General features: G+C 46.8%; 1 protein-coding gene across 1 annotated transcript; it reads left to right on the top strand.

The window, feature by feature from the left end:
• Positions 1 to 23520: 23520 nt before the first annotated feature.
• On the top strand, positions 23521 to 46764 carry LOC144101403 (uncharacterized). Its single transcript, XM_077634556.1, has 5 exons — positions 23521 to 23584; positions 23639 to 23779; positions 40474 to 40618; positions 43895 to 44048; positions 46405 to 46764. Exons 3-5 carry the CDS (start codon positions 40615 to 40617, stop codon positions 46568 to 46570), a joined length of 324 nt encoding a protein of 107 aa, XP_077490682.1. The 5' UTR covers positions 23521 to 23584; positions 23639 to 23779; positions 40474 to 40614; the 3' UTR covers positions 46571 to 46764.
• The last annotated feature ends 25325 nt before the right edge of the window (positions 46765 to 72089 follow it).

Raw genomic sequence — 72089 nt, 5'->3', positions numbered from 1 at the left:
CCTCAGCGTTTCATTGGCAACGTGGAGAGGTGGGAGGCAAACACAACGTACTTATTGGAACTATTCATGTATACCGCAAAGAGTCCTCTTTTAAAATGGCATCTTTCGTGCCTTCGCTTTGGTGAAATCAGATACAGTCTATTCGAAGGACAGATCGCGGAGGAGGTCACTTTCTGTGGACATGATAGCAAGCTCGTTAACCTTGTCGTCAAAGGGGCTCGAACAAAGGCGATTTTTCATCAGCGAAAACTTGTAAAACGATCGTTCGGTCTCTCCGTTTGCCACGGGTGTCCATAAAGGGGAAGCTGAAGCACTTTTCGAAAAAAAATAAGTTCTCTACGTCATTTTGTAGCTTTTATTCCGCTGAAACAGAATATCTCATTCAAAAAGAGCGGAAATAAATGCAAAAAATTGTTCTAAGAATAAAACGCGCCCCATCGCCTCAGGGCGCCGAGCGAACGCCGCTCTTGCCCGCGATTGGTCGGGACAGTCTTGACGTCATCCACGGGGATCTCCGACCGGCACCGACGGCGTTGCTGCGTAGCGCGTTGCTTCAGCGGGCTTTTAATGACTACGTTTTAGAAATTATGGATAATTCAAGCAGTGTTGAACAGTTTTGACTTTCACCATGCATGTTCGAGCCAGCAGCAGCTTCAGAAAACGGCGGAACCAACTATCGACGCCGCGGAGTGCGCCGGCAGCGAGTCAAGTCGCGACATTTTCACGTGTTGGAAATCTCGACTGGATGGATGGGTGGATGACAGCTTTTATTTCCACCGGAAATGGAGACCCCTTGCTACTCACCGCCCCCGGCACGCAGGCGTGGAGGGCGGGGGCCGGAGCCTCCGTGACTAATGCCTAACAAAGAGATTTTGTCTCTTCGCGGCATCAGCCGCCAGGCGGATTGGCTTGTTTCAGCCGAGCGGGTTCTTCGCTGCGCAGCAGGGCTTCCCAGCTTTCTCTGCTATCAATATCTTCGTCGACTCCGGTGTAGTCAGCGCATTCCCATATTCTTTGTTTCCGGGTAACTGTGGAAACGCCGGACTGTCGGAATCTGGACGAGAGCGCGCAAACCTATTCCGAAATCGTTGAGAACTACAGACTAAACAGAGAGCTGGTGCCACCGCCTGATAAGAAGCTAATAATAGAGAAGCTACCGCATGGCGGCGCCTGCAAGCCGGAAATTTCGTTGCTCTCAGTGCTGCTCATCAAAACTAGTGTGCTGCGAGATATAGTTGCTGCTGTTGTGTATCGAAATAACGAGCAGAATTACTTGTGGCAGATATATGCGTACCGCTTATCGACAACTTTGCCGTTCTTACTCAAGGACATATTTGTATGAATTCTGACGCCATTGTCGATCGTCAGCCATGACCAAGCGCTCATGAATGAAAATGTTTGCTTTGCTCAGGTATACTAGGCTTATATAATCGGTTTTTTGTTCAGTTAGGTGCAGCTGCATGTGCTGCGCGCTGATGAAAGATTAAGAGAATTGCTTGTGCTGCCATGAAGCGCAAGCAATCAGGAAAAAGCAAAAAGGCACACAGTGCGTAACGCGCTCAAAAAAGTTCAAGACTGTGTGCCTCAGCAAAGCATTGCTGGAAGTGGCCTTAGCTCAGCGTCGATGTGAACCAGCTGGAAAAGGCAAAGAGCTTACAAACAGCTAAGAAAGTAATATAACGAAAAGAGAGATATTGCAGCACATATTTTTGTGCAGGCAGTTTCGGCATGCTGCGTACCACCAGATTGTCTGGGTTAACGTGAAAGAGGCTGGGGGAGAACAACCGACGGATTCTACCAAGCTGTGTGCTGAGCGCTGTTCTAAAGGAGAACCATACCAAAACTGGTTTATATACAGGCTTCAAGCATTACACGGAACGCTGGAACGAGAGAAAGCAAACGGCACTGGCAGAAGGTTGCGTTGATCTGTCGTTCGCCAAAGCGCGGGCCGCAGCGGAGCAAGCGCAGCCGGACGGCCGGCCGACTCTCCGTGAATGGCGTCACTTCCGCCAGTTCTGCGTCAATGCCGTCCCCCCACCCGGCGCTTTCGGAAGCGACGAGGGCGTGCGGCGGCGGGTTTTTAAGAAGCGATTGCAGCTCTGTTTCTGGATAGAATCGGAAAAAAAAATTACACACATGATTTTCAAGGGCCTTTCTTCCCAACCACAGCGTTTCATGCGATTTTGAAAACTGTTTCAGCTTCCCTTTAAGTACATTCGCAAAGCAACAGAAAGGTTGGAAACACATCATTAAGCTTTTCTTTTATGCAGCAACTTCATTATTCACAGGGGACCATTGTCCTGTCACACAGAGTTGTGCAGAAAGTTCGCAAACTGAACGATTTGAGCGGAAAAATGCTGGCTCCAAATCATTTTTCTAGGGTTTACACATACTTCACAGCCTCTTGTGCCAGAGAGGCCTGGCTCCCAACTTCTCTCTGCAATTTTAAGAACCCAACCTTTCGCAGAGTTCAGTGTAAGCAGCCTTTCGCACTCGCAAAGCGGAGCCTAGACTGTCAAGTACAACATTGTAGGTCTCCGCGATGAATTTTTTCTACCTTCTGCGCACTATGCCTTATTCCGTCCGGGTGCTTACTCCAAAACGATGCGTTTGCCTCATCCTGATAACATAGATTGGTACTTAGCGTGCGTTCTCTCTCTTCGAAGGTATCAAAGAGAGGTCGCAGAGAATTATCAAAGCGTTCTAGAGAGCTCAGCAGGTCAACAGCAGTTGAAGTGTATAGGCCTAGTTTCTGAAGTGCTACGCTCGTTTTGTCAAAGCGCTCCAAGATTTCACTCCAGAATTTCGCCGTAAATGACGTCTCTAGTTTGGTCATTTTCTTGGAGAGTGATTGCGCTTCGTTCCTAGTGTCATCGTTTCTTCATGCTTCTTTGATATAGCTTCAAGGCAACACAAGACTGAATTGAAATGTTTCACAGTGGCCTTACATGATTCAGCGTGTCTTGACCACCTGGTCTCAGAGAGACTTTTCATAACAAGCTGCTGGCCAGTTCCGCGCATGCTGTCCAAATAAGACCTCCATCGCTTAGGTGAGGCAACAAAGAACACATACAGTCTCTGAATTACAGTGAAAAATTTGACTGACTCAAGGCAACTCTTAAAGCTACACGCGCCAACTAAGTTCAGTGCATAACCAGCACACGGAACGTAGACTGCCAATTCGTTCGGGTGTTTGATTTGAGCTTGCAGTTCTTTGTATTTTACTGACATATTAATCGCATTATCGCATTACTCGCTTGGCCCCTAGAATCATCCTTTCAGATGCCATTGGTCGTCAAGTGGGACATCACGGTATCGAAATGATACAAGCCGGTATGCGATTCGATTGGAACCAATCCGAGAAAGAGCTCGTACACTTTCCCATTTAATTATCGTAAAATAACTGACCGCTGAACAAGGTGACAAAAGTCTGCAGTGGAATCAACAATTAAAGATAAGTGTTTTGCGCGTTTCACTTCGTCAACGAGACGTCCCTGACAGCCTTTGCCATATCCTCGATAAATTCATCACAAATGGTTATTGACAGATACGATGGGTGACCTTTTTGGTTGTTGCCATAGCTTTTGATGTGCTCCTCTAGAAAGGTATCAAACTTGGCAATGGCCTCAAGCACTCCCATATAATTGTGCCATTTCTCGGTGAACAAAAAAATCTCCTCACTGCCAATAAATGCTAGGTTGCGCTCAGCTACAATCTTAACTATGACTACGCGCTTTAACACCTCTGTACAGTAAGTGGTCTCAGTGGACAAGATGCTTACCTAGCTCCTTCTCAATTGTGCTGCTCGATTTAGAGCGGGCGAGCTACGCTGCCATGCAGTTCCGGTGCTCGACGCTATTTTCATATGCGCAAACCTTTCCTTCTGCTCTTTTCCAATCAGAAAAGGCTGTGCGTAGTGAAAGCACTGTGGTTGCTTGAAATCGAAAATAGTGTACACATGAAGCAGTAAACTTAACATTTGGACTCCGAGTGTCGCTCATACGTCTTCCCATTTCCAGCCTTTCGCACGAAAAGATGAGGTGACATACAGGGTTTCTGAATTTTGTATCGCCTTTCAGAAGACGGAAAATTTTCTGCCCCATTTTGAAAATACAATGGCCCTTTCTCAAGGCATACACTCCGAAAGCTGCCAGTAATAACGTCCGGCCACTTAATAGGGTTACTTCGGAGAATCTCGCACAGTACCTCTTCCTGGGGAGGTGTCTGTACTTCTCTCTTTCCGCAACGAGAAGCCGTCTCAGTCGTCCTCTCGAGGCACACTTTGCGGGTGGAAACATGATTATATGAAGCCAAATTAAGAGGAAACAAGTCAGGTCGGCTCTTGGAGTGTTGTTTACTGGCGCTCGTCAGAAAAAGGATGCTCATCGGGGAGGTTTAACACCTATTGATCAGCAGTAGTAGAAATCGGGCATGGCGGACCGGACACCTGGAGCTCTGTGGCAGGGGCTCGGTGGAGTAGCATAGACGTTGCTGACTCAGGAACCGGACAGGACTCGGTTAGCGTCGGTTGCTCAAAAATATGGACGACCGAGGTTGGCATCGTTTTCGCAGGATCCAGACAACCAAGATGAGTCAAACCTTGCTTCTTGCTGGGAATTGTGGTGATGGAGTTGGCAAGTCCTCCATAGAAGTACAGTCGGTACTATTGGGAGTTTGACACGGACTCCGGGTAGAGCGATCATACTGCTCCGCGGAAGCTGCATTCAGTAGGTACTTTGACATCTTTGGTAGCTTCTTTTCGCACTTTTCTCTCTCTAACTTCGCCTTTCCTTTAAGCGCACCACTTTGATGCTTCCGACCGAGCATTTTCGCATGAATGGATGCTAATTGTCCACTGCAACGGGCACTTCGTCAGTCCGACGCGACCGCTGGTGTCCAACAGTGGGCGTCCCGATGACTGGCGCACGCTGCCTGGGTGATCCGTGGCTGGCTGAGAGTGCGCGTCCCCCCGAGAGCTGCGGGCGCGGTTCTGCTACCTTAACCGGCGCTCGGTGTTGAATCGCAGCCCGTGATCAACTTCTCTCATAGACGCGCGCCGCGTCTTTCTGTTACTAGCGCCAAAGCAGGCGCTCACATACACATAGAGTTCCTTGAACAAATTCCCCTTTTCTCCGTACACACACACTCCTTCTCACTCCTTCTCCCGGAGCAATTGTCTCTTCTGGGAGATTCTCGATTTTTCTTTCGCCCCGTCGACGCTGAGCGCGAGAAACGAAGGGTAGAGGGCGACTACTAGCGCGGGCCAAGTTACGCGCCCTCCGTCGCGTCTGAGTCATCTTTTTCTACTTCTTTCTGAATGTTTGGCGGCCAGTCTGACCTACATTTTCCGTCTAGCGTGCCCGAGGGTGCGCAGCCACTAAGCAGGTATGAGCCCTGGAGACAGGCCTTTGTGTCCAGCTCTCCAACTTCCCCTTCCAACTTCTACAACCCTATCCCGAACAGTGAACATTCCATGTCCCACGGCACGCGGACAAAAGCACGTGTGACGTCTTATTTCCTTTCCTGCCTAGACTCTACCATCAGACTCATCATCACCTGCTATCGGACTCATCCTGCCCGCCCAAGCTACCATCACGGTAAAGAAAAGTCGGATGGGAGGCACTGTTGGGTACTGCAGCACATCCTTTCTATGAGAAGGACAGCGGCAGAACTATTTGAGAGGTGGTGGGTGGCGTGAGCCAAGAGAGATTTAGGTCCTCATCCCATATTACATGTTTTAGGCATTCCCCTTGCCCCTCCTCTCCAGACAGCACTGGACCGACGGACTGACAGGAAACCACGAAAACTCTTCCAAGCAAACGCACCTCGCTTCGTAAGAAAGAGGGCCCGCCGGGATGGCGGGGGATTCCTGTTTTTGCTGCTCGACAAGCGCACCCCCAAATGATCAGGCTAACGCATTCTGTTACATTATGCGGGGGCCCCGTCTCCTTGTTCTGGATTTCTCGCATCATACATGTCGCTCGAAGTTCTGTTGCCATGGTTCCATATACTAAGCAGGTTACAATAAATAGGCCCCTTCTACTGTCCGAAGTGAGGCCCTGGGCTGCAGCACCCTTAGCCCCCTCCCCTTAATCCAGCGCTGTCTCTATGGCTGCACCTTTTTCTCTCTCTTTTTTTTCACTCCCACCTTCTTCCCTTCACACATGTAGAGGTTAAGGTGTCTAACCAGACATGAGAAAGTTACGGCGCCTTTCACTTCCATATAACCAATCTTTTTTGTTCATTGCTTCAAGGTGGACGCTGAAGCACAAAAGACGTGTCTTCATTTTTGGCGGGCCACGATGAGCGTGGCCCGCACAATCACAACACCGCGTGCCCATTCCCATGTCAAACGGCGTGGACTGATTGCAGAATCATCACTGACTCAAGTTTCGACCAGCAGTTGTGGAGTCTTGTCGTACAACCAAGGGGCCAAAATTGCCTGTGAATCGCCTGACTTGGAGAAAAGTAGCGTCCTATATGTGTGCTGCCTGAAAGGGAAGGGTTGCTCGGGTATCTGCCTGCTTCCGCAGCTACTGCTGTCACTATGTGCGTCTTTGCGGTGCACTTTCTAAAGCGTGACGGCTATCCGCAAAACGCGCGTAGGAAGTCAATACGCAACAGCCGGGGCAAACTGAATGCGATATCTCTCGGCTGCTCCCGCTACAACTTCCTTCTCCACTTCACATCCTTACGCTTCTACATTTCTTCCACCGCTATCCTGTTCCTCTTGCTTTTCATTCTCGCCCTCCCTTTGTTATGACCCTACTCTCAACCTTCGCCGTGCTGTTCGCTTTGCTAAAGCTCTGCCAGTTGCCACCACAACGCGCAAGCCAGCAGCGGGTGGCTAAGATCTGCTGTCGAAAATGTTTAGCGCCGGGAGCCGCCAGCGGTGGAGTAGCACAGCGCCTCTTCGAGCTCAGCGATGCACAATGACTTGTGTCAATGCAACAGAGCTGCACTGATTTTCTTTATAACTTCCCTTGTTGCGAGCAACTACATTATTCCGCTGTAACCCCACACGCGGTTCGGTATAACGTAATCTCCTCTTGTGATTTTGAGCTCAAACGCAGATTTAATTTATGCATGTGCTGCGAGGAAATTATTCGGTGAGCGCTGGTCGTCGTGCCTCCTGCACATGAGGACATCAATAGCGGCCGGTTTGGTTCACGGTTGTTAAGTTTGCTCACGAAATGTGGTCGTTAACCGAATAGAAAAAAAGTGAAGGACGGAGCGCTGCCAGGTTGTCCACGCAACGCCATCGCCTTACCGGCTGGGCGAATCGCTCAGAGTCTCTAGGAGACATCTGGAAACAACACAGGCGCTGCTCCACACTAGCACCTGCAGGTGGCTGCGGTTCCATCACACCTGTTCAGAAACCATTGACACTACTCCGACTCAGAAAGGACAGACGGACTGACGGATGGATGAATGGATTCAGTAGAGTGTTGAGCTGTACGAGTCGGTACATGATTGCGGAAAGAAACCAGCGCAAAATATGGAGACACAGAACTACGCTTGACTATCGGTCGATCTATCGATCGGATGGATGGATGGATGGATGGATAGTGGATGGATGGATGGATGGATGGATGGATGGATGGATGGATGGATGGATGGATGGATGGATGGATGGATGGATGGATGGATGGATGGATGGATGGATGGATGCATGGATGGATGGATAGATGGATGGATGGATGGATGGATGGACGGAAGGATGGATGGATGGATGGATGGACGGAAGGATGGATGGGTGGACGGACGGACGGACGGACGGACGGACGGACGGATGGATGGATGGATGGATGGATGGATGGATGGATGGATGGATGGATGGATGGATGGATGGGTGGGTGGGTGGATGGATGGATGGATGGATGGATGGATGGATGGGTGGATGGATGTATAGATGGATTGATGCATGGATGAATGTATGTATGTTTGTATGTACGTATGTATGTATGTAAGGACGGACGGTCGGGCGGGCGGATGGATGGCGGCTGACCGTTTTAAATCGAGCGGTGGTTCAAGCCACATAGCCACCATCACTTGAGAAATTTTTCTATTGTCTTAATTTTAGCCACTAATCAGATAACCTTCCATTGGTTACTTCTACTCGCTTAAAATCTACTTTTCCTTCAGTGTCCTTAAACCAGAATGCTTTGAATAAATCAGCCCCGCTGCTTTCCACTGCAGGGTGAAGCCCTTTGCAGAAAAGCATCAAGTGTTCAGCCGTTTCCTCCTCCTCTCCGCACGCAACGCACAACATGTCCATCTCATGGTACGTCTCTATTAAACAGCGTGCGCTAACAGGACGTACACAGGCAACTTGGAGACAGAGGAAAGTTTCCTGCGTACGTCCTGTTAGCGCACGCTGTTTAATAGAGATGTACCAACTAGCCCGTCAGAAAGTTCTCATGGTACCTGACTCTATATGCTTTAGTCCACAAAACTCCCGTCCAGGCCTCAAACTACAAAGAGCTTCCCCTACAATCATCATAGATATTTTCTTTGGCAACTTCTTGTATAAAGATCCTGTATGTTCCCAGTGCCGATTTAATCATTGGTTTTTAATAATTGGTTTTTTTTTTGGGGGGGGGGGAAGGAAATGGCGCCGTATATGTCTCATATATCGTTGGACACCTGAACCGCGCCGTAAGGGAGGGGATAAAGGAGGGAGTGAAAGAAGAATGGAAGAAGAGGTGCCGTAGTGGAGGGCTCCGGAATAATTTCGACCACCTGGGGATCTTTAACGTGCACTGACATCGCACAGCACACGGGCGCCTTAGCGTTTTTCCTCCATAAAAACGCAGCCGCCGCGGTCGGGTTCGAACCCAGGAACTCCGGATCAGTAGTCGAGCGCCCTAACCACTGAGCCACCGCGGCGGGTGTCGATTTCGTCAGCATTCCTGTTTCCCACGGAGCTCTCTCTGTTTCTTTAAAGAGAATTGAACAAATCTACCGCAGTAAAAGTCTAAAATGATGCATTAGTACGCATACTTGCATCATATATCAACCAAAGTAAGACAGTTCAGGTCAAGTAAAAGCATAGAAAGTCAAGGTACACCATACAAAACCAGGACTGATAGTGCTAGCGCACGATAATTCGTGGTTATCGCCAAGCTAAACTGCCCGTAATTTTTTCCTTGAGCGTCTACGCACTACCCAAAGGCAGAGTTTCAATTCCTTACAATACCTACAAGAAATTTAGCTCATAAAATCAGACTCCCGATTAGGTGGTCACACATCTCACCGACAGAAATCAACCAAGAGATGTGTCTGTTATTTGGGGAGGAGTTCAACTTTTCGTTTTCTGGCACCTCGTACAAGGCGCAGTGAGAGATGAGTCAGACCAAGGTGGGTAATCTACTGCTTTATTTTCATAGTAAATCTACAAAGGTTGGCTTTGCCCACCCCATTGTGGCGCAGCTTTCGTATACCGCAATTCCAGCGAAAATAGAAAGACACAACTCTACTGAACCCCTCAGAGTATGAATGGAAACATTCGACATTAGGGCCGCCAACAAGTTTTGATTTGACGGTGGAATTTCGCTGAAGCATTTTTTACGCTGCAGCCAGCTCTTTGAAACCTCATTGAGCTGAAATCGGACTTCGTTCCAGAAAGCAACGCTTAGAATTTGGGAATTCAACACACTTAAAATTATAATTTCTATATGTTTTACTATACACTCTGATGTTCTGACAGACTCAGGGCTGATATTAGATATTCGGACTGCTGTACCACGGTTCCCGTTGGGCCGGCGGCCACCCGTGCCGTCCCACCAGTGCCTCTTTGTTAGCACACCATACAGGGTGTTTCGACTAAAACTTTTCACAATTTTTAACAATAGACTTTTTGAGTTAGAAGAGCTATTTTTTTGGCGTAGCATTATCAGTGCTGTAGGAAATCGCGGCGACGGAGAAGACTTGCGCCTCCCCGTGTTTCGTGTTCGCCTCGTGCAGCTCGACTGCAGAATCTACGTCTTCCCCGGGAATAATCTCTCTAATAAGTAGCACTTTAGAGCGGGAATACATAACGGGTTGCACAGACAAAAAATATTTGCTGGGAGCACGACTCGGGCCACCACCCTCTCCTTCACACAGTGCATCTTGCCCTCCCTCACCCCCACCTCATCGTGTCTTCCCTCCCTCGCTCAAGCTCACCATGTCTTTCTTCCCTCACCCTCGTCCTCACGAATTTTCTTCCGCTTATTTTCCCTCACCCTCACCTCACCGAGTGAAATCCTCTTGAGGTCAGGACGCCCTCATGAAGGCTCACCCTCGTGAGGATTCCCATCTCTGCTCATTATTATTCATCTAAGCTTCTTTACAGATCAAAAAGATGCGGTTCCGAGAAACCCGTGCAATCACTAGACGCGCCTTTATTCTTGTTCACACGTTGAGCCGCCGGGGCGGAGTGGAAGCGTCCCCTTCTCGAATTCCAAAGGCTCGATTCCCGGCCTACACCCCATTTTTTTTTCTTTATTCACTGAGTGTGCGTTGAAACTTACGCATATTTAGAAATATTTTTACTAACATATCCTGCGCGGGGTGCGCACAACTACTACAACGCCGACTGCTTTTAGACCAAATGAGCTCTATACTCTGTCGCGTAGAAAGGGCATTTGCTCCCACGGTACGTATCATGATACCACCTTTGTGCATTCTGCCTACGAGCGGGCGCTCATCGGCTCAAGGACACAAAGTTAGCGATAGAACCCCGTCAGAAGGCGTTTTCTCGCGTGCAGGACATAGCTGCTCCGGCCGCCACCTGCCCACTGGCGATCCTGCACGTGATAGCGGAGCTCTCCTGCTCATAGTTCACGAGGTCTTGCGACATCAGCGAAATTGCACGAGTGCAGCCTTGGCCTGAGGATCTCAAGAATAAGATGAGTACGTGTATCAACCTGTTCTCTTCGACGAAGCTGTTGCGTACACGTTAGCATGACGCAAAGGTTTTCATGTAGATTAGCGAAGATGTCATTCTGGGGTATACAAAGCGCGCTTTAATGCTTTGAGCAAGGACAGGGTTAGTCAGTCAACACCGTCACCTGGTGAGGTTATCGTGCATCGTTACGCGGATAAAATATGTATAACTGTTTTGACGTCTCGTTTTAATCATTGCTTTCCTCCTTGCGTCCCGTTGCGTATGAAATTGTCATCAGCTATAAGCAACGCTGTTGCTCTACATGTTGCCATAATTGGAAGCTAACTCTTACAAGAGCGACAGTCCTTTGAATATTGTTCTACGACTTGCATGCCAGGCGAAAGTAGGAGCGCCAGCGCAAACGGTCTCAACGTGCCTCAGAAAACCAACTTGTGCACAAGCCGGTTTAATGCAATTGTGCGAAGGGTCACGGCTCTTGGATACCGTTCTGTTGTAGCTTTAAACAGCTACAAACAGGTGTAAAGGCGCACATGGCGCCAATAGCGCTTCCCTGGCTTCGAAAAGGAACGGCCTGCACTCCCTTGCTCATAATAAGAGGGGAAGCGACTGACCACAATAACTCAAGAAATAAGACAGCGCTTGTTTATAATACGAGAAGCGTACAGACCAACACCAATCTACAACGTAAGCAAGATGCGGTGGTGGTGCTGTCTCCGGCTAGAGCGACTGGGGTAGAATTTGGGGGTGAAAAGTAGGCTTAGCGCCCTTAAGAGTACAAGGAAGCAAAAGATATCAAATATGTTTTCTGATTTCACATTGCATCTAAGATGGCGTCCCTTCGTGAAGAATAACAATGTTCATTCTATAACAGATTGTGAACGTATGATCCCTCATTTCAAAGGCGACGTATTTTTAAAACACCTACGCATGGGAGCCACTCCTGCCTGTGTGTACAGAATGGGAGCGCTGCCATAGAAATGCATCTAAGCAAAACGTTTATACATATTTCTCATTCCACAGAGTATCCATGGAAGTAACTCTTTAACAGTTGGTGAGTGCTTTGAAGAAGAGCGTGACAAAGTATAGTACATCCTTTCGAAGCTCTCTTTTTAAACCGCCATGATACATGAGTGTTGTGAAGCTGAACATGCCCCGAAAAGGCTCTCTGTCCACTGGGTGTTTACCAAATGGACAGAGCTAGGCAGCCCGTCCTAGTAAGCTGCCTAGACAACAATAACTGAAAAAGCTGTTCTTAAACGCCATGGCAAACCCACGAATTAAAACCACGCAGTGCAGCAGACGATTCCGCAGACGACACACCGGAAGCCGGTAGCACTGCTGCCATTATATCTTACTTTCCTTACCCTCCCCTCCTTCATGAAGTGCTTTGCTTCAGTCGGGCTCAGCAGATTATCAGCAGGCCTTGGAGGAGCAAGCGCTCTTCTTCACTGTACCTTCGTGCCGGGCTCAGATTGTTTTTGTTCTTCTGGAATAATGGACGGACGGAAGGAGGGAGGGAGGGAGGGAGGGAGGGAAGGAAGGAAGGAAGGAAGGAAGGAAGGAAGGAAGGAAGGAAGGAAGGAAGGAAGGAAGGAAGGAAGGAAGGAAGGAAGGAAGGAAGGAAGGAAGGAAGGAGCGCTCGCTTTGAAATGGGGTGGTGGCAGTTGCCACTATTTTCTGCTTTGTGCAGAATATCCATCTTCAATCTATAACAGATTGTGAAGGTATGAAGCCTCATTTCAAAGGCGATGTATGTTAAAAGACCTACGCATGGGGGCACTCCTGCCTCGGTGTACGGAATGGGAGCGCGGCCCATAGAAACGTATGTGAGCAAAACATTGATATTTAGTTCTCGTTTCACAGAGTACTGGTAAACATATAATATCGTAGCATTTTACAAAGATAGCTTTGAAATCGCGTAGCATACTCGCCATTTTCTGGCGGACTGCACCGGCTCCGGCGTCCGCCTGCGTCACCTGTGTGTGTAATAACGGGGTTATTCGTCTCCTACAGTGCGCGGTTCGTTTTTCGTGCTGTTTGAGGACAGTCTTTAATGTAAACTTTCTTATTGTTTGAATGGAAGTATTTAGGATGGAATGATGGATGCGCGATAGAATTGACGATCTACATGAGAAGTTTGAGCAATTCAAGGAAACACCCAGCGGAGTGCCGGCTTTTGACGATACGTCTAGCTTCACAACACACATTTATCTTGGCATTTTACCAAGATAGCATCTAAATGACACAACATATTTTTTCACGCTCTTCAAACTGCTCGCCAACTGTAAACGAAAGGCCGGCACCATGGGCACTCTGTGAAACGAGAAATATATTTGTGTTTTGCGTACATGTATTTCTATGATCTGCGTTCCCGCTCCGTATCTCCAGGGAGGGGGGGGGGGGGGGGTAACTGCCATGCGTAGGTGTTTTAGAAGTACATCGCCTTTGAAATGAGGCTTCATACATTCAGAATCTGTTTCAGGATGAGCATGGTTATTCTTCACGAAGGGACCACATCGCGAATGTCGCATCGCGAAATAAACTCGCGTGAAAATGTCGACGCTTTCTGAACGGAGTCTAAGTTATTATGAAGCACTGAAAACATTCGTACTCATTTTAAATGATTGCCTCAGCTCCGTTGTATGCTATTCAACGGTATCGTAGCCTGGATCACTGAACAAAGGCTGCATGTTGTGGAAGGCTCTTAAAAACATGAAGCTAACTTATGCCCTGAGGCATACCGTAGAGAAAAAGACAAGGTTGGAGTCCAGAATATCCGTACTTGCTTCACATAGCTTGAGGTACTCATAAGGCGGCGCAGTTTGAGTAGCATGCGCTATTCTTCGGCTACTGCATGTATACTTATCAATTTTTATAAGTGTTGCTAACGCCAGTTCCTGGATTCGTATTAAACGCACTATGCAGCTGCGATAATCATCACCATTTATAGCAACAACGGGACAAGTTTCAGCCCAGCAGTTATTGATAAAGGTGACTACGAGGGCGAGCTATTTTCTTGGAAGACCACCAGAAGCTGCTATTAAGGTTAGGAAATACTGCGTACATACTTGTGGCTTATTGATAGCTAAGAGAAACGTCCATTTTGAGGAGGAAGAGGACAACAGACGCGCTTCCCGACATGTCTTCGCGAAGAATCTCAAAAAGTTATTACCGATTTTTATTATCTGAGCGTGTGCGTATGCGCCTTTCTGCGCAGAGAGGCAGCGCACCCACAGTTTCGTGGCCCCCAACATGGTGAATAACTCGTTTAAGGACAGTGTCGAGTTGCTTGTTCACACTATGGCAGCCAACAACAGGCAGGTTGCCACCGACGAACCACAGCTGCCACCATCGAACTTCACCGACCCCTGGTGAGCGATTGACTGCCACTGACAGCTCGCCGGTCGCGATCGTCCATTGGCGGTCGATACGAAATCTGAGCTTACACTCGGTCGCAATATTAGTGGACAAAGTTGTCCCTGCGCGAAAAGGTCTCACGAAGGGCTAGGTGGAAATGAAGCTAACCGCAAAATGTTTAATTTCTTGCCGCAGGTAAAGTTAAAAATTCTCGTGGCGATGAATACGACGACTATTTCGATAAATTTTCTTTCACAGACACAGCTCAATATTCGGTCAGGTGACGCTAGTTTTAGGCTATTAAACTGCAAGAACAACTGGTACCACGTGCAAAAGATTGTGGTTCTCTACCGGAAATGTTAAACAGTGCATCTTTGGACGGAAACCCAAAACTGCTGCGTTAAGCGAAGATGTTGCAGTGACTTTAATCTAGATTTTCACAAGAAGCAAAGTCGAAGACGCCATTATTTTTAATAAAGCCATGGGCGGCTTCATAAGGAGCAGAGCAAAATTGACCGCGCGGCCGACAGCGTGGCGACGATAGGGCTCGAACTCTTCAGCCTCTATGGACCCTTCGTTCTCACGCGTGGGAGCCAAGGTCCTTCTTTGGCGCTGGAGTGTGGAAACGATGTCATCAGTTTTTTGGTTTCACTCTCGCTCCCTCGAGTCCCATTCATTCGTACAAAACTCCACTTGCCTTTGCCGAAGAGCACAGAAAGCGGCGTGCTTAAGACAATGGGATATCTCTCTAGCTTCAGTGCAAAGAACCTATTAAATGCCACGATTTATTAACGGATGGATTGTCAGAGATTCCCTTTTAGGCGGCTGCCCCCAGGATCCCACATTTCGGGAGTGAAGGCGGGAGTATATTGGCCTGTCCCAAATATGAGCCAGGCTCCTATATTTCGAGGGAAGACACCTGAGCTGGTCAGTTTGCTGAAGGCAATATTAGTAAGCGCATCCACGTAAACCCGTCAATGAGGCCACAATATGTGGTGTTCGTTAAGGGCCTGATCACATGAATTTGTTGAAAGCGGTGCTGGAAGGCTCGTAATGATGAACTCGCCTAGCATCATGCATGTTCTCGCAAGGGATGGAGACTGTTTATAGCGAAACATTTTCGCGCTGGTAGCGTATTGCTGTCTGTCATTGCAAAGCATCTGGTAATGGCTGTTAAATTTGCATCCAAAAGCAGAAAATAAAACTTATTGCACCGTTCTCTCAGATTACGAGTTTTAGCGGTGTGTCATGGATAACCTGCCAGAGGTAACACACGTTTAGGGGAATCCCCAAGGAGGGATTTGTAATAAGGAAGTAATTACTCATTAGCATCCACCCCAGCGCAGTCATACGGCTGCAAAGGAAAGCTATACAGCTTCCACCGATGCTCCGTAGTTGGAGAAAAATACTTCTAGGTTCGGAGTCCGAAACCGGTTCCACCACTTCACCGGCGCTGTCGCTCTTCCCAGTGAGCTAACCCGGACAGCTAGCATGTTGTAGGGAGAGAGCGAGTTGATCAGTAACTCAAGGTGGGAACAGTAGGGGCAAATGTTTAGGTGAAGCCTCCAAAGTGGAATACATTTATAATAAACGATTAATTAATCACTAATCAATCCATAAATAGCCTACTAAGTTCTGAAGCATTCTAATCTGCCTTGGGGATTCCCCTAAGCATTTGATCACCACAGTTCCCACTTCAAGTTATTGATCTACTGGCTCTCTCTCTACCATACACTAGCCGTCTCGGTTAGCTCTGTTGGTAGAACCACTGTTCCGATTAGGTGGTGTCCGGGTTAGAGCCCCGGTCCAGTACATTTTTCTTTAGTTACGAAGTTTCTGTGGAACTCGTATGGCTACGCTTCAGTGGATGCCAGTGAGTAATTACTCCTTTATTAAATTCTACCGCCGTACCAATGCAAAGGTAATGGCTGACACTTAAATTCTTTTAACTTTTTTTATCGTTTCTAATGATTTGTTACCTTTAACGAGTGCTATTTTCGAATTCACAGTGCTTTCAAATACTAATTTTAATAACTTACATCCCGTGACACGCTTGACTATTATGCTCTCTCCTAAGGTACCTTTCTCGCTTCTAACTCACCGATCCTCTGATGCGCTCTTTTTTTTTGCCGAGAACTACCGCAGACAAACGCAGGCTGCCTTTTTTGTCGGAAAAGTCTCAGCAATGAGGATCATGTTGACAATAATAGCTCGACTAATACTACTTCCTCTACGCTCCTGTGAAGTGCCGTCTTCACAGCGCATCCCAAAACTCTGGACCACTGTCTAGTGGCCACTCGTATAGTTCAGTGAAATCGATATATGGTGGAATAGCAGATCTATGCGCAAGTAATAGTTCACGTATTATTGCAGCACATCATCATCCGGTCCGATCAATGTTCAGCCACATTTCAGCGGCACTAGGAATTCCACCTTGCCTGTGGACCTTGCTCATCGCGGTGCCTCTGCGCCGCTAGCCACCGCGTCTGACGGCGGCATCTATGAAATGGCCCGGAAAAAGAGGCGGTGTCACCGGTAGGCTTCGCCTCCATAGGGGGAGCAGAGGCTGTACTGTGACGTGCTTCCGGGAGAGGTCATGTTCCAGGCACTGCATGAGAACAACATACTCGGACGGAAATTGACGTCAACGCCTCCTTGTTCCCCCGAGGAGGCAACAGGGGGAGGGGGGGTTGAAAACCGCACGCCTGAATGGAAGCCGTCAAACGACACCAGACATCACTGTTTCCAATTAAAAACACGTAACTCTGCCAATGCCACAACCTCTGCTTTTATGAACTTTTTGATTTGTGCTTTTTTCATTCTCAGTCTTTTCTGTGTGTGAATTGAAACAACTGTTGTAAATAAAGGTGTCAATTCTAAAAAGTTATTTTTTGTGAAGTTTCTAGCGTTTGGCTAGTATGACTTGTATTACGTTAGGTACTATTAGCTTCACATTGAAAATTTAGAGATTGAAGTTCACCTAACATGGAGGAGATGGTTGTCTTCGTAATTTTAAATGCGTCTCTTTTGATTAGAACTTCCGTAGTTTGGCCACTTTTTGCGTTCCTCCAAAAGGCGCAGCATAAGTTACAAAGGAACACGAGCCGGCCAGAAGCTGAATAAAGAAATGTAGGCTACTTTGAAAAGCCAGAAGCTGAGAAAATAAAAGTAAGCTTTTACAATGCACTTACACTTTGCTAACATAGAAACTTGCTGATCAGGGTGGGCAGAGTGAAAATACGTACGGCCCATTGTCGCATGTGTTCTTGCCCTATTAATGTGCTGAGAGGAAAGACTTAAAACTTTGAATATGAGCAGATAAATCGAATGCCGCCTGAATCATTAACCTCTCTTGCACACTGGAATTGTCATCACAAAGCTTGCCCCGCTGTCTGCACAGGCTGTTATGCTAACCTGTAGACTGCCAGGTACACTGATCTACTAACTAGCTCACACACTTTCTGGGTGCCAAAGAGCTTCTCTTTCTAGTGTAAAAATCACTGTTGTGGCTCGGCAACTCACATCCTGGCTTGGATTGCTCATTGCGCTAAATAAAATAACCTGCTTAAAATTATAACAACACAATCACTTGCTTATATTATAACCTCACATATGCCTGCCTGCAGCCCGCAATGCTAGGTTAGCACTTTTTACACAGTGTACACCGCAGAAGAAAAGAAAAATGCAACACTCCTGATTCAGGCATGCGCAGCGGGCAAGAACAGAACTATGCGCCGGTGCAAAGCGGGAAATCTGCTAATGCAAGCAGCAACAGCCATTTCCTTCAAGTAAAGGAATGGATTCAAATTAACTGTGGTCTTCGCCTTGACAGAACAATGGTTTCATTGATACTACAGGAATCTCAGAAACAGGGCAACGTCGGTATTGCAGAACCAACCACCATGCAACAATGCTTAGCACATTTCAAAGAACTGGAATAAGCCTTGTTATTGTAGCTTTTAATCTGTGCAGGAATGATACTGTCGTGACCACACAAATTTGAAAGGATAAGTGGGCTAGGAAACCTAGCCGATCACTGAGGAAGGTGCAAATATGTGTCTATATGTCAACAAATAAATTTTTCTTAGTGTAAAATGTAAGGAGGATTAAGGAAATCTGGGAAGCCTTCTACATTGTCGATACACCGCTGATCGTACTCGCTAGCCGTTACTAAGCAGACAAGTAATCATGTCCGTAGCAAGCAGTCACAGGCTAATGAAGGTAGCAGGGTGCATGTGCATTCATTACATCTCTTTCTCAAGGCTTCGAAATTGTGTTGTTAAACTTGTGCGGCTGTCTCAGGGAGTGCTGCTGAATAACCGCTTAACACCAGTAAAGCAGAGTTCACGAGCTGCCCTGCAACAATAGCGTTGTGCCCACATCCAGTTTCGTTCCGCTGATCTTCTGATCGAAATTGACCGTGAGCAAAATCAACAACAAACAGTGTCACGGTTCATGAGGCGCTTCAAGATCCCCGAATTTTTCTGATTACAATAGAAACCAAGACCCCACTTTAACATCACATTCCCTAGAATTTGTCAAAGCGAAAAGAGAAAAAAAGCAACGGGAAAGATTTTCTTTATATATATATATATATATATATATATATATATATATATATATATATATATATATATATATATATATATATATATATATATATATATATATATATATATATATATATGCAGTGTTGTGCGTTTTTATCGTGAACACTTTAAAAAATTTCCCCGCCTCAACTGCTGGCCCATTTGCCGTGAAATTGCACACACAGAGCTTGCGTATTATGGTAACTTTTGTATCGTAGCAAGTTTGACAGTGGTACTTACTTAGCTGAGCCGTGCATGATGTGAAAACATAATAGTCTACGTAGAGATCGGCAACCAAAACCCGCAGACGACGCTTTTTCGCTGAAGGGCGGCAGTGCGCCATCTGTTTTCGGCAGTGGAAAGCGCCGCGACAAGCCCCCTCCAAGACGAGCGTTGCAAACAATATTAGGTAGAGCCTCTTTAAATCTGTTATTCTGATTTTTTTTCCGCTCAATTAGCCGGAAATGTTGCAAGCGCTTCAGCTGAAGCCGACGAAACGGCCGAAATGGCATATTCAAAGGGCCGCGCTTCTCAAAACGCTCGCCTCGGCGGCCCTTGCCGTTACGCTCTCGACTGCCAAAAACAGATGGCGCCACAGCCGCAGCTCAGCGAAAAAAACGTCGTCTGAGGAGTTTGGTTCGTTGACCCGCCGCGGTGGCTCAGTGGTTAGGGTGCTCGACTACTGAACCGGAGTTCCCGGGTTCGAACCCGACCGCGGCGGCTGCGTTTTTATGGAGGAAAAACGCTAAGGCACCCGTGTGCTGTGCGATGTCAGTGCACGTTAAAGATCCCCAGGTGGTCGAAATTATTCCGGAGTCCTCCACTACGGCACCACTTTCTTCCTTTCTTCTTTCACTCCCTCCTTTATCCCTTCCCTTACGGCGCGGTTCAGGTGTCCAACAATATATGAGACAGATACTGCGCCATTTCCTTTCCCACAAAAAACCAATTATTATTATTATTGTTATTATTATTATTATTATTGGTTCGCCGATCTCTACATAGACGATTGCGTTTCCGCATCATGCATGGCTCAACTAAGTAAGTACCGTTGTCAAACTTGCTACGATACATAAGTTACCATAATACGCAAGCTCTGTGTGCAGTTTCACGGCAAATGAGCCAGCGGTTGAGCCGGGGAAACTTTTTAAAGTCTTCACGATAAAAACGCACAACACTGTATATATATATATATATATAGATATATATATATAGATATATATATATATATATATATATATATATATATATATATATATATATATATATATATATATATATATATATATATATATATAATCAAGACTCGTTATGCCCAACTTGTTCTGTGGACAGTTTTTACCCCATAAGCTGCTGCCACAGTGATTTTTTTTTATAACATAGAGTGGTATGCCCATACAAAAGTAGACTCATGAGTTAACACATATTAGAGATTCTACACTGTGAACTAGCCGTGATTTAAATGTGGCAATGATTCTTGATCGTAATCGCGTTATACCATGTTGTCACAACCTAAACCAAAAATGCTAGAGGAAGTGTTCAGTCACCCATGCATCGTGCAAATATTTATTGCTGACAAATATCTGCACAGCGGGCAGGAAATAAAAAGAAATGATGCCCAGAAGATACATCTGCACTGCACACCCATGTTTGCACACAAGTCACAGAGTGCCGACGGCCACTCGTAACCCGAGCACACTTAATCACAAAATGTATTGAATGGAGCACCAAGACGCCAAAGGATGGCTGCGTTGCTTTTGTCGCCGCCGAAAACAGTCCGACGGCTGTGCAGCCAAGGTCGTGTCACGTTGCACACACGGCAGTACTCGAGCACATTGCCCGCACGAATCTCGGTCAAAGTGGTAATGAATATGTAGCAGAAATAACGTCGTGTGGTCGCGATCACTGCAACCATCGCAACGAATGCGTCTAGCTGCGCAACGTCACGATCATTTCAGCATTCGCAAAGCACGGCGTCTGTCGTGAGCTTTCGCAGGGGAACATTTCGCTCCCTTGACGTAAAAGCACTAGCTCCGAGGATCGCAGTCACGTTCACTACGCGGACACTTGTACTTTGCTATGCAGCTCATGCACGCACAAGAAATTCACCATGAGCAGCTGTTACTCGCCGCTGTCCGTGATGATCCTCGCAGGAATTAGGAACGCTTGCAGCAACCACAAACAGCTACATATAAACACTTCGCGACACCGCCAACGCGTAGGTCTTGCGTCGGTTTGAAGAGGCGCTCTGTCAACTCCATCAGCGTAGATGATTACAGACTTCAGCTAGGGGAACTGCCGCTCGCCACTGTTCCACGCGGTGAAGTTCGCAGTCTCTCTAAATGTTCATAATATCAAGATGTGGCCAATATAATACGCTTCGCGACATCGCTGCCACTGCCCAGACCTCGCTCGCCAGTTCAGTCGACGGACGGCCATCTTGAACCGGCACGGCAGAAGCGAGGCGGAGGGGCTGGAGACGTCACTGACGTCACGGAAAAAGCCGCCAATAGCTGCAATCCGGTTGCCGGCCGGACCCGCTCGCTTGTCCAAAAGTTGAAGTTGACCAACTTTCCATCCGTTCGCCGGACGAGGCGGATTCGCCAGGCCCTCTCGCCAAGCCGGCTTGGCTGAAGCCCTAACGCGGCCACCGGGATAAGGGCGGCTGCGAGAAGGGTCGGGCAGCCGAAGCGGCCTTTGAGATTCTTAGGCGAAGCCATGGTTGCTAATCGTCGGAATCGGAGAAGTCCATCTGGGCTCTATCCTCTTCCGTTTTTTCGCCTCTTTCTTTGGAGCAGCGGTAACTCTCGACGAGGGCCTGATGTTCGACGAGGAGCGCTGACGCTTCGGTTCGTCGGCCTCTTGCCCCTTCTGGGATTCGCACACGCTGGTCGCTCGGGGGCCCGGGCGTTGTGTCTTTGGGACACTAGGCCACCCTTAGCAGGAAGCCGGTGAGGGTGGGGAGAGGGCAAAGAGGGGCTTCAGGAGACAGGTGGGCCCTCGCGGTCGCGCTAGGAGGCCAGGAGCACGCGAGCCCTGGCGACCTCACAGGCCCAGGCCACCGTCCGTCGCCAAAGAACATGCTCGACCTTGCTGAGTGATTTATAAGGAGTGAAATAGTCGGGAAACTGGGTAGTGTAGTGTAATTTTGTGGTATGTCTTCATGTGTACTCTGGCACTGCGCAGAACGAGGAGAGGCCGTCCACCGCCCGGTCGACGGGTCCACGGGCTTAATGCGAGTGGCCGAATTCCCAGCATGTCCGCAGTGCGCAGGGACCCAGATGAGTATAATGAGCCGCTTATGTGCTACAGCACTGTTCAGGACACGATGTGCTGCTCTGTGATCCCGCTGTTTTGAAAATTGGGTGGCGCGACAAACTTCTTTTCAGCAACAAGTGGGCCTTTGCTCCCGAACAGACACCAATACAGCCACAAAGAGCATTCGAATAATTCTTACTGACTGCGAAACTTGAATGGAGTCGTCCTCAGTGTCGCTTTATTAAACGCGCACATTATACGTGGCCACTAGGGGCATAAGAAAATCAGTATTTTAGAATACGACTGGCAAGCGAATAGTCGGCTTCGAACATCGAGTAGAATATTGAAAAATGAAGCCCAGATGCAGTTATAAGGAAGCATCTTTAGCTTCACATGATGGAACATTTATTTTGAAATAAAGCAGTAAATACTAGACGAAAAAAATTGCTTTTGGCGAGTAAGCTTTCAAGATGAAGCACAATTCTTGCTTTTGAGAATTATGTGATTGTCATTATATAATGGGAATAGGCTCTAACAGAGGGCAATAAATATTTCTTGTTCGACAACGATAATTTTATTTATAAATATTGCATGAAATCCTAACTTCTTTCAAAAAAGAGCTTAAGATTTGAAACTCGGGCATGTGGAGATATCGTGCAGGTTAGAAAATATAACACTGAAGAAGTTCTAAGCCTACAGGACGCTGCACGAAGCAGCAGTGTTGCTGTGTGGACTCCGGTGATACTCGCCTCTCTCGACCGCGATAAAAAGATGGCTGTGAATGTTCTCGTGGGTAATCATTTGACAGGAATATTCCTGCCATTTTGAGTGATTGGAGTACATAGGATACAGAGTTTTAGAAACGAATACGAATATTCGGTTTATATTATACGATTAATGTCCAAAACCCTCTAATAATCCTGCACAGCTAATGACCTGGTATTATGTATACTACGTGCGTAGCCGCCTAGGGGGGGGGGAGGGGGGGTATCCAGTTACGCCGGAAGACAGAGAAGATAGAGAGGAAGATGTTGTGCAAAGCGAAAATAGCCCCCAGAGAAATCATGGGCTTTTTTCAACTCCTAGCGAAAAACGCGCATCTGATGGCCAACCTCTACTGCCTAATTAGGTTGGCTTAGATGCTAGATGTTCTGCGTTTTCCGGGTGAGCTGAAAGAATCAGGTGAAGAGGAAAGAATAGTAGACGAAGATAAATTCGAGAAATCCATTTGCTTCTATCGGGGCTCCCGTAATTCAAGCACTAAAGGAGAGAGATTAAGGTATCTTACTGCATGATTTACAGAAAGTTGTACCATGTGCAGCAGGGATTACCTTCTAAGATTTCATCGGCACTTTTCTGCGTCCGCGGCGAGTTTTTTCCACTAAGCTGTGAGCGGCAGTGAAGAAAAAGACCCTGTTGAAGCGCGCGCCCCGCATGCAACGCTAGCGCAGGTCGCTGGAACATTCGGTGGAATCTCCGCTTCGGCAAGGTAAATTCAACTTTAAACCGCACGGCCCCTTGCAGGTGACCGTATCTGCTGCAGATCTTTCCTATTGGAGGGCCTGCTCCGTTTGGTGGCACCTAGTCCTGAAGGCGCTGGGCAACCGGTCGACTGTGGCGGCACTCTGTAGCAAACCGCCTTTGGAGCAACAGACTCTTTGACGTCTTCACCCGGTGTTCGGAGGTGAGAACCAGTTTTCAATCGCACCGGCATAGTACTGGTATTTATGCCTGCCCGCGAGAATACTTCAAAGAATGTCTGCTCAAGGCTAGTCTTTCAGAGCATCAGACATGAAGTGAAAGGTCACATTGTCGAGATTACTTGGTTTAGTGGTTACGTCATCGATCTTATCCATGCTGGGGCACAAAAATTTCGAATGCTCTGTCGTCCAAGAATTTCATTAAACTGTGTTTTGGAACCATTGTTGCGCCTGCAGACTCTTGCATAATACGTCGTGATGACTCACTAAAACGAAATAAACCGAACTGTTTCTATTTGATATGTATGAGTGGCAATAAGGTGACAATGAACTTTATCTGGGGGCTCCACCTGAATTGCATAAAACCTGAAGACATTATACATTTGCTCACTTCTGCTCCCATGTGGCCCGCGTGCTTATATGGCCCCTTTTAAGGCTACCATGAGCAGTCAGCTTGAGACGGAAATGTCATTGCACTTGATGACAGTAGTTTGTGACGAGTGTTATCGGGCGTCGTTTTAATGGAAATAGAGCGATTCAAATATCGTTCAGGATCGCAACTAGTGCTTTAGTGCTTTTTTTTTTTCGGCCCCGTTAAGACGTGGTAAACACTGAAGAAAACCTAATACCTTGTGAAAATGTGTTGTGGGTGTTTTCAGAGGTACTTGCTGACAGTGCACACTTCTAGCTGCAAAACTCGGCGGATGTTAAAGAACCCCAGGTGGTCGAAATTTCTGGAGTACTTCACTACAGCGTCGCTCATAGCCTGAGTCGCTTTGGAAAGTTAAACCGCCCTAAACCAAATCTAACTTCTAACAGGAAAACAGCATCTCACTGAATTGCTCCTTCGTGCTTGGTCAGCAAGATGGCACGGGAAACCGCCTCATTTTTGCAGTTTACTGTGGAATTGAAGCATTTATGACTAGCAGAACGTCAAGCTGAGTATAAGTTTCCGTTGAGTATATTGTCGTTAACAACCGAAGTTAAGAAATACCACAAACGTTATTGGTCGGCATCAAGGGTATTCCTTGTCAAGAAGGGTATTCCTTGTGATCAGCTGGTGTAAACTGAGAAAAAAGCGCTAAAAACAAGCACATTGCTCAACTACACAGTCGCTGCTTGAAATAATGAGGGTCCTGTGTGCATACTTTTCCTTTTGATGTTGCAGTAAATGTTGTTTCTTGCCACCCATGAGAAATACAGGATAGCGCTTAAGTCTGCTTAAGAGCTCAAATGCGAAAACCTTTGGATGTCCTATCCTTCTCCCTCCAATTTTCATTATTTTCTTGTTATTCTATAACTTTTCTTTCTGTTTTTGTTTATTTTTGTTTTGTTTTCTACTTTCTAGTTTTATTTGTTTAATTTTTTTTTATTTTATACTTTTTATTTCACTGCGTATATATTTCTTATCAACTGTTTCTTAATCAACTTTTACACTCTATTTTATTTACCATACAACTTATGATTAATAGATCGTGAGTACAACTTTCGTCCAGAAACTTCCTTTTACAACTCCATCCTCACCACTCATCAGCAAAGAAAGGCTTCCGCCTTAAATTGCTTTTCGCTCTTGTGGCGCACGTGCGTAAACAAAAACGAATGACGTGGAAGAAATGGGCGGCTTAAGTGTACTCAAGGTTCTTCTTTAAAGTGATAAACAAACTTGAACAACGAATACGGTACTCCGTAATACAAAAATTTGAGCGCAGTTTTATTTTGCAATTATAGACACAGAAAAGTTAGACAACGCTCAAGTTACTCTTGGGATTACAATGCGCACCCATTGCTGCTTTGTCGCACAAGACCTCTAAATTATCGCACTAAACAAAAGCTCCTGACTTACATAGAGCCGCGCGGTGCGACCTTTGCCCGGTGGCGGCATTCTCTCTCGCGTTTTCTGCCCTTTGAGAACGCGTTACGCCGTGTGTGTCTCATTGTTTCAACGCGCTAGGCTACTGCGCCGAAGTACCCGGTTTCGAACCCGGCCTCCGCTAGAGATCCTCCTGTGGTGGAAATTATTTCGGTGTCCTGCACTCAGGGCCGGATTAAGAAAAATAGCGGCCCTGGGCTAATACGCATGCAGGCTCCCTTTCAATATACTAAATTTCCCGCCTCCCCTCCACTGTCGCCTGCTACGCTACTGGAATTCTGCCATGTTTCATTTTAATTCCACCAGTGAACGACATGGAACGAAGTGCGATACGCGGGATTATTATAATTGTTATTATTATTTAAAAACTTGCTTGAAACGTGTGCTGTTGTAAACACTAACACATATGTTCTCTTTGTGATTAATCTGTATTGTTTTTTCAGCAAAAGCTAGGCTTTAAGGCAAAGTTTAGTGCAGTCAAGACGAACAAGAACGTAGAAAAGACAACTCAGCTCAGAAGTCGATCCTTCTGAATCTAGGCTTTGTTTGCATCACTAAGTTTAATCCCGTGAGGAGACGCATGGTTGTATCCAAAACATTGCTTATTAAAATTCAAGCATCAGACTGCAGTAATCGTTATACACGTTACTCTTTAAATATGCAATAGATATATACAATACTTAAGGCATTACAAACACCAAAAAAATGCACTAGAATAGAGGTGAAAATAACCGATTGTAATTAGAAAACATTATTTGAAATTATGTTCGTTAAAGGTAAGACAAGCAAGGACGACACCAAATAAACGTGGCACTATCAAATACTAAAAAAACACAGTTCCTTAAAATCATGAAAAATGTCACAAGAAGAAAAAACAAGAGACGAACGACAAAGATTTGTATATGTTGAATCACACTGCTCAGCGTTTCATTGGCAACGTGGAGAGTGGGAGGCAACACAACGTACTTATTGGAAATATTCATGTATACCGCAAAGAGTCCTCTTTTAAAATGGCATCTTTCGTGCCTTCGCTTTGTTGAAATCAGATAGTCTGTTCGAAGGACAGATCGTGGAGGAGGTCACTTTCTGTGGACATGATAGCAAGCTCGTTAACCTTGTTGTCAAGGGGGCTCGAACACAGGCGATTTTTCATCAGCGAAAACTTGTAAAACGATCGTTCGGTCTCTCCGTTTGCCACGGGTGTCCTTAAAGGGAAGCTGAATCACTTTTTAAAAAAAATGAGTTCTCTACGTCATTTTGTAGCTTTTATTCCGCTGAAACAGAATATCTCATTCAAAAAGAGCGGAAATAAACGCAAAAAAATTGTTCTAATAATAAAACGCGCCCCATCGCCTCAGGGCGCCGAGCGAACGCCGCTCTTGCCCGCGATTGGTCGGGACAGTCTTGACGTCATCCACGGGGATCTCCGATCGGCACCGACGGCGTTGCTGCGTAGCGCGTTGCTTCAGCGGGCTTTTAATGACTACGTTTTAGAAATTATGAATAATTCAAGCAGTGTTGAACAGTTTTGACTTTCACCATGCATGGTCGAGCCAGCAGCAGCTTCAGAAAACGGCGGAACCAACTATCGACGCCGCGGAGTGCGCCGGCAGCGAGTCAAGTCGCGACATTTTCACGTGTTGGAAATCTCGACTGGATGGATGGGTGGATGACAGCTTTTATTTCCACCGGAAATGGAGACCCCTTGCTACTCACCGCCCCCGGCACGCAGGCGTGGAGGGCGGGGGCCGGAGCCTCCGTGACTAAAGCCTAACAAAGAGATTTTGTCTCTTCGCGGCATCAGCCGCCAGGCGGATTGGCTTGTTTCAGCCGAGCGGGTTCTTCGCTGCGCAGCAGGGCTTCCCAGCTTTCTCTGCTATCAATATCTTCGTCGACTCCGGTGTAGTCAGCGCATTCCCATATTCTTTGTTTCCGGGTAACTGTGGAAACGCCGGACTGTCGGAATCTGAACGGGAGCGCGCAAACCTATTCCGAAATCGTTGAGAACTACAGACTAAACAGAAAGCTGGTGCCACCGCCTGATAAGAAGCTAAGCAATAGAGAAGCTACCGCATGGCGGCGCCTGCAAGCCGGAAATTTCGTTGCTCTCAGTGCTGCTCATCAAAACTAGTGTGCTGCGAGATATAGTTGCTGCTGTTGTGTATCGAGATAACGAGCAGAATAACTTGTGGCAGATATATGCGACAACTTTGCCGTTCTGACTCAAGGACAAATTTGTATGAATTCGGACGCCATTGTCGATCATCAGCCATGACCAAGCGCTCATGAATGAAAATGTTTGCTTTGCTTAGGTATACTAGGCTTATATAATCGGTTTTTTGTTCAGTTAGGTGCAGCTGCATGTGCTGCGCGCTGATGAAAGATTAAGAGAATTGCTTGTGCTGCCATAAGGCGCAAGCAATCAGGAAAAAGCAAAAAGGCACACAGTGCGTAACGAGCTCAAAAAAGTTCAAGACTGTGTGCCTCAGCAAAGCATTGCTGGAAGTGGCCTTAACTCAGCGTCGATGTGAACCAGCTGGAAAAGGCAAAGAGCTTACAAACAGCTAAGAAAGTAATATAACGAAAAGAGAGATATTGCAGCACATATTTTGTGCAGGCAGTTTCGGCATGCTGCGTACCACCAGATTGTCTGGTTAACGTGAAAGAGGCTGGGGGAGAACAACCGACGGATTCTACCAAGCTCTGTGCTGAGCGCTGTTCTAAAGGAGTGCCATACCAAAACTGGTTTATATACAGGCTTCAAGCATTACACGGAACGCTGGAACGAGAGAAAGCAAACGGCACTGGCAGAAGGTTGCGTTTATCTGTCGTTCGCCAAAGCGCGGGCCGCAGCGGAGCAAGCGCAGCCGGACGGCCGGCCGACTCTCCGTGAATGGCGTCACTTCCGCCAGTTCTCCGTCTCTGCCGTCCCCCCACCCGGCGCTTTCGGAAGCGACGAGGGCGTGCCGGCGGCGGGTTTTTAAGAAGCGATTGCAGCTCTGTTTCTGGATATAATGGGAAAAAAAAATTACACACATGATTTTCAAGGGCCTTTCTTCCCAACCACAGCGTTTCATGCGATTTGAAAACTGTTTCAGCTTCCCTTTAAGTACATTCGCAAAGCAACAGAAAGTTCGGAAACACATCATTAAGCTTTCTTTTATGCAGCAACTTCATTATTCACAGGGGACCATTGTCCTGTCACACAGAGTGGTGCAGAAAGTTCGCAAACTGAACGATTTGAGCGGAAAATGCTGGCTCCAAATCGTTTTTCTGGGTTTACACATACTTCACAGCCTCTTGTGCCAGAGAGGCCTCGCTCCCAACTTCTGTCAGCAATTTTAAGAACCCAACCTTTCGCAGAGTTTAGTGTAAGCAGCCTTTCGCACTCGCAAAGCGGAGCCTAGACTGTCAAGTACAACATTGTAGGTCCCCGCGATGAATTTTTTCTACCTTCTGCGCACTATGCCTTATTCCGTCCGGGTGCTTACTCAAAACGATGCGTTTGCCCTCATCCTGATAACATAGATTGGTACTTAGCGTGCGTTCTCTCTCTTCGAAGGTATCAAAGAGAGGTCGCAGAGAATTATCAAAGCGTTCTAGAGAGCTCAGCAGGTCTACAGCAGTTGAAGTGTCTAGGCCTAGTTTCTGAAGTGCTACGCTCGTTTTGTCAAAGCGCTCCAAGATTTCACTCCAGAATTTCGCCATGAATGACGTCTCTAGTTTTGTCATTTTCTTGAAGAGAGATTGCGCTTCGTTCCTAGTGTCATCGTTTTCTTCCTCCTTCTTTGACATAGCTTCAAGGCAACACAAGACTGCATTGAAATGTTTCACAATGGCCTTACATGATTCAGCGTGTCTTGACCACCTGGTCTCAGAGAGACTTTTCATAACAAGCTGCTGGCCAGTTCCGCCCATGCTGTCCAAAATAGACCTCCATCGCTTAGGTGAGGCAACAAAGAACACATACAGTCTCTGAATTACAGTGAAAAATTTGACTGCCTCAAGGCAACTCTCAAAGCTACACGCGCCAACTAAGTTCAGTGCATAACCAGCACACGGAACGTAGACTGCCAATTCGTTCAGGAGTTTTATTTGAGCTTGCAGTTCTTTGTATTTTACTGACATATTACTCGCATTATCATAAGCTTGGCCCCTAGAATCATAAATTGAGATGTCATTGGTCGTCAAGAGGGACATCACGGTATCGAAATTATACAAGCCGGTATGCGATTCGATTGGAATCAATCCGAAAAAGAGCTCGTACACTTTCCCATTTAACTATCGTAAAAAAACTGACCGCTGAACAACGTGAGAAAGGTCTGGAGTGGAATCAACAATTAAAGATAAGTGTTTTGCGCGTTTCACTTCGTCAACGAGACGTTCCCTGACAGCCTTTGCCATATTCTCGATAAATTCATCACAAATGGTTATTGACAGATACGATAGGTGACCTTTTTGGTTGTTGCCATAGCTTTTGATGTGCTCCTCTAGAAAGGTATCAAACTTGGCAATGGCCTCAAGACTCCCATATAATTGTGCCATTTCTCGGTGAACAAAAAATCTCCTCACTGCCAATAAATGCTAGGTTGCGCTCAGCTACAATCTTAACTATGACTACGCGCTTTAACACCTCTGTACAGTAAGCGGTCTCAGTGCCAAGATGCTTACCTAGCTCCTTGTCAATTGTGCTGCTCGAGTTAGAGCGGGCGAGCTACGCTGCCATGCAGTTCCGGTGCTCGACGCTATTTTCATGTGCGCAAACCTTTTCTTCTGCTCTTTTCTAATCAGAAAAGCCGTGCGTAGTGAAAACACTGTGGTTGCTTGAAATCGAAATTAGTGTACACATGAAACAGTAAACGGAACCTTTGGACTCCGAGTATATTAACCAGTGTCGCTCATACGTCTTCCCATTTCCAGCCTTTCGCACGAAAGGTGAGGTGACATACAGGGTTTCTGAATTTTATATCGCCTTTCAGAAGACTGAAAATTTTCTGCCCCATTTTGAAAATACAATGGCCCTTTCTCAAGGCATACACTCCGAAAGCTGTCAGCAATAACGTCCGGCCACTTAATAGGGTCACTTCGGAGAATCTCGCACACTACCTCTTCCTGGGGAGGTGTCTGTACTTGTCTCTTTCCGCAACGAGAAGCTGTCTCAGTGTCCTCTCGAGGCACACTTTGCGGGTGGTAAACATGAATATATGAAGCCAAACTAAGAGGAAACATGTCAGTCGGTTCTTGGAGTGTTGTTTACTGGCGCTCGTCAGAAAAAGGATGCTCATCGGGGAGGTTTAACACCTATTGATCAGCAGTAGTAGAAATCGGGCATGGCGGACCGGACACCTGGAGCTCTGTGGCAGGGGCTCGGTGGAGTAGCATAGACGTTGCTGACTCAGGAACCGGACAGGACTCGGTTAGCGTCGGTTGCTCAAAAATATGGACGACCGAGGTTGGCATCGTTTTCGCAGGATCCACACAACCAAGATGAGTGAAACCTTGCGTCTTGTTGGGAATTGTGGTGATGGAGTTGGCAAGTCCTCCATAGAAGTACAGTCGGTACTATTGGGAGTTTGACACGGACTCCGGGTAGAGCGATCATACTGCTCCGCGGAAGCTGCATTCAGTAGGTACTTTGACATCTTTGATAGCTTCTTTTCGCACTCTTCTCTCTCTAACTTCGCCTTTCCTTTAAGCGCACCACTTTGATGCCTCCGACCAAGCATTTTCTCATGAATGGATGCTAATTGTTCACCGCACTGGACACTTCGTCAGTCCGACGCGACCGCTGGTGTCCAACGGTGGGCGTCCCGTTGTCTTGCGCACGCTGCCTGGATGATCTGTGGCTGGCTGAGAGTGCGCGTCCCCCGGGAGCTCCTCAGCGGTCGGGCTTCTGCTACCTTAACCGACGGCTCGGGGTTGGATCGCAGCCCGTGATCAACTTCCTCTCATAGACGCGCGCCGCGTCTTTCTGTTACTAGCGCCAAAGCAGGCGCTCACATACGCATAGAGTTCCTTCAACAAATTCTCTCCTTCTCCGTACACACTCACTCCTTCTCCCGTTTCTGTTTCGCCTTCCTATTGGCTAGGAGCAATCGTCTGTTCTGGGAGATTCTCGATTTTTCTTTCGCCCCGTCGACGCCGAGCGCGAGAACGAAGTGAAGAGGGCGACTACTAGCGCGGGCCAAGTTACGCGCCCTCCGTCGCCTCTGAGTCATCTTTTTCTACTTCTTTCTGGAAAGTTTGGCGGCCAGTATGACCTACATTTTCCGTCTAGCGTGCGCGAGGGTGCGCAGCCACTAAGCTGGTATGAGCCCTGGAGACAGGCCTTTGTGTCCAGCTCTCCAACTTCCCCCTCCCAACTTCTACAACCCTATCCCGAACAGTGAACATTCCATGTCCCACGGCACGCGGAGAAAAGCACGTGTGACGTCTTATTTCCTTTCCTGCCTAGACTCTTCCATCAGACTCATCATCACCTGCTATCGGACTCATCCTGCCCCGCCCATGCTACCATCACGGTAAAGAAAAGTCGAATGGGAGGCACTGTTGGGTACTGCAGCACATCCTTTCTATGAGAAGGACAACGGCAGAACTATTTGAGAGGTGGAGGGTGGCGTGGTGGTGACGTGAGCCAAGAGAGATTTAGGTCCTCATCCCATATTACATGTTTTAGGTATTTCCCCCTTGCCCCTCCTCTCCAGACAGCACTGGACCGACGGACTGACAGGAAACCACGAAAACTCTTCCAAGCAAACGCACCTCGCTTCGTAAGAAAGAGGGCCCCGCCGGAATGGCGGGGGATTGCTGTTTTTGCTGCTCGACAAGCGCACCCCAAATGATCAGGCTAATGTATTCTGTTACATTAGGCGGGGGCCCCGTCTCCTTGTTCTGGATTTCTCGCATCATACATGTCGCTCGAAGTTCTGTTGCCCATGGTTCCATATACTAAGCAGGTTACAATAAATAGGCCCCTTCTACTGTCCGAAGTGAGGCCCTGGGCTGCAGCACCCTTAGCCCCCTCCCCTTAATCCAGCGCTGTCTCTATGGCTGCACCTTTTTCTCTCTCTTTTTTTTCACTCCCACCTTCTTCCCTTCACACATGTAGAGGTTAAGGTGTCTAACCAGACATGAGAAAGTTACGGCGCCTTTCACTTCCATATAACCAATCTTTTTTGTTCATTGCTTCAAGGTGGACGCTGAAGCACAAAAGACGTGTCTTCATTTTTGGCGGGCCACGATGAGCGTGGCCCGCACAATCACAACACCGCGTGCCCATTCCCATGTCAAACGGCGTGGACTGATTGCAGAATCATCACTGACTCAAGTTTCGACCAGCAGTTGTGAAGTCTTGTCGTACAACCAAGGGGCCAAAATTGCCTATGAATCGCCTGACTTGGAGAAAAGTAGCGTCATATATGTGTGCTGCCTGAAAGGGAAGGGTTGCTCGGGTATCTTCCTCCTTCCGCATCTACTGCTGTCACTATGTGCGTCTTTGCGGTGCACTTTCTAAAGCGTGACGGCTATCCGCAAAACGCGCGTAGGAAGTCATTACGCAACAGCCGGTGCAAACTGAATGCGATATCTCTCGGCTGCTCCCGCTACAACTTCCTTCTCCAGTTTCCACTTTACGCTTCTACATTTCTTCCACCGCTATCCTGTTCCTCTTGCTTTTCATTCTCGCCCTCCCTTCGTTATGACCCTACTCTCATCCTTCGCCGTACTGTTCGCTTTGCTATAGCTCTGCCAGTTGCCACGACAAAGCGCAAGCCAGCAGCGGGTGGCTAAGATCTGCTGTCGAAAATGTTTTAGCGCCAGGAGCCGCCAGCGGTAGAGTAGCACAGCGCCTCTTCGATCTCAGCGATGCACAATGGCTTTTGTCAATGCGACAGAGCTGCACTGATTTTCTTTATAACTTCCCTTGTTGCGAGCAACTACATTCCTCCGCTGTAAACCCACACGCGGTTCGGTATAACGTAATCTCCTCTTGTGATTTGAGGTCAAACGCAGATTTAATTTATGCATGTGATGCGACGAATATATTCGGTGAGCGCTGGTCATCGAGCGCTGCCAGGTTGTCCACGCAACGCCATCGCCTTACCGGCTGGGCGAATCGCTCAGAGTCTCTAGGAGCCCTCTTAAAATAACACAGGCGCTGCTCCACACTAGCACTTGCAGGTGGCTGCGGTTCCATCACACCTGTTCAGAAACCATTGACACTACTCCGATTCAGGAAGGACAGACGGACTGACGGATAGATGAATGGATTCAGTAGAGTGTTGAGCTGGGCGAGTCGGTACATGATTGCGGAAAGAAACGAGCGCAAAATACGGAGACAGAACGACGCTAGACTATCCATCGATCTATCGATCGGATGGATGGATGGATGGATGGATGGATGGATGGATGGATGGATGGATGGATGGATGGACGGACGGACGGACGGACGGACGGACGGACGGACGGACGGACGGACGGATGGATGGATGGATGGATGGATGGATGGATGGATGGTGGATGGATGGACGGACGACGGACGGACGGACGGACGGATGGATGGATGGATGGATTGATGGATGCATGGATGGATGGATGGGTGGGTGGGTGGGTCGATGGTTTGATGGATGGATGGATGGATGGATGGATGGATGGCTGCATGTATGTTTGTATGTACGTATGTATGTATGTAAGGACGGACGGGCGGGCAGGTGGATGGATGGTGGCTGACCTTTTTAAATCGATCGGTGGTTCAAGCCCCATAGCCATTACTTGAGAGACTTTCCTATTGTCTTAATTTTAGCCACCAATCAGATAACCTTCCCTTGGTTACTTCTACTCGCTTAAAATCTACTTTTCCTTCAGTGTCCTTAAAACCGAATGCTTTTAATAAATCAGCCCCGCTGCTTTACACTCAAGGTGAAGCCCTTTACAGAAAAGCATCAAGTATTCAGCCGTTTCCTCCTCCTCTCCGCACGCAACGCACAACATGTCCATCTCATGGTACATCTCTATTAAACAGCGTGCGCTAACAGGACGTACACAGGAAACTTGGAGAGAGAGGAAAGTTTCCTGTGTACGTCCTGTAAGCGCACGCTGTTTAATAGAGACGTACCAACTAGCCCGCCAGAAAGTTCTCATGGTACCTGACTCTATATGCTTTAGTCCACAAAACTCCCGTCCAGGCCTCAAACAACAAAGAGCTTCCCCTACAATCATCATAGATATTTTCTTTGGCAATTTCTTGTATAAAGATCCTGTATGTTTCCAGTGCCGATTTCGTCAGCGTTCCTGTTTTCCACGGAGCTCTCTCTGTTTATTTAAAGAGAATTGAACAAATCTACCGCAGTAAAAGTCTAAAATGATGCATTAGCACGCACACTTGCATCATGGGTAAAGAACGGCAGGGTTTACGCACGGAAAACGGAAACGTCCCGAGTTATCCGAATTGATTGTGAGTCCGACCTGGATAAGATGCGCAGCGCAACCGCCTCTCCCTGAGTGCCTACGGCCTGCTCTTTTTGTACTTGTCTGATTATTTTTGATGGCTGCTCCTAACGATGTTACCTGTCCTTCTGGCAACAGTTATATCAGTGTTCTGCATTGCAACGCCCAAAGTGCGCGAAAGAAAAACGACGAACTGGTTATTTTTCTTGCCGAATTCCGTTTCAAGTTTCATGTTATTATGGTTACCGAAACGTGGTATTCTTCTACAGCTGATGTTTTGAATCTCCCGGGATACTAGAGTTTTTTTCTGAATAGGTCCCACCGACGTGGTGGCGGTGTACTACAGCTGGTATCAAAACAGTTCGCATGTGCTGTGCAGCCAGACTTATCTGAAATTAATGCTGATTACGAGGTTATAGCAACTCAAAGTGAAAATAAGTTGTTTGCTGTCATTTACCGACCACCTAATGGGAACATAAACCGCTTTTTTAAGTTTTTAGAAACGCTCTTGAATTTCACAATTACAGATAAGCTGCAAATCATTATAGGTGGTGACTGTAACATTAATCTGTTGGGTAACACTGCTGCCTCGCGTGAATTTCAAATTTTGCTTACTTCTTTATCTTGTGGCAATGTCATAACAGAGCCAACACGAATCACCGATCATTCAGAGAGCCTTTTAGATGTATTTGTGACTAATAATATGAGTGACTGTGTTAAGTCGGGCCGAATAATCACGGGACTAAGTGATCACTTTCCTATATACATGATCTACAAATGTAATACATTTCTTAAGAGAAAGATTAGCCACTCCGATTCGTACACTGTCAGAGATATAAGTTCCAGGACCCTAGAGGTGTTTAGGAATGAAATAAGCAGTATAAAATGGAGTCCGGTTTTTGCGTGCCAAAATGCTCAGCAAGCATATGAAATATTTCTCTCATTATTTAAGTCATGCTATCACACATGTTTTAGGCTGAAAACTGTAAACAAATCTAAAAAGTTACGCAAGCCTTGGATGACAGATGAGTGCTTTAAAATGATTAAGAGAAAGGAACAACTATACGCAAAGTTCGTGAAGACAAGGAGCTTAGATGACCTCTCAGCTTTAAAAAAATACAAAAATTCTGTCACAACCACGTTGCGTAAAACGAAAAATGTGTATTTTGAAAACTTATTTAACAATTCAACTAGTCAGACTGATGTTTTATGGCGCGAACTTAACAAAATATTGAATACTGGCACACGCAACAATCAAGTACTTCAACTAACAGTAAATGCTAAAACACTAGAAGGGAAGGACCTAGCGGACGAGTTTAACAAATACTTTACAAATATTTCCTCAAGAACACTTATACAAGACAGCGCTGAAATTAAAAAATATTTAGGTGCACCCAATCCTAAATCTGCCTTTTTTGAACCGACTACTGATGAAGAAATTTACTCTACCTTTATGTCCTTAAAGAATAGTAAAGCCCGGGACATTGATGATCTTGAAATTAAACCCGTTAAATACGTCTTAGACCTGCTGACTCCAGCTCTTTGTCACATTTACAATACGTGTTTACATACTGGTACCTTTCCAGATATTATGCAGTGTGCAAGAGTGGGAGTGATATATAAATCAGGCGATCAAAATAACTTTTCAAATTATCGACCGATCTCAGTGTTACCCGTTTTTTCCAAAGGTCTAGAAAAAATAATATGCAAGCGAATCAGCAGTTTCTGTGATAAGCACAAGCTTTTATCTCCACAGCAATTCGGGTTCCGTCGAGGTATGTCCACTGAATTAGCTTTGTTGACGCAGAAGGAATTAATACTTAGAGGGTTTGAAAATAACAAAATGACCCTAGGTATTCTGATCAATTTCTCGAAAGCATTTGACAAAATTGACCACAAAATTTTATCTACAAAGTTAGAGCATTATGGATTTCGAGGAGTTTCTGGTAACCTTCTCAAGTCATATTTAAACCACCGTAAACAATGCGTCGTGATTAACGAAGCTCACTCTTCCCTATTAAATGTCACTTCAGGTGTGCCGCAAGGCAGTATACTCGGACCGGTTTTATTTAATATTTACATAAATGATATAGTAAACACCAGCACACTTGCATCTTACATCATTTATGCAGACGACACAAGCATTTTTTTCCAGTCAGCCAGTATTGAAGAACTCACTGATTTCGCAAATGTTACACTTGAAAAATTCTCTCAATGGACTCAAATAAATAGTTTACAAATTAACGTTGCTAAAACAAGAGCCATATTATTTACTCCTGTACAAAAGGTTATCAGTCGGGATATCGACATAAAACTCGGTTCCGAACAAAAAAAAAGTCGTTAAAGAAATAAAAACATTGGATGTGACGTTCAATCAACATCTAAACTGGAATGCCCACGTGGAACGCGTGGCGGGAAACCTGGCAAGAGCTTGTGGCGTACTGTGTAAGTTTAGAACGATGCTTCCGACTAAAATTAAGTTAATCCTTTATAATTCAATTTTCGCTCCCCATATTAACTACTGCAGTCTTGTATGGACGGACACAACTCAATCCAACCTTACCAAATTGATGCTATTACAAAAGAAAGCAATTCGTCATGTAGCAAATGTCTCATATGACGCCCATACAAGAGAACTTTTTGCTTCGTTTAATGTACTCCCCATACACCACATACATAAACTTAACCTCATTATGAAGTACAAACACAGTGTTCAAACTAACAACGAAACTTTCCTCAACTTATGTAATTTACATCGACCTTTAGAAGTGCCCTACATATTCAGAGACAGAGAACACTGGTCTATACCTTCTTCCCGCACTAATCAGGGTCGGCACATGCTGCAGTACCACATGCCTACATATTTGAATTTCCTACAAAATAAAAATATAGATATACATAACCTTAGCAAATACAAGTGGCAGAAATACCTTATTCTTGAAGACATATGAGTTTAATTATGTTTCTCCGACACAAACTGCTTTTGTATTGCGGATGTATTGTATCTTTTTATCATCGTCTATTTTCCTGCTTCTATTATGTGAACTGGTGTACACCCGATTATATTTGACCCTTTGGAGCTGTTGCGCGATTTTTTTTGTTTTCCTGCTAGATATGTTTCTTTCATTTTCTGTGCGTTGAATTGTAATCTTCATATGTATAAATAGTCTGCGACGAGTTAACACAGATACATGTTCATTTCTCACATCAAAACTATTTCAGATATAGCACCTGTCTTACTGCACATTCCATTGCATACTTTTTTTTTTCTTCGCTGGTTCTAAGTCCTGCATGTGTATATATATATATATATATATATATATATATATATATATATATATATATATATATATATATATATATATATATATATATATATATATATATATATATATCTGTGTGTGTGTGTGTGTGTGTGTGTGTGTGTGTGTGTGTGTGTGTATGTGTGTGTGTGTATATATATATGTAATAACGTGACAGTCTGTTGGCCTTGTCAATTAGGGGTGGGAGCCTCGTCAAGCTACTGAGTTTGTGGCTTTTTGCTCCTACCCTAGCATTTTTTTCTGCTCTTCAGGACAAAAAAATGCTGAATAAAGTTGATTGATTGATTGATATATCAACCAAAGTAAGACAGTTCAGGTCAAGTAAAAGCATAGAAAGTCAATGTACACCATGCAAAACCAGGACTGATGGTGCTAGCGCACGATAATTCGTGGTTATCGCCAAGCTAAACTGCCCGTAATTTTTTGCTTGAGCGTCTACGCACTACCCAAAGGCAGAGTGTCAATTCCTTACAATGCCTACAAGAAATTTGGCTCATGAAATCAGACTCGCGATTACGTGGTCACACATCTCACCGACAGAAATCAACCAGAAGATGTGTCTGTTATTTGGGGAGGAGTTCAACTTTTCGTTTTCTGGCACCTCGTACAAGGCGCAGTGAGAGATGAGTCAGACCAAGGTGGGTAATCTACTGCTTTATTTTCATAGTAAAACTACAATGGTTGGCTTTGCCCACCCCATTGGCGCAGCTTTCGTATACCGCAATTCCAGCGAAAATAGAAAGACACGACTCTACTGAACCCCTCAGAGTATGAATGGAAACATTCGACATTAGGGCCGCCAACAAGTTTTGATTTGACAGTGGAATATACATAATTGGTTTATATAATTGGTTTTTTTTTTGCGCTGCAGCCAGCTCTTTGAAACCTCATTGAGCTGAAATCGGACTTCCTTCCGGAAAGCAACACTTAGAATTTGGGAATTTAACACCCTTAAAGGTATAATTTCTATATGTTTTACTATACACTCTGATGTTCTGACATACTCAGGGCTGATATTGGATATCCGGACTGCTGTACCGCGGTTCCCTTTGGACCGGCGGTCACCCGTGCCGTCCCACCAGTGCCTCTTTGTTAGCACACCATACAGGGTGCTTCACCTAAAACTTTACACAATTTTTAAGAATAGGCTTTTTGAGTTAGAAGAGCTCTTTTTTTGGCGTAGCATTATCAGTGCTGTAGCAAATCGCGGCGACGGAGAAGACTTGCGCCTCCCCGTGTTTCGTGTTCGCCTCGTGCAGCTCGACTGCAGAAACTACGTCTTCCCCGGGAATAATCTCTCTAATAAGTAGCACTTTAGAACGGGAATACATAACGGTTGCACAGACAAAAAAATATTTGCTGGGAGCATGACTCGGGCCACCACCCTCTCATTCAGACAGTGCATCTTGCCCTCCCTCACCCCCACCTCATCGTGTCTTCTCTCCCTCGCTCAAGCTCACCATGTCTTTCCTCCCTCACCCTCGTCCTCACGCATTTTCTTCCGCCGATCCTCCCTCACCCTCACCTCACCGAGTGAAATCCTCATGAAGTGAGGACGCCCTCATGAAGGCTCACCCTCGTGAGGATGCCCATCTTTGCTCATTATTACTCATCTAAGCTTCTTTACAGATCAAAAAGATGCGGTTCTGAGAAACCCGTGCATTCACTAGACGCGCCTTTATTCTTGTTCAAACGTTGAGCCGCCGGGGCGGAGTGGAAGCGTCCTCTTCTCGAATTCCAAAGGCTCGATTCCCGGCCTACACCCCATTTTTTCTTTATTCACTGAGTGTGCGTTGAAACTTACGCATATATAGAAATATATTTACGAACATATCCTGCGCGGGGTGCGCACATCTACTACGACGCCGACGGCTTTTCGACCAAATGAGCTCTATACTCTGTCGCGTAGAAAGGGAATTTGCTCCCACTGTACGTATCTTGATACCACCTTTGTGATTTCTGCCTACGAGCGGGCGCTCATCGTCTCAAGGACACAAAGTTAGCGATAGAACCCCGTCAGAACGCGTTTTCTCGCGTGCAGGACATAGCTGCTCGGGCCGCCACCTGCCCACTGGCGATCCTGCACGTGATAGCGGAGCCCTCCTGCTCATAGTTCACGAGGTCTTGCAACATCAGCGAAATTGCACGAGTGCAGCCTTGGCCTGAGGATCTCAAGAATAAGATGAGTACGTGTATCAACCTGTTCTCTTCGACGAAGCTGTTGCGTACACGTTAGCATGACGCAAAGGTTTTCATGTAGATTAGCGAAGATGTCATTCTGGGGTATACAAAGCGCGCTTTAACGCTTGGAGCAAGGGCAGGATTAGTCAGTCAGCACCGTCGCCTGGTAAGGTTATCGTGCATTGTTTCGCAAATAAAATATGTATGACTGTTTTGACGTCTTTCGTTTTAATCATTGCTTTCCTCCTTGCGCCCCGTTGCGTATGAAATTGTCGGCAGCTATTAGCAACACAGTTGCTCTACATGTTGCCGTAATTGGAAGCTAACTCTTACATGAGTGACAGTCCGTTGTATATTGTTCTACGATTTGCATGCCAGGCGAAAGTAGCAGCGCCAGCGCAAACGGTCTCAACGTGCCTCAGAAAACCAACTTGTGCACAAGCCGGTTAAATGCAATTGTGCGAAGGGTCACGGCTCTTGGAGACCGTTCTGTTGTAGCTTTAAACAGCTACAAACAGCTGTAAAGGCGCATATGGCGCCGAGAGTGCTTCCCTGGCTTCGAAAAGGAACGGCCTGCACTCCCTTGCTCATAATAAGAGGGGAAGCGACTGAGCACAAGAACTCAAGAAATAAGACAGCGCTTGTTTATAACACGAGAAGCGTATAGACCAACACCAATCTACAACGTAAGCAAGATGCGGTGGTGGTGCTGTCTCCGGCTGGAGCGACTGGGGTAGAATTTGGGGGTGAAAAGTAGGCTTAGCACCCTTAAGGATACAAGGAAGCAAAAGATATCAAATAAGTTTTCTGATTTCACATTGCAACTAATATGGCGTTTCTTCGTGAAGAATAACAATGTTCATTCTATAACAGATTGTGAACGTATGAACCCTCATTTCAAAGGCGACGTATTTTTAAAACACCTACGCTTGGGAGTCACTCCTGCCTGTGTGTACAGAATGGGAGCGAGGCCATAGAAATTCATCTAAGCAAAACGTTTATATATATGTCTCGTTTCACAGAGTATCCATGGAAGTAACTCTTTAACAGTTGGTGAGTGCTTTGAAGAAGAGCGTGACAAAGTATAGTACATCCTTTCGAAGCTCTCTTTTTAAAGCCCCATGATACATGAGTGTTGTGAAGCTGAACATGCCCCCAAAAGGCGTTCTGTCCACTGGGTGTTTACCAAATGGACAGAGCTAGGCAGCCCGTCCTAGAAAGCTGCCTAGACAAGAATAACTTAAAAAGCTGTTCTTAAACGCCATGGCAAACTTACGAATTAAAACCACGCAGTGCAGCAGACGATTCCGCAGACGACACACCGGAAGCCGGTAGCACTGCTGCCATTATATCTTACTTCCCTTACCCTCCCCTCCTTCATGAAGTGCTTTGCTTCAGTCGGGCTCAGCAGATTATCAGCAGGCCTTGGAGGAGCAAGCGCTCTTCTTTACTGTACCTTCGTGCCGGGCTCAGATTGTATTTGTTCTTCTGGAATAATGGGCGGACGGATGGAAGGAATTAAGAAAGCAGGGAAGGAAGCAAGGAAAGAAGGAGGGAAGGAAGGAGGTTAGGAAGGAGGGAAGGAAGGAAGGAAGGAAGGAAGGAAGGAAGGAAGGAAGGAAGGAAGGAAGGAAGGAAGGAAGGAAGGAAGGAAGGAAGGAAGGAAGGAAGGAAGGAAGGAAGGAAGGAAGGAAGGAGCGCTCGCTTTGAAACGGGGTGTTGGCAGTTGCCACTATTTTCTGCTTTGTGCAGAATAACCATGTTCAATCTATAACAGATTGTGAAGGTATGAAGCCTCATTTAAAAGGCGATGTATGTTAAAAGACCTACGCATGGGGGCACTCCTGCCTCGGTGTACGGAATGGGAGCGCGGCCCATAGTAACGTATGTGAGCAAAACTGAAATATTGTTCTCGTTGCACAGAGTACTGGTACACATATATTATCGTAGCATTTTACAAAGATAGCTTAGAAATCGCGTAGCATACTCGCCATTATCTGGCGGTCTGCGCCGGCTCCGGCGTCCGCCTGCGTCACCTGTGTGTGTAATAACGGGGTTATTCGTCTCCTACGGTGCGCGGTTCGTTTTTCTTGCTGTTTGAGCACAGTCTTCAATGTAAACTTTCTTATTTTTTGAATCGAAGTATTTAGGATGGAATGAAGGACGCGCGATAGAAATGACGAACTACATGAGAAATTTCAGCAATTCCAGGAAACACTCAGCGGAGTGCCGGCTTTCGGCGATACGTCTAGCTTCAGAACACACATTTATCTTGGCATTTTACCAAGATAGCTTCTAAATGACAAAACATATTTTTTCACGCTCTTCAAACTACTCGCCAACTGTAAACGAACGGCCGCCACCATGGGCACTCTGTGAAACGAGAAATATATTTAAGTTTTGCGTACATGTGTTTCTATGGTCTGCGTTTCCGCTCCGTATCTCCAGGGGGGTGGGGGGGAGGGGTAACTGCCATGCGTAGGTGTTTTAAAACTACATCGCCTTTGAAGTGAGGCTTCATACATTCAGAATTTGTTACAGGATGAGCATGGTTATTCTTCACGAAGGGACCACATCGCGAATGTCGCACCGCGAAAGAAACTGGCCTAAAAAATTTCGACGCTTTCTGAACGGAGTTTATTTAAGTGATTATGAAGAACTGAAAATATTCGTACTCATTTTAAGTGATTGCCTCAGCTCCGTTGTATGCTATTCAACGGTATCGTAGCCTGGATCACTGAACAAAGGCTGCATGTTGTGGAAGGCTCTTAAAAACATGAAAGTAACTTATGCCCTGAGGCATATCGTAGAGAAAAAGACAAGATTGGAGCCCAGACTATCTTTAATTGCTTCACATAGCTTGAGGTACTCATGAGACGGCGCAGTTTGAGTAGCATGCGCTATTCTTCGGCTACTGCATGTATACTTATCAATTTTTTTGTGTTGCTAACGCCAGTTCCTGGATTCGTATTAAACGCACCATGCAGCTGCGATAATCATCATCATTTATAGCAACAACGGGTGAAGTTTCAGACCAGCAATTGTATTTATAAAGTTCTCTACGAGGGCGAGCCGTTTTCCAGGAAGACCACCAGAAGCTGCTATTAAGCTCAGGAAATACTGCGTACACACTTGTGGCTAATTCATAGCTAAGAGAAACGTCCATTTTGAGCAGGAAGTGTACAACAGATGCGCTTCCCGACATGTCTTCGCGAAGAATCTCAAAAAGGTATTACCGATTTTTATTTTCTGAGCGTGTGCGTATGCGCCTTTCTGCGCAGAGAGGCAGCGCACCCACAGTTTCGTGGCCCCCAACATGGAGAATAACCCGTTTGAGGACAGTGTCGAGTTGCTGGTTCGCACTATGGCAGCCAACAACAGGCAGGTTGCCACCGACCAACCTCAGCTGCCACCATCGAACTTCACCGACCCCTGGTGAGCGATTGACTGCCACTGACAGCTCGCCGGTCGCGATCGTCCATTGGCGGTCGATACGAAATCTGAGCTTACACTCGGTCGCAATATTAGCGGACAAAGTTGTCGCTACGCGAAATGGTCTCACGAAGGGCTAGGTTGAAATGAAGCTAACCGCAAAATGTTTAATTTCTTGCCGCAGGCAAAGTTAAAAATTCTCGTGGCGATGAATACGACTATTCCGATAAATTTGCTTTCACAGACACAGCTCAATATTCGGTCAGGTGACGCTAGTTTTAGGCTATGAAACTGCAAGAACAACTGGTACCACGTGCAAAATATTGTGGTTCTCTACCGGAAATGTTAAACAGTGCATCTTTGAACGGTAACCCAAAACTGCTGCGTTAAGCGATGATGTTGCAGTGACTTGAATCTAGATTTTCACAAGAAGCAAAGTCGAAGACGCCATTATTTTTAATAAAGCCATGGGCGGCTTCATAAGGAGCGGTGCAAAATCGACCGCGCGGCCGACAGCGTGGCGACGATAGTGCTCGAACTCTTCAGCCTTGATGGACCCTTCGTTCTCACGCGTGGGAGCCAAAGCCCTTCTTTGGCGCTGGAGTGTTGAAACGATGTCTTCAGTTTTTTGCTTTCACTCTCGCTCCCTCGAGTCCCAGCCATTCGTACAAAACTCCACTTTCCTTTGCCGAAGAGCATAGAAAGCGGCGTGTTTAAGGCAATGGGATATTCCTCTACCTTCAGTGCAAAGAGCTTATTAAATGCCACGATTTATTAACGGATGGATTGTCAGAGAGTTGCTTTTTGGCAGCTGCCCCCAGGCTCCCACATTTCGGGAGTGAAGGCGGGAGTATATTGGCCTCTCCCAAATATGAGCCAGGCTCCCATACTTCGAGGGAATACATCTGAGCTGGTCAGTTTGCTGCAGGCGATATTAATAAGCGCATCCACGTAAACCCGTCAATAAGGCCACGATATGTGGTGTTCGTTAAGGGCCTGACCACATGAATTTGTTGAAAGCGGTGCTGGGAGGCTCGTCATGATGAACTCGCCTAGCATCATGCATGTTCTCTCAAGTGATGGGGACTGTTTATAGCGAAACATTTTCGCGCTGGTAGCGTATTGCGGTCTGTCATTGCAAAGCATCTGGTAATGGCTGTTAAATTTGCATTCAAAAGCAGAAAATAAAACTTATTGCACCGTTCTCTCAGACCACGAGTTTTAGCGGTGTGTCATGGATAACCTGCCAGAAGTAATACATGTTTAGGGGAATCCCCTAAGGGGGGATTTGTAAAAAGGAAGTAAGTACTCATTAGCATCCACCCCCGCGCAGTCATACGGATGCAAAGGAAAGCTATACAGCTTTTACCGAAGCTCCGTAGTTGGAGAAAAATACATCTAGGTTCGGAGTTCGAAACCGGTTCCACCACTTCACCGGCGCTGTCGCTCTTCCCAGTGAGCTAACCCGGACCGCTAGCATGTTGTAGGGAGAGAGCGAGTTGATCAGTAACTCAAGTTGGGAACAGTAGGGGACAAATGTTTAGGTGAAACCTCCAAAGTGGAATACATTAATAATAAACGATTAATTAATCACTGGTCAATCATTAAATAGCCTACTAAGTTCTGAAGCATTCTAATCTGCCTTGGGGATTCCCCTAAGCATTTGATCACCACAGTTCCCACTTCAAGTTATTGATCTACTGGCTCTCTCTCTACCATACACTAGCCGTCTCGGTTAGCTCTGTTGGTAGAACCACTGTTCCGATTAGGTGGTGTCCGGGTTAGAGCCCCGGTCCAGTACATTTTTCTTTAGTTACGAAGTTTCTGTGGAACTCGTATGGCTACGCTTCAGTGGATGCCAGTGAGTAATTACTCCTTTATTAAATTCTACCGCAGTACCAATGCAAAGGTAATGGCTGACACTTAAATTCTTTTAACTTTTTTATCGTTTCTAATGATTTGTTACCTTTTGGAGTGCTATTTTCGAATTCACAGTGCTTTCAAATACTAATTTTAATAACTTACATCCCGTGACACGCTTGACTATTATGCTCTCTCCTAAGGTACCTTTCTCGCTTCTAACTCACCGATCCTCTGATGCGCTCTTTTTTTTTGCCGAGAACTACCGCAGACAAACACAGGCTGCCTTTTTTGTCGGAAAAGTCTCAGCAATGAGGATCATGTTGACATCAATAGCTCGACTAATACTACTTCCACTACGCCCCTGTGAAGTGCCGTCTTAACAGCGCATCCCAAAACTCTGGATCACTGTCTAGTGGCCACTCGCATAGTTCAATGAAATCGATATATGGTGGAATAGCAGATCTATGCGCAAGTAATAGTTCACGTATTATTGCAGCACATCATCATCCGGTCCGATCAATGTTCAGCCACATTTCAGCGGCACTAGGAATTCCACCTTGCCTGTGGACCTTGCTCATCGCGTTGCCTCTGCGCCGCTAGCCACCGCGGCTGACGGCGGCATCTATGAAATGGCCCGGAAAAAGAGGCGGTGTCACCGGTAGGCTTCGCTTCCACTGGGGGAGCAGAGTGAGGCCGCACTGTGAGGTGCTGCCGGGAGAGGTCATGTTCCAGGCATGGATGAGAACAACATACTCGGACGGAAACCGACGTCAACGCCTCCTTGTTCCCCCGAGGAGGCAACCGGGTGGAGGGGGGGTTGAAAATCGCACGCCTGAATGGAAGCCGTCAAACGACACCAGACATCACTGTTTTCAATTAAAAACACGAAACTCTGCCAATGCCACAACCTCTGCTTTTATGAACGTTTTGATTTATGCTTTTTTCATTCTCACTCTTTTCTGTGTGTGAACAGAAACAACTGCGGGAAACAAAGGTGTCAATTCTAAAAAGGTATTTTTTGTGAAGTTTCTAGCGTTTGGTTAGTATGACTTGTATTACGTTAGGTACTATTAGCTGCACATAAAAAATTTAGAGATTGAAGTTCACCTAACATGGAGGACATGGTTGTCTTCGGAATTTTATATGCGTCTCTTTTGATTAGAACTTCCGTAGTTTGGCCACTTTTTGCGTTCCTCCAAAAGGCGCCGCGTCAGTTGTGAAGGAACACGAGCCGGCCTGATGCTGAAAAGAAAAATGTAAGCTGCTTTGAAACCAGCTGTTATGAACTTTATGAGCCCAGCACTATTTCTGAGAAATATTGGTATCTAAAAGTAATGCAGGTATCAAACATTTAAATATCGGTTCCTTTAATTTTTTGCTAGACTTGAGGACTGTGCGCTTCCACAGTAGCAGAATTTAAACTGGCATGATGAGATTGCGTTCGCGGGCGTATCCACGATTTCAACCTAATAAGCGTCTAAAAGTGAATAGGCAATATGGGTCGAAACTTCGGTCGCCGTGTCAACGCCAATCTTCAATGGCCAGAATTGGCACTGCAACTGCTACTTCTACGGCTGTTGCTGATAGGAAGAAACAAAAGTGCACGGGCCTGCCTACTGGCTCAACCCGAGCCACGCTCGCTCCCACGTGCTGAAATTAGGAGAGCTAAAAAATTGGACAGCGAAGACAAAGAAAAGTCGCGCGCTAATATGCCCCGGGCCGTTGCCCCGGAGACAGTGCAATACCGGGCCGACTCATGCCAGTGCTACAAGGTCCAAGGACCCGCCACAGATATTAAATCAGTAATCAGTTATCCATAATGGCACGGCGTTCAACGAAAGTAGGAGCAGCGAATGGGCGCTATAGCAGGCGCCAGCTACTTGCAGCGCAGAAATCACGTTCCCGTTCAAATTTATCTCCCTGCATCGGCTACCACTAAGATGGCTACAATGGGACACACGTAACGCTTGGAGCAAAGTGTGGAATTCTCATTACTGTGGAAATAATGGCCTAATTTATAGGGAAGCTCGTGAAATTTGCTTAAAAACGCGACCGCCTATCCAATCCAGATGGTGGCGTTTTCGAAACGGAGCCAAAAGTGGCCAAGAAAACCGGCCTATGGGAACTGCAGCACGATTATGAAGCGTGATAAAATAAGTATTAAATTGATGCAGAGGAACACTGCAGGGTGTGACAGTCAGCAGCGCTCGCCACTTCAAGTTCGTCGCATCTTGTCTAACACTGGCGAATACCGAGCTAGTCTGGCTGCATTTTTACTCCATGTAGCAGGTAGAAATACCGACCACTTGACATCCTGCTGCCAGAGCTTCTATTGTCTCACGATATTCCTTGCGAGTGCTCCTGGCACGGAACATAGCATAGAAGCTGGCAGCGCCGCTGTGTCTTTGCGCAGGATGAATGTAAAAAGTTATCTCTATACGAAAAGAAAGAAGTGAACAGTTGCCGTCATAACTGGGCGTTGCCACAACTGGGACGAGTGGAAAGAAAATGCTTGAGGGAAACCCTGACAATTTAGGTTCCCCGGCTCTTTTACGGACTTGTGATAGCGGAGAGTTTTCGTGATAAAGAACTCCAAATAAGCAAGTCCTCAACTTCTGAGTCCTTTGCTAAACGGCGCATCGTAGAGCCGTCGCTATTAACAAATTAATCGAAAATACTACAACGCTTCTTAACCACCGTAATTGTCTATTTACATTCTCCAATGAAAACCCCCGTCCCCCATTTTGCCCTTTGAGGACATACATACACGACTTGATATACATCATCACCTTCCTGGAAAGATATCGGCGGCTGCTACACAAGATGTTTGTCACGAGACGGCACATCGAGCGAAAGGACACTCCTCACTGGAGAGGCAATTTGCCGCCTCACGAAGTCTTTTGACTTCTTTAGCTGAGAGCTCTGCACGCAAATAAACACTCCAATGGGAACTTACGTTTTGGTCCCTATGGTTATCTTACATTGAAAAACGTAAGGATGGAACGCCTATTGCATTACACCTTGATCCAAAAATCTTTCCTATTTATTACGATGATCGTGTTTGGCAGATGTACTTTGTTTAATGCCTTTGTGTCTTAACGAAATATACTGATCACCCTAGAGGTCGAAAATGACTGGCTTCCTCCCGTACTAAGATGTAATAGGTAAAAGTAAACGTACAGATTACGGGCGACAATTACACTCAATTCTTAGCTACATCGTGTGCTCACCGCTCTCGTCACTGCAACAACCAGATATCACGCAGGAGCACATCGGATACGAGGCACGCTGTTAACATGACACCGAGAGACGTCTTCTGCGCATATAGGAGAAAATAATTGGCCCCTTCGGTGTATTTGACTGCCGTCACCCAGTGGCTTAGTTTCAAGCGTGGGAGTGTAATACAGAGCTGTTGCAGAAGGAATTGAAATCCTGACATGAATTGCCTGCAGTAAGATTTTTGTGTTTTTCTTTAATAGACGAACAAGTTGCCACACTGCCAAGTAAAACAATGTTAGGATTGTATGTAGGCGCGAATATCCGCATATTTCTGCCAAAAATTTCCCGTGAAACGCAAAATAGAAATTTTCAAAGCTCACAGAACACCGCTTCAAGTTTAGGAATACGGCCCATTTTCTTGAATTTTGAAACCAAACCTGTAGCTAACGTTAGGGCCATACAATGGAGAAAATAACCATGTTATATATATATATATATATATATATATATATATATATATATATATATATATATATATATATATATATATATATATATATATATATATATATATATATATATATATATATATATATATCTTCATTCAAAAAAGAACACGCAGCGCCTACTACATTATTTCGGGGGGGGGGGGGGGTGACAGCTTTGCAAAAACTTTCCACAGAGTTGCGGTGCACCGCATCCGCAGGTGAACAATTCAAATCTTCGAAGGTCGGAACAAAGTAAGAATATATGAAACTATTTCTTGTAGAGGCGCGGTGTCGAAATTTACGGCATCGTCTTCACGAGAAACACATAATGCGATAAATGAAGATAACGGAGCAGAGTGATTTCTGTTCTGTTGTGGTAAATTGAACAAAAAAGTTTCAGCAACAGATTTTGCGAAGCAGAATAAGTAATACCCAGTTATGTTCTTTAACATTCAACCTCTGAAGCGATAGTACCTCCCAAGGAGGAACCGAGCGGCACCAGACATGGTTTTCTCAAGTGCATCAGTATGAGCAAGGTTAACCGGGTCCAACACAGGGCAGGCACATTCAAGGGCACTCCTGACATGAGCGTGATATGCGGCCTCTTTCAGCATTTTGCTAGCGTTCATAGGTTACGTTGTGAGGAGCTGAGGGACTACCCGGCCCTACTAACTACATTATTAAGGTAAACTATCCATGCACCGCCAACTGAAAAAAACTATTCCAAAATACTTATACGTAGATTATCTGATAAGACAACTCCGCACAATAAGTCACGATAAGTTACTTTTCCTCGTATTTGTGCGAAGAATGCATGCACACCTTTATTCACGTTCAGATTATCTTCAGTATTAGTTCAACACGCTTCAGAGGATTAACTGTGAGATACGATACTTAATCTTTGAGATGTGTATACCTGTAAGATGCAAAATATCCTACCTGTAATGAGACCGATCGGCAGGAGTTGAAGCAGCGCAGCGGAGAGGTAGACGAGGTAGACGAAGTGCAGCTGGGATTTCGAGTGACGCCAACAAATCTTCAGTTCTCATTTTTCCTCCAGCGTCCCCTCTTTATACCTGTCTACTGTATTGTAGAGGCAAGTTGAGTCCTTAAAGTACCTAAGTGTAATTTACGACCCTCATCTAGACTGGCGACCTCATACCAGGAGTATAGTCCTCAAAGGTGAGCGAGCTCTCGGACGCCTGATGCGAATCAGCAATAAGAAATTCCGTATGCGCAGAGACACTCTCTTATTTCTATATAAGACTTACGTAAGACCAATTTTGGAGTTCGGTTGCTTTCTGTTCTCCGGTTGTCCTAGATACAAAATTCAACCTCTGGTTATTTTAGAGAGGCGCGCTCTACGACTTTGCCTGGGTTTACCAAAATCAGTGGCGAATTGTGCCCTCTTTCTGGAAGCTCGCATACGGGTCTTGAACTCTCGCTTCCAGGTTCTCACCGTGCGCACCTTCTTACGGGGACTTGAGCCAATGCCTGGAGTGGCTCTTCCAATTTTTTTCTACTAATCGAGCTTTGTTTCTAGATAAACGTTGGCCGCTTTAAAAACTGCCTCTATTTATGTTTACTGATCACCTTTTGTCTATAATTGCAGCCTCCCTTAGGTGCAATGCGTCAGCAGTTTGCAGTCTGCACCAGCTGTTTGCTTCGACCATACGCTGCCGCTAAATGCAAAGCATTTTATCTGGCAATGTTCTAAACGGTGTCCTGGAGTAATATCTGTTTGAGTATTCGAGCCATGCTAGAATTTTCACAGATGCCTCTCAACAAGGCGAAAAGGCAGCAGTAGGTGTTCATTGCCATACACTATTTATTCGCTATGGGTCTCTGATTACACACCTGTTTTTGCTGCTCAATTTCTGGCTATTGGTTTGGTCTTTCAAAACGTTCCCAGCAATATTTTTCAAGTTATCATTCTCTCTGACTGCCTCTCAGTCTTGGCTGCACTAGAAAGTTGGGCAACTAGTCTCCTCTACCGATCCTTAATGTACTTTGTGCCACGTCATGTCCTAGAGGTGCGCTTTCAGTGGATCCCAGAGCACTGTGGCATTATTTCGATGCTAACATTCACAGCGCAAGACGAACACGGACACGAGGGGAGACACCACAAAGCGCCGACTTCAACAAAAGTTTATTGCTGTGCGAGCGACTATATATGGTGTACAGCGGGCATGCGCAACAACGAAAAGGTACAATCATGAGCATCTGGTAGCGGCGCCACATCGCAAGCGAACACATCATTTTCTGCACACGACAAAAAAAGGAAAAAACAAAAAGCTAAAAAACCTAAAAAGCAGTACGCGCACAAGAACGTCGAAGCCATTTCTTAGCGAATCAGCCATCAACAGCCCTGTTGGCTCATGTCATTCTGAACCTCACCCTTCTGACCACGTCCCGTTATGAACGTTACCTAATACACCATTACCTGAGCCATGAGCCCATCCTTGGTACAGCGAATTTCGAACATTTGAAATTCCCATGGAACATACGTTCCTGCGCATCAACACAATGTGAAGTTTCCATGACGCAGTTGCGCTGTAAAACACCTCCCCTTAATCTATATTTATGCCATTCTGGGTTCACGCCGTCGAATCTATGTGCGTCATGCGGGGACGTTGAAACGATAGATCATTTCATCCTCTACTGCCAGCGGTTCTCACGGCAGAAAATTCAATTTTTGCAAAATCTTCGCGCTCAATTAGGGCTGCCATTCACTCTTTCCATCCTCCTCTCCTTCGGTGTGACCGTCAAAGGGCATGCAATTAGGCAGGTATGTTAGCTCATTCTCAAGTATATCATTAAAACCGGGAAATTTTTGTGTTAACTTCTCGATGAATTTACTTTCCTCTCCAAATTATTTTCTTTCTGATTAATTCTTAAAATTTAGATATTCTACTCGCACCGCTTTGTTTAGTTGATTTTCATTCCGACTTCCTCAAGCTCTCTCAAAATTCGTGATTTTCTCTTTCTCTCAGAGACCTCTCTATTTATGAGCCGCTTGAGACAAACCAGGATGAGATTTTTCCTGCTTGGATCTGCACCAAACCCTTGCCAGTCGCCCACCGTGGGTATGTGCGATCGTATTTGAGGCAACAACAACAACAACGACGCCTGTGCCTGTGTACTTTGTGTCGCCGTTCGCCCAACGCCAACCGACCTGCGCTTCGAATAAACACCTTTACTCTTGGTGGAGGTGTCTCGGTTGCCGTCCCGGTCCTCATCCTAGAACTTCGAAGCGGAACGCTTCTCGTCCCCGCAACCATACCGGAAGGTCTGAGCGGACCATTGCAGCCCATCCCTACCACCGTCCTTTGTTCCGGGGTAGAGCGCCAGCGTGACCCTACTCAATTTAATGGCCCTGACGACCAGGACGTCGACGATTGGCTGGCCACTTACGAGCGCGTCAGCACTTGCAATCAGTGGGACGATTTTGTTAAACTCAGCAACGTACTCTTCCACTTTAGGGACGTTGCCAACCTCTGGTTTCGCAACCATGAGGCCGATCTTCCCACCTGGTCCTCCTTTAAGACGAGCTTCGCTGACGTTTTCAGCCACCCCGCCGTCCGGAAACTTCGCGCCGGGCAGTCTTCGTGCTCGAGCACAGCTCCCTGCTGAGACATTCACTAGTTATATCGAAGATATCGTTTACTTGTGCAAGCGTGTGAACCCGTCCATGACCGAAAGTGATAAAGTCAACCACATTTCTAAAGGGATCGCCGATGACGCTTTTCAGATGCTCCTGGCGAAGAACCCCAGCTCTGTCGCTACCATCATCCAGCTGTGCCAAAACTACGACGAACTACGAAAGCAACGCGCATCTACGCGGCAGTCCGGCTCGTTTTCTGAGCAGTCCCTGTTCATGCAGCACGTCAAAGCCTTCGTCCGCGAAAAAGTCGCCCGCCAGCTTTTTCTCCTGCATCACATTCCCGACCCCGTCTGCCCTGCTCCCGACTTGGCGCCATCGCTCGCGCCCACTGTCCGCCGTGCTATTATGGAGCAGGTCGCTGCAGTTCTACCATCCAGCCCCCCCCCCCCCCCCACCTCCCCTGTGGCAGCCCCGCTCACTTATGCTGAAGCAGTCGCCAGTACAAGGCGCTCGGCCACCTCTGTCGCCTACCGTAGAAGCCCGGTCTTTTATTCTCCACCGCCGTCCATGCCACCACCGCCAGCCCCGTATTGGCGACCCCTCCGACACCATACGAACCCTTGGCGTACCGACGACAATCGGCCAATATGCTGCACATGTGGTTTTCCGGGCAATGTCGCACGCCTTTGCCGTCAGCGATCCCTTCGTTCTGGTGATGACGTGCGCACGTCTCGCTAAGATTCCGAGCCGCCCTTACCTATTGTCTCTTCTTGCTCATCTACGCTTCGCTCCCAGTACCCTACTCGCCGTTTGCCTTCACCTCGCCGGCGTTTCATTTCTCCGATGCTCCGCCGCCCGGACCCCCTCCCAGAGGAAAACTTAATGCCGCAATTCCGGAGGCAAGAACTGCGTGTATTCAGAACTCGATAAGTTCTCCGTTTCCTCCTCTTAAAGTGATTGAGGTGTCTGTTGAAGGCGTCCCCGTTCTCGCGCTCGTCGACACGGGTGCTGCCGTGTCAGTGATTAGTGACGCCCTTCGCTGCAAACTTGGTAAGGTGACAACGCCACTGTCTCACATTTTACTACGTACGGCAACCTCTCAGCCTATCACAGCCTGCACGGTCCGCGTTTCTATCAATGCCGTCACCTATACCATCGAGTTTGTTGTGCTGAGCGCCTCCTCTCACGATTTCGTCCCACTCTCGACCCACTGCGCAGTGATTGTGCCCGTGCTGAACTTGAGCTTTCCCCCGTGTGTAATGTTTCACTGTGTGACCTACCTGTGCGCTCCACTAAGCTTCTTGTAGCTGCCGTCACCGACATACCTCACTTCAATTCTACCCTCGTTCTGCTCCGACCTGACTCTTCCCTCAGCAGCCCTGTTCTTTTCACGCCCTCCACAGCCGCCACCCGCCATCACCGCCTTCTGCTCCCTTTTGCCATTCTCACGATTTCCGACGGAAACTGCGCTGTCTAGGTCGCCAAACCATTTTCTTGCCCGTCGTCTGTTCTACGCGGCGAATGCCTCGACTCTATTGAAGAAGTGGACCCTGCTATTGCTTCCGAGTTCTCCGATACCCGTGCCTGTCCCCCAATCACTGCCTTTGCCTGTTATGCGACTGCGCCCGATCCGCTTCCCTCCGACTTCTTTCAACGCACCATCGCTCCCTACCTTCCGTCCGCTTGCAGTGACCAGTTCTTGGAAATTCTCCACCGTTTCCGCAACTCTCGACATTTCCCAGCCCTCCTTGGGGCGCGCGTTGGCCGTCTCTCACGCAATTGACACTGCTACACACTCCCCCTTGCGCCATCGACCATACCGCGTCTCGCCGAGTGAGCGCCGCGTCATCCGTGACAATGTTGACGACATGCTTCAGCGCGGCATTACATTATACTGCCCTCTCACAGCCCTTGGGCACCTCCTGTTGTCCTGGTGACAAAAAAAGATGGCTCAATCAGGTTCTGTGTGGACTACCGCCGTCTCAAAAAGATCACTCGCAAGGATGTTTATCCTCTACCCCGAATCGACGACGCACTGGATTGCTTGCAGAAAGCGGAGTATTTTTCATCTCACGACTTACGCTCCGGCTACTCGAAAGTACCAATGGCTGTAGCTGAGCGGTCGAAAACCGTTTTAATAACTCCAGACGGCTTGTATGAATTCAATGTGATGCCATTCAGCCTCTGCAATGCTCCAGCAACATTCGAGCCAATGATGGATAATATTCTCAGCGGTCTCAAATGGGAAACTTGTTTATGTTACCTGGATGACATTGTCTTTTTTTCCAAAGACATTCCTTCCCACCTGCAGCGCCTTCAGCGTGTACTCACGTGACATACTGACGCCGGGCTACAACTCAACTTGAAAAAAAAAATGTTACTTCGGTGCTACGCAGTTGACAATATTAGGCCATGTCATCTCTAAGAACGGCGTTCTTCCTGACTCTGCCAAACTTCGCGGTGTCGCTGACTTACCCAAACCGGCCACCTTAAAAGAACTTCGCAGTTTTATAGGCTTATGCTGATATTTTCGCCGTTCCATCCGCACTTTGGATTGTATCATCGCCCCTTTAACTCAGCTTCTTGCCGGCAGCCTAAACCTCTCGTCTTGGTCCCAAACCTGCGATACCGTGTTCAGCATTTTACGTCGCCTGCTGGTCTCCCCCAATCCTTCGCCATTTTGATCCCGCCTGTCCGACAGAAATTTGCACTGACGCGAGCGGTGTGGGCTTGGGCGCCGTTCTTGCGCAGCGAAAGCCTGGGTATCCGGAATATATTGTCCCTTATGCCAGCCACGCCCTCACCAAGATGGAATCGAACTATTCTTTCAAAGAAAAAGAATGTCTCGCCTTCATTTGGGCGATTGCAAAGTTCCGACCTTACATTTACGGACGGCCCTTCTATGTCGTCACAGACGATCACGCCCTCTGCTGGCTATCCTCCCTCAAAGATCCTTCTGGCCGACTTGCCCGCTGGGCTTTACGTCTCTAGGAGTTTGATATTCACGTCATTTATCGCTCTGGCCGGAAACACTCGGACACCGACGCCCTTTCTCGTTCACCGCTCCCGTGCGATTCACCCTGTGCCCTCGTCTGTGTCTACGGTTTCTCGTCGTTCGACGTCCCTGATATGCTCTCCGAACAACTGAAGGATCGTTAGATCACCTCGCTGCACACCTTCCTGAACAATCCCTCGCCGCATTCTTCGTCCCGTGCCCTTCACCGCTAAGCCAACCACTTCGCAGTTCGTGATAGCCTCTTATACCGCCGTAACTACCTCTCCGACGGGCGGAAATGACTTGGTGATCCCTCCACACCTCCCTGCTTCCATCTGCTCTTCTTTCCACGCCGATCCACAAAGCGGCCATGCCGGTGTACTGAAAACATGTGCTCGGCTTCGTCTGCGATATTACTGGCGAGGTATGTTCCGCTACATGCGTCAGCACATTAGGTCATGCACCGCTTGCCAGCGTCTCCAGAAACCGCCCCGCCGCCGTTCCTTTGTAGCCATTAACTTGCCCTGGCCGACCCTTTGACCGCGTCGGCATTGATCTTTATGGCCAGCTTCCAACTACTTCGGCTAACATTCTCTGGGTCATCGTGGCTGTTGACCACCTAACACGTTACGTCGAACCGTCGGCTCTCAAATCTGCTACCGCAAACGATGTCGCTCGCTTCATTCTAAACAGTCTTGTTCTTCGTCACGGCTACCCGAAAGAACTGCTAAGTAACAGCGGCCGCGTTTTTCTCTCGAACGCCGTCAAGGCCCTGCCTGCTAAAGCCATGCCAAATCATTCCTCGCTCCACCAGCCCCTATCACCCCCAGACCAACGGCATGACTGCGCGGTTCAACCGCACACTCAGTGACATGCTCGCCATGTACATACGTTGACACCGCCCACTCCAACTGGGACCAAATGCTCCCTTTCGTCACGTAAGCGTATAATACGGCTGCGCAGAGAACGACGGGGTTTTCTCCTTTCTTTCTCTTATACGGCCGGCAGCCTACATCCACCATGGACACCATCCTTCCCTATCGCCCGGAGCCTTCCGAGACCACATCACTTTCCGAAGCTTACCTGTATACCAAGGAGTGCCGGAAACTTGCCCACTCTTTCACTACACAGCTCCAATGGCGTCAGAAGCACCGTCGGGATTGCTCGGACCCTTCCGCGTCATACCCATCTGGCGCCCTCGTTTGACTCTGGGTGCCTTCCTCTACTCCAGGCATCGCCACGAAACTGCTTTCTCGCTATAATGGACCTTACCGCGTTGTGCAACAAACTTTTCCCGTGAATTACATCGTTGAGCCCCTCGCTCCCTCTTCGGGCCACCGTCGCTGGGGGCGCGAAACTGTGCACGTCGAGCGCCTCAAGCCTTATTATGATCCGCCCATGCTTTCCTCCCCGTAAGTCGCCAGGATGGCCCCTTTTTCGGCGGGGAAGTAACTGTAATGGGACTGATGGGCAGGAGTTGATGCAGCGCAGCGAGGAGGTAGGCGAGGTAGACGAAGTGCAGCTGGGATTTCGAGTGACGCCTGTGCCTGTATACGTCGTGTCGCCGTTCGACCAACGCCAACCGACCTGCGCTTCGAATAAACACCTTTACATACCTAATATCTATGAGATACCTAATAAATACAATAACCGACAAACGATTGTGTATAAATTTTGAAAAAGAACAAGGTGTTTTAATGTAATAATTTATTGTCTATATATAGTGGAATAAAAAGAAGAAATTTGAGCGAAAAACGGTGCTTTGGGGTGAACGTCTGGAAGTATGGTGCAATGGCAACTGTACGCAGGTGGCAGTGACGATCTCTGGCGGCGACGCGCTATATCTGAATGATGCATTTTATTAGCACATAAAAATAGAACAGGCTGGAATATTTTGGCAACACTTTCCCTAAGATAAGAGTCGAAGTAATTAAAATTTTTGTTTTGGATTCAAGTGCTTTCTCTTTCTCTGCCCGGTCACCAGGGGCCGTATCAATGCAGGAATGCATTTTACGGATAGATTACCGCACCTCTCTGTCTCCAGATTTTTAAAACAAAAGATTTATTGGCCGCAAAATCGCGATTTCACCGTGGCAGTACTCCATCGAGGCACGTGACGTCACAACGCGCGCCTCGCCGCGGAAGGTTACTGTGCTTCGCGAGCTCGCCACGCCATCTGGCAGGACGTCACACCACGCCGCTCGCCGCCGCCGCCGTTTGGTAGCACGTGACACCGCGTTGCTCGTCGTTGCGCTCGCCTCCGCTCGCTTCGACAGCTGCGTCGCTTGTGTGGCAAGATGTCACAGGATTGAAAAGGAGAGCTGGCGTGCGCCTCAACCACCGTTGAAGCGACGGTATGGACGGCGACAATTCTGATAAGCTGGAGGAGGCCTGGAATCGACAGCGGATCGAGATGAGGAAACGAATCGCCCAGGAAACAGACGAACAGCGTGCCGAATGACTGGCTAAACGCCGCCATCCATGAATATGCCGCCGCGAGACAGGCACGCTTAACGTCCGGTGTCTCGACCGCTAGCAGCAGCGACAGCAGCCGGAGGAGAGACCTGAGTCCTGCTTCACTGAAGACGGCCCGTGATGAACGATGGAATGCGACCAAGCGACTTCAGCCGGCGGGCTCAAGAAACCAAAAAACAACGTGCCGTTAGCCTAGAGAATAGGCGTAAGGGTGACGCGACCCCTTCAATCCTTGGATAGCCTCGGTGCTGAAATCGAACATGGACCTGCAGGTCATACTGGACGTTTATGCCTGTGCTTCATACGTTGTGGAATATGTGAGCAAGGTCAACCGGGGAGTTTCACACTTGCTTTCGCTACATATATCCTGGCATAGGCAAGCTAAGCCACTGCCATTTTTCCCGTCGATCTGTCCACAACGCGACAAAATCGAGAAAATAAAACATAGCAGAACGGAAAACTGCGCGAGTTGGTGTACATTAAGCATCTTCGAACGTCGCGAGAGGCCCTGGACGAGCAAGTCTGTTCTTGCTCGCCCTGGTGCTTTGGTGCCTTGGGCAGTGGAAGCGCGTCATTTGCGTTTTGGCGCCTCCAAAAGCAGGCCGCTTTCTGCTCCTTTCACCCGACTAGCAGGCCGCAGAAGCTTATGCAAAGGCAACTTGCGTATGTAATTGTTCACTTGCAATTAGTGGGACATAAACAACAACGTCGCTGAAAACTGGTACTAATTTTCTGCGCACCAAAGCGCAAGGAGGAATGCAATGATTTAAATTAATGACACAATACGAGAGACAAATTTTATATACTTATGAATGCACAATAACCTCACGCGATGACCATAGAGAGACTCCTTTAAAACGTTCCTGCTTTTTCACAGCGAGAGACGCATCTGCGACTTTACCCCAAAAGCCGCGGACACCACACCGTGCACAGAGGCCTCGACTCAGGCGATGTGCAGCCCTAGTTGTTTTCGTGTAGGACATGCGGTCGATGCCATCAGACGCTTTGAAATGCTTCTCGGATGTTTTACGCGTGTCTGGGTAGGAGTTCAAGTCATCTGATGGATTCGCAGTGGTTTCATGCCGCCAAACACTTCGAAATGATTTCAGCGTGGTTGGACATTCGAGGTAGGGTCAAATGAGGGGCGCAACACGGCCACCTAGATCGGACGCCCGGTCGGGTCCGCTGGCCGTGAGGCGCAGCCGCACGACAGCATCGAAATCTCCAGAACATTTGGTCGCTTCTCTGTACGACAGCGCCAAAGACAAGTACAGCGATACGGGTGCAAGCATATTTGTTTACTATAAGAGCTTGGTGTGTAGGCGTAACAACAAAACACGGCACAACATGTACGCTTGCATTTCTGCAGTGAGGTAGTCTAGACGTAGCACGCATTAGATCGTAATTTTTTTTAATGCGACAGCGTTAAAAGCCTCCGAGGAAAAAACAGGTAGAGTCTGCCGTAGTCTTCGCCGATTGGACGACGGACTGTATGACGTGATGATACCACATGACACGGCCGAGTTTGCAGTTGCGCTGGTCAAGTGACGTACCCGAGCGTGGTGGCTGGCACGGCGTCAGTTGCACGGTGCGCTTGGTTGTGAGCAGACGTGTACAGACAGCTCCGCCTGCTAGGCTGGAATAGAGCCAGAATCAATGTCGCGTGCGTCTGCCGTGGAGGGAAATCCTCTTAAGCGGAAAGGACAATTACGGAAGTGTGTTGCTGAAGATGGAGTATTGGCAGCTGCACAGGCTCAGCGTATGCGGCGAGCAGGAATGACGAAGGCGAAACAGGCCGATGGTCCCCTCGGCCTGCGTCTTAAGACCTTTAGGACATAACTATTTTGTAGCGATAGCTACATTACGGTAGCATCTGGTTCCTTCAGCGTGGCGGCGCCGTGGCGGCGCCGTGGCGGTGGCAGCGCCGCCACGCTGTCACGTGGTTGGTCACGTTGTGCGGAGCAGCTTCCGGCGGCGCGGCGCCGTGGATGATCACGTGGTTCGTCACGTGACCAAGTTCCACTCGGCCAGCTGTACCTATCGCGTCACTCCAGGTTTAGCCAAAGCTAAACCACCACCAATTTTTTTTTTTTGCTATGAGAAAGGAAGCAATTTCAGGGTGTCGTGCGTAAAAAATTTATAGCCCATGATTTAAAAACCTTTTAATGCAGCACACAAAGTGTAGCAAAAGAGCTTTCTTTTTAATGACATAAATAAAAAATTAGATGTGGTTCAACTGCTGTTAAACCTGTTAGAGAGCAAAAGCTTGGTGTATCGGGCAACTTGACGCAGAATGGCGTCTGTAACATTAAGTGCGTTCCGCACACTGAATTGGCAGTGCGCCCATTCTTCCACCGCTAGCAGGTGGCAGTTAAATTAATGGTTGATCGAGAGAGGCTGGTCACCATATGAACGCTCCGGATTATTGCTTCAGTGCCGCGTGTCTGCCACAACGTTGTCAGCGCTAATGCATGCTTTCCACGTCTCTCTCTCACCACCGCCACGTACCGCAAAGCGCGATTGAGGCGTCCACTGACCCAATGAGCCAGTTATGCGCCCTTGCTTTCTTCAAAATAATCCAAGTCTACAACATTGTCAACGCCAATGGCAATGAACACAATGAACGCTGAAGGTGCCGCGTTTCTGCTATAATGTGAATGCCAGCGCATGCAGCGCACATCTGTCACTACCGCCACGTAGGTTAAAGCGCGACTGATGTGTCCACTGTCCCAGGGGAAAAGTTATGAGCCTTTTCTTTGCTTTCGAAGAAAACTGAAGATTGGTTTTAGAAATTGGCTTTGAGTAAAGGAAATGGCGCAGTGACGGTCTCACATATATCGGTGGACACCCGAACCGCGCCCTAAGGAAAGGATAAACATGGTTGGGCTGAAGGTCGTTCGAGGTCATCCTCCGGACTACGCGATGACTGCTTTACTTAGCGTAGTGAGTCTTTTCTCTTCAAAAGACGATATGCATGGCTTACAAAGAAAAAATCTTTTGTTGGCAAAACCTGAGAGACGCACAAATATATACATAGGTGTGAAATATATTCATTCAGAAAATAGGAGAATAAAAAATCTAGAACATACGCTATATGCGTTACTATGTCAGAAACGAATATTCAAAGTTAGAGACTTCTTCATGCCAAACTTTGCGGCTACACCGCTGGTGGCACGAAATTGTTCAGAGCATGCGCGGTACTTTCAGAGAAGCCCTGAAAGCAATGAATCAACTCGGCAATGATGAAAACCAAAATTATAGACAGGCACCTGTCGGCAGCTCGGGCTGAGGGGGTGCAGTCATTTCTCTCTGAATATACACGAATTGGAGTGATCCTTTCACACAAAGCTGTCGCCGGCGCCGACAAAGACAAGTGTCGATGCTTTGGAATCACGAAACGTGGACGCCACCTAAGACGCCGTGCTCGCGGTGGCTACCCCGCGCTGGCTGGTTTCCCTGGAAGTCTGGAAAGACTGCCTGATACGGCTGACGAAAAAATACGTAACCCGTAACTGAAGCAATGGGGCATTTTGGCTAATCGTTCAAATTTAACGGCTAAATAGGCGCGATAAAGAGAGGGTTAATGCTATCACATTCCGAACACTTAATGCAGATAAGTGCCTCTTTTTTCTTTAATGATTAGTTTCCTTCCAATTTGGCCCTCTACTATTAGTCACTATTCCCAGAGACGGAGGACGTGGGAAAATACGTCAGTCTTGTTGTGACAGAACGACAGAAACACGTCCATGACGCCACTTGTATGAATTCTTATTGCCACCATATTGCGCAGGCGGACAGGGGCTGACGCTAACGATGGACGGAGCACGACGACGGTTCTGACACACCTCGCGAGCCTTATCGGCGCTAGTCCAGCATCGACAAAGAAACTTAGGGGTGGTTGTCGGGCGAACATGCGCAGCGTGGTCCGTGTGGCACAGCCGGACTGAACGAATACGGCGGCAGGACGTGGCTGGCGGCTGAGCCGCGACGTGGCCAGCTGTGTCTGTGATTGGCCGTTGGCTGCCACACGTGCTCCTGATTTTGTCACGAAGACTTGCGTCACGTTTAAATAAATTGGAAAATAAATAGAAGGTTGCAGTATACGGCTCCATTACCAATATTCCTCGCGCGGACTACGTTTGCACGAGAGTGCAAGTAAATAAAATAATACTTTTGGTCTCACAGCGCTGCCAGTGCGATCACCAACAAATTATCTTCAACATTTATTCTTTTTGTAATACCAAAACACCTGTTATCTCTTTAATCGAATATATATCCAGTTCGGCGTAGCTCTTCCATGCGCATATTTTAAACATAGGCGACAGACATGTCATGAAATTTTGGACTGCGACGTACTTCGTTGGTACTGTGGTACTAAGGTCTCTGATGTTTCCTGCGGCCATTTTTGCACCAGGGCTACACAGCCTCTAAGCAACTCACGTGCGCCTTTATCGCCAGCAGTCGCTGGCGATAAAGGCGCACGCAGGAGTAATGGAGTCTCGTTATACCGGGAGATGCTCATTGCGCTCAAAAGTTTTTCTTGCGGTTTTGGCCTTCTTCGTGGAGCTGCTCTGAGAACTGCCAGCGTAATGACGCTCTGGATGGGACAGGTAACGTTTTATTGTGAAAACCGGGGCACTGCAAGCTAAGGTAAGGGATCATCAGCACAATGTGCTCTGAGAACGCTGTTCAGCTTAGTGGAGATTATGAGGACACTTGGCCTGCACTACAAATATCCTATCCATTTTTTGGAATACGTAAGCGACGAAGATATTTTACCCATTCATTCCAAGGATTAATACCCTGACGAACTACTTTCTAATCGTGCCGTTCACTGATAACGCTGCTTTTGTCGTCACAGACACATCGAAGGTTGTTCCTTTCGTTGTGAAACGACAACGTGAAACGACAACGTGAAACGACAACGTGAAACGACAACGGGCATGACACCGCCAGTCACAGGATGCTCACCAACCGGATAACTTTCCAGGTCCTGACGTTCTGGATCCCGGAAAGTGCCCTCCCTTCGGCCTTCTACAAACCACCTACCGGATTCTTCCGCTCACAAGAAGCGAACGCCCCTTCAACCAGATATTTCCCGCCTCAAGTGAACACCACCAGTGATCCGCCACCCACAGTGCATTTCCGGCTCTCTGCCCGGCAACCATGGCATTCACCGACGTCATCAATCACGGGACCTGATCGCTGGCTACTTAACCGCCAGCAACCTGCCAGCTGCTTGGGGCATGACACCGCCAGTCACAGGATGCTCACCAACCTGCTAACTTTCCAGGTTCGTTACCTCACATTTTGCAAAGAATTAAGGAGTGATGATAGATTCCTTGTTGCGGTGTCGTGCCCCTACGACTTGAAGCGCTTTTTTGTCAGTCTTCTCCATACTTGCTGTACCACGTTTGCCTTTGATTTGCTATGCCAGCTTATGTTATTGCTGTCCGGCGATGTCGAAGAGAACCTTGGACCTCCCTCCAATAGCGACGACATTGAAATCCAGGAAGCCATCAAGCGCTTAGAAATCAGCCTAAGAGCGATACACGCTGAGCTTGAGCAAATTAATTCGATTCAAAATGCACAAGAGAAGCGGATATCTGACTTTTTAAAAAGCACAAATAATTTTGACGCAGATAAACAAAGTGTCTCGGGCAATGTATTCAACGCAGGAGTGTCACATAACCTGGACCGTGAAATAGCCGCCTTGAAAGCAGCAAGCGTTGATACCAGCAATCGAATGCGCCGGGCAAATCTTTTGTTCTTTGGGATCAACGATTCCTTCAATGAGCAATGGAAAGATTCCGAGGAAAAAGTTCTGTCGCTCTGCGAAAACAATCTAGACCTAAAACTTGATCATTCATGCATAGAGCGTGCACACCGTCTTGGTAACTTTTCATCATCAAAAAAGCGCCCTATAATCGTAAAATTCGCTCATTTCAAGACGAAAGAAACCATACTGAGTTGCGGACGTAAGCTCAAAGACACAGATTTTGCAATTAGAGAGGACTTCGCTGCTCCCACGCGGTTTGCACGCTCAAAACTGTTGGCTTTCATCCGGCCGCTGAAATGTGCATTTAAGCTCAGCTTTGACAAACTGTGCGTGGGAAGCAAGTGCTACTTTTATGACCCCGCATCTGATAGTGTCAAAGAACACACCATGCCTCGCCCCACACGTCACAACGCCGCACCACCTGATAGCATCCATGACAAAGGTAATTGACGCACTGCCACACAACCCACCCGGGCTCCCTTCAGCACTCGGCCGCGCTCTTTTCTGGATTTAAACATCACATTTACTAACATACGAAGTGTAATGCCAAAACGTGAAGAACTTCTCTGCTTTATCGAGGACAGCAATACAGACATCATTCTACTCACTGAAACGTGGCTACACCAGGACATATACGACCACGAAATTTTTCCCTCCAACGCTAACTTAACACTATATCGTCGCGACAGACTGGGCAAAAGAGGAGGAGGAGTACTTCTAGCCGTGAAAAGCACCGTATCATCATCGCTCATTAGCCACGACGATATCATAGAACTGACGTTGGTCTGCGTACAACGTACAGGTATCAAAACAGCTTTCGGTATCTGCTACCGTCCTCCTGGAAATAGCCCATCATTCTGCAATTCCCTTCGCCTTTCACTGACATCAATTCGGAGCAAGCTACCCAACGCGCCTATCTTTCTATTTGGTGACTTCAACTACCCGACTATCAACTGGCCTCTGCTATCAGAACCTCACAAATCACAATCAAACGAAGCAAAACAGTTCCTTGATTTAGTTCTAGATTTCAACTTACATCAAGTAATAACATGCCCAACAAGAGGCGACAATACACTGGATCTTTTACTGACATCTAATCCAGACGACATTAAAAGCATAAATATATTACCGGGCTTCAGCGATCATAGCCTCCTTCATATATGCATCTCATTACCTATCAAAAAGAGATCCCCTACCCAAAAGCTTATCACTGATTATAAGAGAGCGGACTTTGAAGCAATTAACCGGGAACTTGAACAGTTTTATGAACACTTTAGTACTATATACTCATCTCGCTCTGTCAACACGAATTGGGAATTATATAAAAACATTATACTTACTTTACAAGCTTCTTACATTCCCACCGTCCTTATAAAAACTGATTTAAACAACCAATGGTTCAACAACCGTCTTAAAAGCCTCCTTAACAAGAAAAAACGGCACTACAGGCACGCGAAACTAGTTAATAGCTGCACGGCATGGGAGCGATACCGTCTTAGTGCAAATAATTATGTTAAAGAATTGAAGGCGTCTAAAAAGAAATTTTTTTCTTCTGATCTGCTATCAATATTACAGTCAAACCCAAGAAAATTCTGGCGAATTTTCTCCCCCAAAAGCCATACTAAGCAGTTCGAACTCTCAGGAGATGATGACCAACCGGTCGAGTTAGATCAATGCGCGACGGCTCTTAACAAGTATTTTTCATCAGTGTTTTCTTCCACTAACGCTATTGTTCCTTCCATGCATGACTTTCCAGTGACTTCAATGCCAGAAATAGAAATTAATGCCGATTGAATAGCCAACTTAATTAACTCCCTCAAACTATCGTCGTCAGCTGGATGTGACCAAATTAGCACCAAAATGTTAAAGAATACTACCGCAATATCAAGTAAAATACTATACCTGTTGTTTTCACAGTCCCTAAGTACCGGCGAAGTTCCTCACAATTGGAAAAAAGCAAAAATAATTCCTATTTACAAATCAGGAGATCGGTCAAAACCAAACAACTATCGACCAATTTCGCTCACCAGCATCCCGTCCAAACTCCTTGAGCACGTAATAGCATCAAATTTAATCGCTCATCTTGAATCACTAAATTACTTTTACCCGCACCAACATGGCTTTCGAAAACTACTGTCATGCGAAACACAGCTCGCCGAATTCACTCACGACATCCTTCAGTACATGGACAATCGCCTACAAATTGATGCCATCTTTCTCGACTTTTCCAAGGCATTCGACCGTTTTCCGCATAATCATCTACTAGCTAAACATGCTTTACTTGGAATCCCGCAAACATTACTTATCTGGCTCGAGCACTTTCTTAAAGGGCGCGTGCAATTTACATTCGCCAACTGTTGCAGCTCATCGCATACTGACGTCACATCAGGTGTCCCTCAGAGCGCAGGGTTATCACCGTTGTTATTCTTAATCTACATAAATGATCTCCCATCTAACACAATAACCAAACTTCGACTTTTTGCGGATGACTGCGTCGTTTATAACATCATCCATGCCCCTGAAGACACCATTAAGCTACAAAATGATATAGACACAATTGCATCATGGTGTGAAAAATGGCACATGCCACTTAACCTAGACAAATGCCAACTCATGTCCTTTTCTCGTAAACAAACCTCTATTAACTGCACATACCATATTAATTCAACTCCCATTGCCCGAACTTCCTCTTACAAATACCTTGGCGTTCACCTGACATCATCCTTATCATGGGTCACTCATATTAATTCAGTATGCTCCCAGGCCTCACGCACTCTTGGTTATCTGCGACGGAACCTAACATCAGCACCACCTGAAATCAGACAACTAGCTTATCAGACATACGTACGCCCAAAGCTTGAATACGCCTCATCCATCTGGAACCCTTCACAAGCATACCTTACAAATGAATTAGAAGCCGTTCAAAATCGAGCTGCACGGTTCATCATGTCACAGTACTCGCGTGATAGTAGTGTCACTGCACTAAAACGAGCCCTTTCCCTCCCAAGTCTCCAATCACGTCGCATCGTATCACGCCTATGCCTCCTTCATTCCTTTTTCTACCGCCCTATTAACAGGCATCCTTTGCTGTAGCCGCCATCAAGAATATCCCCTCGCCTAAACCACACTCATCCCACAGCTCCCATTAAAGGCCGCACATCAGCTATGAATGTTTCATTCTTCCCAGATGCAATAGTCCGATGGAATGCCCTGCCTGATAATATTGCTTCTTGCACAGATCGAGCAATTTTCCGCACTGAATTAGCGAATCACCTGTGTCTTGCGTGATGTATTTGGCTTCATCAAATAATCTGATCCTGTGTTACTATCTCCTTTAATGTTTTTAATTTTAATGTTTTTAATTTTAATGTTTTAATTTTAATGTTTTAATTTTAATGTTTTGCTTTGTTTCGTTTCATTGCTTTTTGTTTTTGTTGAGCTGGTACCATATGTTGTACACGCTGTTCTTGCCCCCGCCTTATGTAATGCCCACGGGCCCTTAAGGCTTCAATAAATGAAATGAAATGAAATGAAATCGCACTTCCGTGAGCATATCGTCTAAACGGTTTTGTAGCGATAGCCACACTACGCTACCCCTTCGACCCTTCAGCGTGGCACCACTTGAGCTCCGTTGCGGCGCTGTTGGTCACATGGTTTGATCAAGTGGTGCGGCCGTTCATCACGTGGGTTCGTCACGCAGTGCAGAGCAGCTGCTGCTACCGACAGTGCGGCGCGCAACGGCTGCAACAATTGTGCGCATGCGCCGTGTCAAGTATGACGAAGATGAAGAAGGAACGCCCAGCGAAACGGAGGGGCGAAAGAGTGACTTTGCAATTCGACTAAGCTAGTTCTACTCGGCCAGATGTAGCTATCGCGTCAGATCAGGTTTACCCAGAGCTAAATCGCAGTCATTTCTTGTAAATTACGCTTTTATTAATTTTATTTATCCATAATTTCACAAACCTCAAAGAATTACAATATGTGTGTGTCTGCAATGAACGGGAACGCGCAATAAGGAATGCATGAGCTATTACACCTCTTCGCCTGTTCGCAGTAATAGTCTACAATACAAGAAAGAAAAATATTTGATCATGCACTACCAGAATATTGAAAGGAAATTATGACTTGTTCTACCACACACAACTTGGCAATCGCCGCGGCTGTGGCTCAGTGGTTATGGCGCTCGGCTGATGACTCGAAAGACGCGGGTTCGATCCCAGCCACGGTGGTCGAATTTCGATGGAGGCGAAATTCTAGAGGCCTGTGTACTGCGCGATGCTAGTGCACGTTAAAGAACCCCAAGTGGTCGAAATATCCGGAGGCATTCACTACGGCGTCCCTCATAGCCTGAGTTGCTTTGGGACGTTAAGCTCCCATAACCTTACCTAACAACTCGGCAATCTATCTCATTGTGTAATGATCTCTCTAAATCTCTGTAATGAAATTCACGAATAAATTGCATCAATCCTCTCTAATGAATGTTCTAATGAAGGATTGTCCGGAAAATTCAGTTCTTGCGGTCAATTCACGAACCTTAAAATCATAGACAACGCGATTTGAATATGTAAGTAGAAAGCTTTTCGCCCACAATTTTCGCACTTAGCACCAGGACCTGAATGATAAATTGAGTGGAAAAGCTTTAGACGCAATTTATTCTGGCGCGTATCGAGCAGTTATTTCATACTTGACGCATTGCACCCAAATGGGCCAGATAGAAAAACGCGAGACAAGGTTCTGCTCACTACCGAGCCTGTCTTTATCGCGTGCTCTAGGTGGATCCCAAACCAAGCAAGCGTACTCATTGCCAAGCGGAGCAATATCTTGTATGGAATGCCCAGAGATGGCAAAGAACTGGCATTTCGGCATAAAATACCAATATTTTGAGCGTTTTATCATGACGTGATCGATGTGACTGCGCTAGCTCAATTCAGGAGCGAAATGTGCACCGAAATATTTAAATTCGGGTACCTGCGCCAACGTTATATTACGAATAGGATGCAAACACTTATCAGGGCTATTCATTGTTCCGAATGTTATACAAACAGTTTTTGGTCGAAATCAAATTCACATTCCACTTACCCCACCACACAGGGGTCCTATTGTATTCTAGAAGATGTTTCAATATCGCGATCACAAGTGGCTACATATAAAGGGCGTAGTCATGCGCAAATAACTGAATATGAGACTTTACTTTGTTACTAATGTTGTTTGTATAGAGCAAGAAGAATACGTAGTGGCCCGAGAACAGAGCACTGGGCAACGCCACGCGCAACTTCCACCGTTTAGGACAGTGCGCCTTTTACTACCACAAAATGCCTCCGCGAATTCAGGTGATTACTCGCCCTTTAAATCACCTCAGGTCTAATATTTTAACTGATCATTCTTTAAAGTAACATGCAGTGCGTCACGATGGCAAAGGCCTGTTTTGTATCCCAAAAAATACGCATTAAACAGTCCGTCGCCTGTTGAGTTCCTGCATCACGTCATGCACTAATTCAATTACCAGCGTAGCGCAGGACAGGCCTCTAGCAGCAGCTACTTGAATTCCACTGTCGCCACACTTGCGTTAAATAAACGAAAGGCGAAGCGCAGAGTACAGAGGACGAGCACTTATTTGTGTCCTGCGTAGTCTTTCTGCCATCTCTCTTTTTTCCTCGTTTCTACACCAACAATGAACCCACAGCAACAAGCCCATTTTTTTCCTCCGTCAATTCAATTACCCCATCGTCGCAAGAGCTGCGCATCTAGGTACAACGGGATACTGCACAAACTTTTAATTCGTCCCTTGCTTATAGAGAGTGCTCTGTTACATAAACACCGTTTTTGCGGCAACGCGCTCCTTACAGAACCAGCGTCTGCTGCATTTCCGTCATTTGCGTCACTCGTACCGCAGTGGGACCCCTGTCGTCGAATATCTGTTCGTTTACTCATCCTGATGCGGCGGTGCTAATGGTTAGAGGTAGATTAAGTCCGACCTCCGTAGCAAGCACGACAAGCAATGACACACACTCTGAAAGTCACAGACCGCCGCAGCTGTAGCCTGCACACCTTGAGGGCTGCCGAACGCTGCAACCTCAGTAGAACGCATCGACCGTGTGTCGTCGCAAAACACTGGGCAGATACGCAGCAAAGACATTACACCGTGTAGAAAGGCTGCTTGCCGTTACGGTTGATAATGTGGACGACAAAGCGAGACATGCTGATTTCTCGCAACTATGAGCCTAGAGGAGCCATTCTGCCGGCAACTGCAGAGCTTCAAGGGCTGAATTGAACCTACCGAGCACCTGCTGTGCATTTTGCGCACTTATCCCTCAATGCCTCATCCCGCTCCCCCAGTTCAAGGTAGCCAACTACTACATTCATCTGGTTCACCTCCCTTCCTTTCCTCTACCAATTTTCTCTCTGCCTCAAGTCAGGCCTCGAGCTGCTGACATGGACAGAAAATTCTGCTGTCCAACCAGAAAAACAAACAAAAATTTGCTTGGCCATTTCCTGGAGCTAGACACGTAGTCTTCTTACCCTCTCACATACACGTGCTGAACCTGTACGAATGCGAGCAGATGGGATGATGTAAGAATGGAATGGTAGAATCACGGGGATTTTTTTCAAGCGAAATTTATTGCCCCAGGGCATCACTGATGGGTGAACGTGTGATGAATTATGTAGCAGAGATTAAATGAACGGAAAAAGGTTAGCTGATTTGATGAAGTCCATTAGAGAACGATGGTACGGTCCCTGCGTCCAGGCAAAGTATGAAGCATGGTTTCTTGGTGAAAGACCTGCTACCATCAGGTGCCGGATCCTTGTAGGCTTGAGAGCTGGGCAGTCCCACAGTAAGTGACGAATGTCGGCCTCAACATCCTTGTGTTCACAAATCGGACACCCTGGCCGAGGAAACAATTCTCGGTACTGAAGCCACTTCCGAGTGATGGCTGGTGTGAGGGCAACCCCGACCCGGATCCTCCTAAGCGGTTTGATTTGCAGCGGCTGGCTAAACTTCCTGACATTAAAAGGGACCAGAACCATACGTTTCATTATTTATTCGTACCGCCCTGTGTTGCAAGTGTGACTTCGGTATGAAATCGCGAAGCCCTTTGCTCCTTATGCATTCGCCATAAATTTCTTGTAAAATAGAGGGAGTGCTCTATTGTGACACGGTGTGACACATTACTTGGCATCACATTCTGGCGAAATAAAAGTGCTTGTTCCTTCCGATGTTTTTGAAGTATTCGTGTCGCAGGAAACCGTAGATAAAAGAGAATTTTTTTCCATAGTCCAAAGGGAGTAATATTGCTAAAGGCGAAGCGCTAGAGGCGGTTTTGTGAAAATAAATCCTGTCTTCCCAGTAATGCACATAAGAAGGAAAGGAAAATTTAAAAGCATTTTTGCCCACGGCTGTTGAAGGTGGCGACCACATTCTCAGCAATCAGTTTTACAATGAAACTCAGTTATACATTTTTCGTTTGATGCCAAACGATCTTTCCATTACCGATCTATTTGAAATAGGTTAGCGCCAAAAGAGACCAACACAAGGCGAGAGAGCGACGATACGACACAGAAGAGCGCTCTGTTGTCGTCGCTCTCTCCCCTTGTGTTCGTCTTTTTAGGCGCTAACCTATTT

The sequence above is a fragment of the Amblyomma americanum genome, chromosome 1, assembly GCF_052857255.1.
Source record: "Amblyomma americanum isolate KBUSLIRL-KWMA chromosome 1, ASM5285725v1, whole genome shotgun sequence".
NCBI classification, from domain to species: domain Eukaryota; kingdom Metazoa; phylum Arthropoda; class Arachnida; order Ixodida; family Ixodidae; genus Amblyomma; species Amblyomma americanum.
The sequence above is the reverse complement of the archived record's forward strand: the minus strand, read 5'-3'. Positions and strand labels throughout refer to the sequence as shown.

Coding starts and splice junctions, on each gene's coding strand:
- LOC144101403 (XM_077634556.1), top strand. Junction 44,049..46,404: donor TCGAACTTCACCGACCCCTG/GTGAGCGATTGA, acceptor GTATTATTGCAG/CACATCATCATCCGGTCCGA.